Raw genomic sequence first — 72,089 nt, 5'->3', positions numbered from 1 at the left:
TTCGCGTTCCTAGGAAACTATGCAGTATTTTGTTTTTTTTATGTGTTATTTGTGTACTTACATTATTACCCCAGGTAATCTTAGGTTTTATTACATACAGTCGGGAGGAACTATTGGATATAAGAGCAACGTCAACTCACCAACATTACGACCAGGAATACGACTTTCCCGAAACAGATCCTCTGTTTGGCCTACCACCCAGGACAATGGATCGGATCCCAGCCCGCGACCCAGAACAACGGTGCCGTAGAAGGGGCAGACGGAGCGGTCTTCTGATCAGGCTCCGTAGATGGTACATCGTGCACCGCTCCTGAGCATATTACTCGCCAATGTACAGTCTCTTGACAACAAGGTAGATGAAATCCGAGCAAGGGTGGCATTCCAGAGAGACATCCGAGACTGTAACGTTCTTTGTTTCACTCGAGACACGCTATCTGAGTCGGTACAGCCACCTGGTTTCTTCATGCATCGCGCCGACAGAAACAAGCATCTCTTCGGTAAGAAGAAGAGCGGGGGTGTATGCCTTGATTAACGAGACGTGGTGTGATCAGGAACTCAAGACCTTTTGTTCACCTGACTTAGAATTCCTCACAATCAAATGCTGACCACATTATCTACCAAGAGAACCAAAAGAATTGGAATTCTACCAAGAGAATTCATACTCACAGTCATTTTTATTTCCCCCCAAGCAGACACATCGACGGCCCTGAAATAACTTCATTGGACTCTATGTAAACTGGAAACCACAAATCCTGAGGCGCATTTATTGTAGCCGGGGATTTTAACAAGGCTAATCTGAAAACAAGGCTCCCCAAATTCTATCAGCATATCGATTGTGCTGGAAAAGCTGACCACGACTCCATTTTATTGCTCCCTGCCTATAGACAGAAACTAAAACAGGAAGCACCCGCGCTCAGGTCTTTTCAACGCTTGTCCGACCAATCAGATTCCATGCTTCAAGATTGCTTCGATCACATGGACTGGGATATGTTCCGCATTGGGGTGAACAACAACATTGACGAATACGCTGATTCGGTGTGCGCATTAACAAGTGCATTGGTGATGTTGTGCCCACAGCGTCTATTAAAACATTCCCCAACCAGAAACCGTGGATTGATGGCAGCATTCGCTCAAAACTCAACACACGAACCACTGCTTTTAATCAGGGCAAGGTGACCGGAAACATGACCGAATACAAACAGTGTAGCTATTCCCTCCACAAGGCACTCAAACAAGCTAAGCGTCAGTACAGAGACAAAATGGAGTTGCAATTCAACGGCTCAGAAACGAGAGGAATGTGGTAGGGTCTACAGTCAATCGGACTACAAAAGAAAAACCAGCCCCATCGCGAACCAGGATGTCTTGCTCCTAGACAGACTAAACAACTATTTTGCTCGCTTTGAGGACAATACAGTGCCACTGACACGGCCTGCTACCAAAACCTGCGGGCTCTTCTTCACTGTAGCCAACGAGAGTAAAACATTTAAACATGTTAACCATCGCAAGGCTGCAGGCCCAGACGGCATCCCCGGCCGCATCCTCAGAGCATCGCAGACCAGCTGGCGGGTGTGTTTACAGACATATTCAATCAAACTTTATCCCAGTCTGCTGTCCCCACATGCTTCAAGAGGGCCACCATTGTTCCTGTTCCCAAGAAAGCTAAGGTAACTGAGCTAAATGACTACCGCCCTGTAGCAGTGCTTTGAGAGACTAGTCAAGGACCATATCACCTCCACCCTACCTGACACCCTAGACCCACTCCAATTAGCTTACCGCCCCAATTGGTCCACAGACAACGCAATCGCTATCACAATGCACACTGCCCTAACCAATCTGGACAAGAGGAATACCTATGTAAGAATGCTGTTAATTGATTACAGCTCAGCATTTAACACCATAGTACCCTCCAAACTCGTCATTAAGCTCGAGACCCTGGGTCTCGACCCCGCCCTGTGCAACTGGGTCATGGACTTCCTGACGGGCCTCCCCCAGGTGGTGAGGGTAGGTAACAACATCTCCACCCCGCTGATCCTCAATAATGGGTCCCCACAAGAGTGCGTTCTCAGCCCTCTCCTGTTCGCCCTGTTCACCCACGCCTCCAACACAATCATCAAGTTTGCAGACGACACTACAGTGGTAGGCTTGATTACCAACAACGACGAGACGGCCTACAGGGAGGTGGTGAGGGCCCTCTGAGTGTGGTGTCAGGAAGATAACCTCACACTCAATGTCAACAAAACAAAGAAGATGATCATGGACTTCAGGAAACAGCAGAGGGAGCAGCCTCCTATCTACATTGATGGGACAGTGGTGGAGAGTTAAATTCCTCGGAGTAAACATCATGGACAAACCAGGGTCCACCCACACAGACATCGTGGTGAATAAGGCGCAGCAGCGCCTCTTCAACCTCAGGAGGCTGAAGAAATTTGGCTTGTCACCAAAAGCACTCACAAACTTTTACAGATGCACAATCGAGAGCATCCTGTCGGGCTGTATCACCGCCTGGTACGGCAGTTGCTCCGCCCATAACCGGAAGGCTCTCTAGAGGGTAGTGAGGTCTGCACAACGCATCACCGGGTGCAAACTACCTGCCCTCCAGGACACCTACACCACCCGATGTCACAGGAAGGCCAAAAAGATCATCAAGGACAACAACCACCCGAGCCACTGCCTGTACACCCTGCTATCATCCAGAAGGCGAGGTCAGTACAGGTGCATCAAAGCGGGGAACGAGACTGAAAAACAGCTTCTATCTCAAGGCCATCAGACTGTTAAACAGCCATGACTAACATTGAGTGGCTGCTGCCAACATACTGACTCAACTCCAGCCACTTTAATAATGGAAAAATGTATGTAATCAATTTATCACTAGCCACTTTATATGTTTACATACCCTACATTACTCATCTCATATGTATATATTGTACGCTATACCATCTACTGCATCTTGCCTCTTGATGTAATGTATCACTAGCCACTTTAAACAATGCCACTTCATATAATATTTTCATACCCTACATTCCTCATCTCATATGTATAAACTGTACTCTATAACATCTACTGCATCTTGCCTATGCCGTTCGGCCAGCACTCATTTATATATTTTTATGTACATATTCGTATTCATTCATTTACACTTGTGTGTATAAGGTAGTTGTTGTGAAATTGTTAGGTTATATTACTTGTTAGATATTACTGCATGGTCGGAACTAGAAGCGCAAGCATTTCGCTACATTTACATTAACATCTGCTAACCAAGTGTATGTAACAAATAAATTAGATTTTTAGGCTGGGTTTCTGTACAGCACTTTGAGACATCAGCTGATGTATGAAGGGCTTTATATTTACATTTACATTTAAGTCATTTAGCAGACGCTCTTATCCAGAGCGACTTACAAATTGGTGAATTCACCTTCTGACATCATAAATATATTTGATTTGAGGATAAGGAAGACCTTGTAGTTGGGACCGTTGTGATGATCAGTATCCTAGGGCACTCTGGCAAGTTGGATATGTCAAGTCAGTTATCCCTGGAGCAGACGCGAAAGTGAATGACAGCAGAGATCCAAGCTTAGGACAGAACCTATGTCAGGCCTGTTGCTCGACTCATCCAGCTGCCCACCCTTCCTCAAGAAGGTACTTACCCTTAGCTGGCTTGTCAGTTGAAGCAAATATGTACAATCCATGCAGCTGTAAAAACAGCCAGCTCATTTCCTTTCCAAGGCCCCAAGTTTCTTTTGGTTTTCCTACTGGAATAAAGTCATGCAAATCATCACTATTTTATTAGGCTGATTAGCAGCCTTTTTCCAGGAATTTAGTTTAACCCATTTAATCCCGAATTCTTCCCAGACATGACAATATCCAAATCTTGAGGCATTAGTATGCCTTTGAAGTAATCAATCATCATTTTTTAAAATATTTTTCATGGAAAAGTAGGTAAAAAAAAAGTGTGTTTTATGGTCGGTCACGATTGTGACCGGTGGGATAATGTGTTGTTTACTGAATTAACATATTTCTCCTAGGCAGTCATGAAAATGCTTATATATCCCAGCCAATTTATTAACACATTTAAAACTCTGTCACTGGCAGTCCCCAACATTGCTACTAGAATGTCCCATCACATTCTAGTGTGACTATTTTACATATCGAAAACCCTTTTATGACACCGATATGAATACTGAGAGCAAAAGCAAAAATCAACAACCATCAATGTATTTCAACATTGTTACTTTAGTGCAACATGTATTGAAACATTAATATTGTAACATTTGAACTTGCACTTTAGTGCAATATTCATTGTAACATTGTCATTGTGACATTTTAGTGCAACATCCACTAACAACTGTATAGCAGTCGTGTCATTCATTCACATTGAACATAAAGATAACATTTCGGATAGAGGTAGCCTGTAGAACATGCATTCAAGTAGAGGCCTACACTGAACAAAATAACATAAAAAATTAAATATATATATTATACACATACATGTGTGTATATATGTATGTGTACAATATATATATATTTAAATGTTTGTATTACAGTAGGCTTCAGAACCAAGTGCACGATTAGTTTGTGCATCACTATTTTGAACTACGATCAGTCAAATACTGTAATACAGTATGTCTTGAATCAATTGATCCTCTTTTCCAAAAACATTTCAGTCATTTTGATTCTCTTTTTCCATTTTTCTTCCGACTTTTCTTTCTAGAGTCCGTTGTACTAGAGTCCATACCCTTTATTGACTTTTCTATTTTTCTTATATTGGCTTTTTCAGCCCTTTTTCCCCCATTCACTCTTATCTGCTTTTCTACTGTCCATGGTATATCTTGAAGCACTCAATCTGCAGTGGCGCTTTGCATTTTTCACATGCATACGTAGTGCGTTTGTCACAATGACGACATCTATGGAACCGGTGCATCGTGTTGATTGGCCAGTGAGAAGCTTTGTCATATCTTGCCTGATCTTCAATAGTAGCAGCCAGTAGAGATTTCCTTCCGTGGCTCGGAGGTTTCGTGACAAACTTTTGCATAAGAGACTGGCCCACGATCCATGAGAAGGTGAGCAGATTGATGGTCCCTCCCATAACATCTCTGTAAAATAAATGGCTGTTTACGAGTGCACTGTTGCGGGACCATGCAAAGATGGGCCACCACCACTTCTTAGACCTGATGGAGATATGGTATCTTGAAACCTGTAGGTTGTGAAGTTCAACACCACCCATGTACTCATTGTATCGGTCGATGCATTTTGGTTGTGGGACTTTGTCAAAGGCACGTCACTCGTTGTTCCATCTCTTGACAGAGGTCTCACTGTATTTCTCCTTCATGTTTCTTGCCACTGTGACAATGTTATTGTCTTTCTAATGGACCGGCAACTTGTCTCCTTGGGAACCTGAGAGGTTCCAAGGGGTAACTTCATGAAGTGGCTTGAATGGGACATCAAACAGACGATATTGCCTCATCGTTCTAGAGCTCCCATATCCTCTTTTTGTCATTTCATCCAGGAGTGCAAGCGAAGTGAAGAGGTTGTCATGAAGGAACTTGCAACCTTGAGGCACCTGAGATTGCTCTGCAACACCAAGAATGACACTGGGTCCATGACCAAACAAAGGAGGAGGAGGGTGTGGGGAGGTGAGGGGTAGGTCATCATCACTGATAACGTTGTTCCTGTCATGATCAGTTTGCATAGGTTCAGCATATACATTCAACAGCCTGGATGGCAAATGGCCTGTCTCCCCCTCATAGTCCATATCTGACCCATCTCTCTCGCAATCTCTGAGGGATAACTGCAATGTTGCACGCCTTGTCTGAGCAGTCACCGAGATCCAACATATCCAGAACTTGACTCAAAGTGTAACTAAAAGAAAGAACAGAGTAGAAAGTTAGGTAGAACAAGAACTACAGTATGTGTTAGTATACGTATTTGTATACCTAGATGCACTGTGTTATCCCGCCGGTCACTTGCTATCAACATGTTTACTTATTCTATGACCACACTGAACAAAGTTGAGTAATTGCAAATGCATATATCAATACCAGACACCTTAAAAGTTGACGTGTACCAAAAATATTTGTCCTATCTGAATGTTAACATACTTCACTAAACTTTTGTATGATAGCTTTAATAATGCAGCCATAGTCTTCTCATGGTGCAATCAGGAAGTAAACAGCTCTGGTCATGTGACAATTTACACTAAACATGTGACTGCACATATTTAATTGAGACCCTTTATTATTCCAATATTTGCTGGAAATGCATTGATATATCATTCAGTAAAACTTTTAGAGCCTTATAAGAAAACATTTTTTTACGGTCACTATTGTGACTGGTGGGATTAAGTAGGTTAATACCCGACCAGGCAGGGCCTTAGTCAGTCTGTAGTTTCCATTCTGATGTCCAACCTGTTTTTCTCTCCTGCTTATCCTACTTCGTTAGAAGAAATGGCTTTTCTTTCTGATGTTTGTGCGTGCAGCAAAATCTAAGTGCTAAAATCCTGATGTCTTGTTGTTTGGAGCTAAATAGTGTCTGTTGTAAATATGTCCCATTTGTGTTAAACTAGCTTTCGTACTCCCGTGAGCATTAGCATTGTCATCCGGAATACATTACTATTTAGCGATTAGCATTTGTCTGTGGTGCTAGGCTATTTTCAGTTGTAGATCGCTCATGCTTATTATGTTTTATAATGTGTAGATATTTCTCCATTGCTCTATTGTTCTTTGTGCATCTAGCATGTGTTTGGGTCCACATAGCCTGTTTAGTTGTTGGCATTGTTAGAGTTGCGTAAATTCGAATCTGGTATCAGGATAAATATAACAATGAGTCACCAATTTTATACTATGTATTTTTTATTAGCTAAGTAATAAATGGCAAATGCAACTTTTGTATATACGGGCTCACTGTAATACCACGCAGGGCAGAACAGGGAACTGACAAGACGTTTGTAAAACAGTATTCTTTATACTGTGATAGGCCAACAGACGGGTTGGAACTGTCTATCACAGTAGAGACTGGGCGTGGTTTAAACTTGCTCAGCCTATTGCAGGCGCTCAGGCGGGTCCCCGCCTCTTGGCGCTTCTGTTGATAGATGTAACTGTTGCTTGTGAAGAACATCCAGGTTCTCATGCTCCATACCGTTATCTCGCACCTGTCTCCTGTTATCTAACAAAAGACAGCTTGTTCTCGCAACACCCCGCTCTGAATGTGCCACCCCAACTCATTGCGTCTTCTGTATTTTTCCATCTCAGTTAAACCTCGGGATGACCACCCCTCCCTATCACAACTTTGTAAGATACAGCAAGTCACACCATGTGCTCAATATTGTTACATACAACACACAAGGACAAAGCATCTGCTGGGCTGTTATCTACAGTTTTGCAACATGCAGATCACATCATGTTACTCAGTTCTTGTCACACACAAACAGGCAAGTAGCAAGCAGTTGTTTAATCTCATAATGATGCTCCAGTGCACAAATGCAGACACCTCACACAACCAACATCAGATGATAGTTAATCATATATATCTAATGGCTATAATGTAAAATACAGGATCCAACAGCATGTTGACATATTTTTCCCCATACTGTGCTATAGCCCAAGTTCTCTTTTCATTACAGAACTACAATTAGTACCAGAGAGAGTGATGTTGTATGCTTGTGCGGATCCTCATTAAACCCTTGAACTACTGCTTCCTCGTGTTCTGAACGGACACCCTGTGGTGGTTGCTACCTGACTAAAATTCAGCACCTAAGTTGTTTATCCCTTTTTATTGGTCCTTCGAAATCATAAACGACCCCTATTTTTCAGTAAATTGCATTTAGGTTATAGTTTATTGAGATGCATGAATACACCACACAAAAAGCTTGTTTTCCTGCAATTCTTTGTAGTAATGATTTATGTTCACTACTCGGTCAATTGATTTGATGATTAAATCTATGCAAATAAATTACATGATTTGTTAGTTCATCCCTCTTGTTATTCTGTAATAGGTATATTGTAACCATGTGTTCAAGCTAATCAAATCAAAGTGTATTTAGCGCTGTCCTTTTAGAACCAGGAAGGGCGCTCCAATCGATAACTCATCAAGATCTGTTGCCTATGCCTAATAGTCCAACTCATCACTGATCATTATTATTACAAATAGAGGATTCTCACAATGGTGCTCGTTTAGTAAAGTTACATCAAATCAAATCAAATCAAATTTATTTATATAGCCCTTCGTACATCAGCTGATATCTCAAAGTGCTGTACAGAAACCCAGCCTAAAACCCCAAACAGCAAGCAATGCAGGTGTAGAAGCACGGTGGCTAGGAAAAACTCCCTAGAAAAGCCAAAACCTAGGAAGAAACCTAGAGAGGAACCAGGCTATGTGGGGTGGCCAGTCCTCTTCTGGCTGTGCCGGGTAGAGATTATAACAGAACATGGCCAAGATGTTCAAATGTTCATAAATGACCAGCATGGTCGAATAATAATAAGGCAGAACAGTTGAAACTGGAGCAGCAGCACGGCCAGGTGGACTGGGGACAGCAAGGAGTCATCATGTCAGGTAGTCCTGGGGCATGGTCCTAGGGCTCAGGTCCTCCGAGAGAGAGAAGGAGAGAATTAGAGAACGCACACTTAGATTCACACAGGACACCGAATTGGACAGGAGAAGTACTCCAGATATAACAAACTGACCCCAGCCCCCCGACACATAAACTACTGCAGCATAAATACTGGAGGCTGAGACAGGAACAGCAAAGCTGAATCAATGTCTGGAGAGATCACATTACGATTAATTAGTATTTTATATAACATTTACATTTACATTTAAGTCATTTAGCAGACGCTCTTATCCAGAGCGACTTAACCAAACTGAATAATATAGCAGGCCTATAACATTACTGTTACACCAAAAACAACCAATTTATAATGCTATTTTAGGATGGTTAACTGAAGCTGAATAGTCAAAAAAGATATATCATACACCAAAACTCTAAGCCACTATGCAGGATACAGTATATGCTTTGATTGAAACAAAATACAAGAAAGGCTAATAGCTTTAACATCATCTGCTCTAATTCAAAACAATAAATCAAGAAGATTGAAATGCATAAGCTATTCCCATGAAACTGATTGAGATCAATCAAATGACAGAAACTACATGTGCATGCCACCGGTAAAACGTGAATAATTATCATTCAGGATTAACAGTGAGTGATGGCCTATTTTGAAATTAGGTATGCCTAACTTGGTATTTGAGGGTATTAAAGATATAACATTTTCTTGAGATAATGTGTAGGCATAGGCAAATGTTGCAATTGTAGGATGCTTTTTATGCATATTTTATAACAGGGCTCTCCAACCCTGTTCCTGGAGAACTACCATGCTGTAGGTTTTCACCCCAACCATAATCTAGCGCACTTGATTATAATAATTAGTTGGTTTATAAAATAAATCAGGTTAGTTACAACTTGGGTTGGACTGAAACCCTACATGACGGTAAAACTCCAGGAACAGGGCTGAGGAGCCATGAGAGGCTATTCAATAGGCTACATCTGTCTGTACAAACTTTGAGAATTATTCTATTTGCATATAAAAATAAAAATACATAAAAAAGCACCTTAAATGACAGCACCTTGGACAACTTCTCCAGTCACCCGGAGACTTCGTGCCACTATTTTTATACTCTGCTGGCCACGTTTTAGCATTCTTCTTCATATACATTGTGTCATAACCTACACTTGGGTTAGCCTAGACTGTAATTCATTAAACTGGACTGGATTATTTTACCGCACCAGCATTGCAGTCCAATGCATGCACGATTTATGCAATCATTTAAAATGATTTATACTTTTATTTTTGAGTATATTTAAAACCAAATACTTTGAGAATTTTACTCAAGTAGTATTTTACTGTGTGACTTTTCCTGGGTCATTTTCTATTAAGGGATCTTTACTTATACCAAAGTATGACAATTGTGTTCTTTTTCCACCACTGCCTGCAAGTCATCTCTAGCTGACACCTTTGCTAACAGGTATTGTGCCAATTTAAAACTTGCACGAGACAGTTCACAGAATTGTCAATTGATTATATATTTTTTCCAATTCATTACTAAATGTAGGTAACAAGAGAGTTCATCCAGACATTCTTACAATTGCCTCGATTTGGCAGTCTCATCCAGATCATCATGGCTTCTGTAGTTCTTTATGATAGTCACTTTAGCAGATAATTAGCATTTCCATTTGTTTTTTGGGGGGTGTGGTACCAGCGAATATATTGATAAAAGTCAAGTTGTCCTAGAGAGATTTACACGGTATCAAAACGTCACACCAGGGTAAACCTACACAAAACACTGTGCTTATTTTAAGTGTTTACTACAATCCCAATGGGAAAAATTAATGGTGGAAAAACGATTGGAACCATTTCCTTGTTTGACCGCTAGGTTTTCTGTGTACTGTGACTCATACTGTGGTACTACATATGCTTTTTTAGTAGCCTACCTGTAGCTTGCTCGGTAGGTGGAGTTTGCACAAGGGCAGAATTTCCAAAGCTCGGTCCTGGGAACGGGTGGGTATAATTTGTGGAACGTTCCAACAGGAATCCGTTCCAAAAACTTCGTAAATAACAAGGTTGCCAACAAGCAACGCATACAGTCGTATAACAGTAGAATGAGATACCGGGTAGGGAGCGAGCTATGTAATTACGTTTTTCACTCACCACGTTTATCCGGAAAAAAATGTCTCTTCGTTCTCGTAGCTTCCACCATTTCTCATTCCTTGTTTTAGTTATTATTTCCGGTGTTCCTGCATTTGCGGGTGAACTCTTTTGCGCCTCAATTGGGGAATCGCTGTGGTTGAAATGTAACTAATGACCGCAAGCCCCAGTATGTTATTAGCTAGGTGGCTTGTACACAATTGTTACCGATGATACTGTATATACCTACTCGTACTACAGAAGCATGCATTGTATTTTGCCTAGTTCTCTCTGTGTTAATCCTTTTCCCCAAATATAGCAGGTAACTTGTGTCTATGTCGATGTTGTTGAGTTCATCTTGCCTAGTTAAATAAATATAAAATAAATTAGAACATTTAAAATATATACTTTGACCTATTTCAGTTAACCCCAAGATGCTTGATTCACTTACACCTGCTTTTGAATAACGTTCCAGTCGTTTTTGCTTTACATTCCGACTTTTGAACGTCTGTTTATTGGACATATATATTAGTGTCTAATAAAAAATAGCAACTTATGTAAAGCATCCCATCTGTGTTAAGGTTAAAGTGTGTGTGTGTGTGTATATATATATATATATATGTATGTGTGTGTAGTGTAGGGCTTCTTGATGTCTACTAGGTGTCAGCACAGTTTCAATAATGTCACACCAGGTTCGCAACATGTTTTTCATGTGTAACAAATCAAATTGTATTTGTCACATGCGCCAAATACTACATGTGTAGACCTTACAGTGAAATGCTGAAATGAAGCCCTTAACACATTTTTCTTACAACTAAATTGTTGGTTAAGTAAAAAAAGAAATAAATAAAAGTAACAAATAATTAAAGATCAGCAGTAAAATAAAAATAGCAAGGCTATATACATGGGGTACTGGTGTTCCTTTCAAGTCCAGTGGTGTAAATTACTTAACAAAAATGTATTTAAACTACTCCACTACATTGTTTATATCTGTTTTTTTTGTATCTGTCATTTTACTCTTTCTGTTTCTTTACAACATTCAATTTTACTTCGCCACATTTTTAAAGAAATTAATATATTTTTTACTCCATACAGTTTCCTTGGCACCCAAAAGTACTTTATGCATTTGAATGCTAAGCCGGACAGGAAAATGGTCCAATTCACACACTTATCAAGAGAACATCCCTACTGCCTCTGATCTAGCGGACTCACTAAACACATGCTTCGTTTTAAAAATTATGTCTGAGCATTCCCATGGCTATTTCATAATTAAAAATAAAAGAGAATTGTGCTGTCTGGTTTGCTTAATATATGGAAGGTCAAATTATGTATACTTTTATCACTGACACTTAAGTATCTTTTAGCAATGAGGTTTACTTAGTATTTTACTGGTTCACTAACTTTTACTTGAGACATTTTCTATTAACATATCTTTACTTTTACTCAAGAATGACAATTGGGTATTTTTTCAACCACTGTTCAAGATGTTTAGCACCCAATACCCAGCATTCACTTGGTGGCTTGAAGTAGGAGTGCTGAACTAGGATCTGTTTGGCATTTGTGAGTAGAATGAATAACATTACTTTGACGGGGGGTGGGGGGTACTGCTTCCAGTTCAGCATTCTTAGCCTGAGACATTTCATAAATGCGTACAGAGGAGCACTTTTCTACGATCAGCTTTGCCTAGATCATTCTGAATCAGTTGTCTCTGGAATAACTTTATATGGACAGCGGTGGGTTTGTTTGTAGATCAGCACTCCTTCTCAACACCAGTTGCTGTACCCTAACATTTTATAATCCAATTTCCCTTAATGTCTATGTCCTTCCAGAACCCCACCTCAACATTGTTCTGTCAAGGCAACAAAAGCAAGTTGGCATGCTCTTGAAATGAATTTAACTCACAACCTCTCCTTTGGGAATTCATCACCATATCTACTACTACAACTATTTTTAAGCTATCTTAACATGTGGCTTTCTTCAGGGGGACCAAGACTCGGAAAACTTTTGAATGGTCTACAAAGAATGGCCCCAGGTAAAAGTTAGCTTTTGCAGAGTATGTTTGTATTGTTACTCCACAGCATAGTATGCTATCACAACTCTATTGAAATTACATTTGAAACAAGGTGTCACTTCATTCTTGCTTTTTGATGGGAACTAGCCCCTTTTCCCCTATATACCTCTGGTTTGCTCTTTCAGACGCACAAAGGCAACAAGAAAGAAGTTGCAACATTAACTGTTTCTCTGGGATTTGAACTAGGGGGTACATACCTCAAGTAAGCACTTTCCTGACAAACAAAAGGCAACATCAAGCATGCCCCTCTAAAAAATGCTCTCCTCAGATTTGAACTCTCAAAGTCTGTTTTGGAGAACAAACACCATAACCACTACTCTACCAGAGAGACAGGGACTAGATGTTAACGGGTACTTCAAAATGCACACATCAAAGACAACATTTCAGAGGAAAGAGAATGGTGTGGGGGCTTGTACTTCTTGGGTCCACCAACTGTTCCTCAATCTTCTTTTGATGACTACAAACAGAGATTATGAATCTTCAAAACCTACACTATAGGATGGATGTGTTTATGAACGGGGGACAAAATTCAAAAGAGGCGTATTTCCAATTACCAACAAATAGACCCTAGAAATGTTATTCCAAAATCTTAATATTGGAACTTTGTCCCTTCATTTGCCTACTACTGTCTATAAGTTATCATAACACGTGGGTTTTTTCTTGGGGACAAGGTATCGGAACGCTTTTGAATGGTCGACAAAGCATGCCCCCAGGTCAAAGTTGGCTTTTGCAGACAAGGATAATATGTTGTTACTCCACGATATAGTATGTTATCACAACTATATTAAAAGGACATTCTATACAAGGTGTCACTTCAGTCCTTCTATTTGATGGGAACTACCCCCTACCCCCCAACAAACCTCAAGTGAGCTCTTTCATGCCAACAAAAGGCAGAATCAAAAATGGCTCTCTAAAAAATAATCTCTTCAGATTTGAATTCTCAAACTCTGGTGTGGTTGGCAACCGCCATAACCACTACTCTACCAGAGAGATCAAACCCTAATACTATTTCACATGCAGAGCCCTTTTTCTTCACATGCTATAACCTACCAACCTTATTCTAAAATCGATTACATTAATATTTTCCCTCAATACCCTATGATCACAAAGTGAATATTGGGTTTATACATTTTAGCAAATGATTTACAAATTAAAAAACAGAAATACCTTATTTACATAATGATTCTTCCCCTTTGCAATGAGTCTCAAATTGAGCTCAGGTGCATCCTGTTTCCATTGATCATCCTTGAGCTGTTTCTACAACTTCATTGGAGTACAGCTATGGTAAATTCAATTGATTTGACATGATTTGGAAAGGCACACACCTGTCTATATAAGGTGCCACAGTTGACAGTGCATGCCAGGGCAAAAACCAAGCCAAATCAAATCAAATTTTATTTGTCACATGCGCTGAATACAACAGCTGTGGACCTTACCATAAAGGTCTTACTTACAAGCCCAAAACCAACAATGCAGGTCAAGAAATAGAGTTAAGAAATTGTTTCCTAAGTAAACTAAAGTTAAAAAAATTAATAAATCCATAAGTAACACAAGACAATTACATGCTGATGTGGACGAGGCAGAGGCTCAAGTGTTTCCACTGTACAAGATATCTGTGGAATGGTTACAGACAATTTACAGGTGAGAGGTCAAAAGTATATTATTTGCAAATAACATGATTGGGTTGTGTAGCTTGACAGTAGTGGCTCACTCAATCTTTATATATATCCCTCCTTTTGTCCTCCCTAGAAGTAATCACTGATTATAAATGACTAGACAGGTTAAAGCCATGTAGTGGGAGCCCTTGGTTTCACCTGCCCATTCCTGTCTAAGCAAGGATTACTTCAAGGAGGGAGGAAGGAGTTGCTCAGTAATTTGTATCAAACATTTCAGTTCTCCCAAAGTGCCCACTTTCAATTCTCTGCATAAACAGGAAATATGGTGGAAACTCCTTTTGGGCCATGCATACGGCAATCTAATGCTTTTACATTTATGGCGAATAGTGAATCATATTATGTACGCCCCTCAGGAGAAGGGAGTGTTTGATGTCATTACACTAAATTGAAATATTGATCATCATAAGTGATGTCTTACAGATATCCCACCAAATGATGTTAAATATATTTCAAAAGGACAAATTAAGAAAGATTACAAATGAAATGCATAACCCACATATGAAACATATTCAATGTCTACCTGAACAAATATAGCAATGTGCAGAATAAATTAGCAATTTCAATTGTCATTGATTGTTTTTTCCCCTCATCCCAAATCACATGTCAAGTAGCACCTTTGCATCTAACTGCACCGTAGGTCAGCGCACATGGGACAAGTGAGAGGGAAATTGTTTTTCACACGCTAGATCAAACAATGAAAGTTCAGCAGGATGTCATCCAGAATGTGGAAATTTAAGGCCCTTTGCAAGGGGTCAAAGGTCACAATAGGGCAGAATGGAAAGTATCACCAATAAGAGAGACTGGATGTATTATTAGTGTATTTGTATACTGTTCTGCATATACACAGAAAGAACCTGGTTAATTTTTCACCCGTTAGTTGGAATTTCTTTACCCCACACTGTCAGATCGTCAAGTTGTAGGTCATGAATGTATTTGACAGGACAGTTGTGGTTAGCTAATGGGCAACTTTCACCAAAATTGAGAAATGTGTTGTTCTTGTGTATATGTAACACTTAAAGCATAATAAATGCAAAAAGTAACTAAATGTTTTCTGGTAGGGTCCACTACATCATAGGCCCTGTCCGGGGGAATCATAGGCCCTGTCCGGGGGAATCATAGGCCCTGTCCGGGGGAATCATAGGCCCTGTCCGGGGGAATCATAGGACATGGTTACAGTGTCTCCCTACGCCTCGTATCTCAGCCTCCAGTATTTATGCTGCAAAAGTTTGTGTCAGAGGGCTAGGGTCAATCTGTTATATCTGGAGTATTTCTCCTGTCTCATGCACCCTGCAATTCTCTCTCCCTCTCCCTCCCCTCCCAGAGGACCTGAGCCCTGGAACCATGCCTCAGGACTCCCTGGCCTGATGACAACAACCTCTCCCTCAATGTGAGCAAGACAAAGGGGCTGATCATGGACTTTAGGAAAAGGATGGCCGAACAGGCCCCCATTAACATCGACAGGGCTGAAGTGGAGTGAGTCGAGAGTTCCAAGTTCCTTGGTGTCCACATCACCAACAAACTATCATGGTCGAAACACACCAACACAGTTGTGAAGAGGGCACAACAAAACCTTTCCCCCTCAGGAGACTGACAATATTTAGCATGTATCCCCAGATCCTCAAAAAGTTCAACAGCTGCACCATCGAGAGCATCCTGAAAGGTTGTATAACCGCCTGGTACGGCAACTGCTGGGCATCTGGCCATAAGGCGCTACAGAGGGTAGTGCGTACGGCCCAGTACATCACTGGGGCAAAGCTTCCTGACATCAAGGACCTATATATTAAGCCTTGTCAGAGGAAGGGCCAAAAAATAGTCAAAGAGTCCCCACCCCCCCAGTGTTTTTACACTGCTGCTACTCACTGTTAATTATAAATGCAAAGTCACTTTACAAATGACCTCAACTAACCTGTACCCCCGCACATTGACTCGGTAGCCTCGTTATTGTTATGTAATTGTCTTGTGTTACTTATGGATTTATTACAATTTTTGACTTTAGTTTACTTAGGAAACAATTTCTTAACTCTATTTCTTGACCTGCATTGTTGGTTTTGGGCTTATAAGTAAGACCTTTACGGTAAGGTCCACAGCTGTTGTATTCGGCGCATGTGACAAATAAAATTTGATTTGATTTGGCTTGGTTTTTGCCCTGGCATGCACTGTCAACTGTGGCACCTTATATAGACAGGTGTGTGCCTTTCCAAATCATGTCAAATCAATTGAATTTACCATAGCTGTACTCCAATGAAGTTGTAGAAACAGCTCAAGGATGATCAATGGAAACAGGATGCACCTGAGCTCAATTTGAGACTCATTGCAAAGGTGAAGAATCATTATGTAAATAAGGTATTTCTGTTTTTTAATTTGTAAATAATTTGCTAAAATGTATAAATCCAATATTCACTTTGTGATCATAGGGTATTGAGGGAAAATATTAATGTAATCGATTTTAGAATAAGGTTGGTAGGTTATAGCATGTGAAGAAGAAAAAGGACTCTGCATGTGAAATAGTATTAGGGTTTGATCTCTCTGGTAGAGTAGTGGTTATGGCGTTTGCCCCCCAAACCAGAGTTTGAGAGTTGAAATCTGAAGTTTTTATTTTTAAGAGAGCCATTTTTGATTCTGCCTTTTGTTGGCATGAAAGAGCTAACTTGAGGTTTGTTGGGGGTAGGGGGTAGTTCCCATCAAATAGAAGGACTGAAGTGACACCTTGTATAGAATGTCCTTTTAATAGAATTGTGATAACATACTATGTCGTGGAGTAACAACATATTATCCTTGTCTGCAAAAGCCAACTTTGACCTGGGGGCATGCTTTGTAGACCATTCAAAAGCGTTCCGATACCTTGTCCCCACGAAAAAACCCACGTGTTATGATAGCTTATAGACAGTAGTAGGAAAAATGAAGGAACAAAGTTCCAATATTAAGATTTTGGAATAACATTTCTAGGGTCTATTTGTTGGTAATTGGAAATACGCCTAATTCTAATTTCGGCCTCCGTTCCTAAACACATCCATCCTATAGTGTAGGTTTTGAAGATTCATAATCTCTGTTTGTAGTCATCAAAAGAAGATTGAGGAACGGTTGGTGGACCCAAGAAGTACAAGCCACCACACCATTCTCTTACCTCTGAAATGTTGTCTTTGATGTGTGCATTTTGGAGTACCCCTTAACATATAGTCTCTGTCTGTCTGGTAGAGTAGTGGTTATGGTGTTTGCTCCCCAAACCAGTGATGAGAGTTCAAATCTGAAAATATTATTTTTTAGAGAGACATTTTTGATTAGGCCTTTTGTTGGCATGAAAGAGCTAACTTGAGGTATGTACCCCCTAGTTCAAATCCCAGAGAAACAGTTAATGTTGCAACTTCTTTCTTGTTGCCTTTGTGCGTCTGAAAGAGCAAACCAGAGGTATATAGGGGAAAAGGGGCTAGTTCCCATCAAAAAGCAAGAATGAAGTGACACCTTGTTTCAAATGTAATTTCAATAGAGTTGTGATAGCATACTATGCTGTGGAGTAACAATACAAACATTCTCTGCAAAAGCTAACTTTTACCTGGGGCCATTCTTTGTAGACCATTCAAAAGTGTTCCGAGTCTTGGTCCCCCTGAAGAAAGCCACATGTTAAGATAGCTTAAAAATAGTTGTAGTAGTAGATATGGTGATGAATTCCCAAAGGAGAGGTTGTGAGTTAAATTCATTTCAAGAGCATGCCAACTTGCTTTTGTTGCCTTGACAGAACAATGTTGAGGTGGGGTTCTGGAAGGACATAGACATTAAGGGAAATTGGATTATAAAATTTTAGGGTACAGCAACTGGTGTTGAGAAGGAGTGCTGATCTACAAACAAACCCACCGCTGTCCATATAAAGTTATTCCAGAGACAACTGATTCAGAATGATCTAGGCAAAGCTGATCGTAGAAAAGTGCTCCTCTGTACGCATTTATGAAATGTCTCAGGTTAAGAATGCTGAACTGGAAGCAGTACCCCCCACCCCCCGTCAAATAATGTTATTCATTCTACTCACAAATGCCAAACAGATCCTAGTTCAGCACTCCTACTTCAAGCCACCAAGTGAATGTTGGGTATTGGGTGCTGAACATCTTGAACAGTGGTTGAAAAAGTACCCAATTGTCATTCTTGAGTAAAAGTAAAGATATGTTAATAGAAAATGTCTCAAGTAAAAGTTAAAGTGAACCAGTAAAATACTAAGTAAACCTCATTGCTAAAAGATACTTAAGTGTCAGTGATAAAAGTATACATAATTTGACCTTCCATATATTAAGCAAACCAGACAGCACAATTCTCTTGTATTTTTAATTATGAAATAGCCATAATTTACAAACGAAGCATGTGTTTAGTGAGTCCGCTAGATCAGAGGCAGTAGGGATGTTCTCTTGATAAGTGTGTGAATTGGACCATTTTCCTGTCCGGCTTAGCATTCAAATGCATAAAGTACCTTTGGGTGCCAGGAAACTGTATGGAGTAAAAAATATATTAATTTCTTTAAAAATGTGGCGAAGTAAAATTGAATGTTGTAAAGAAACAGAAAGAGTCAAATGACAGATACCAAAAAAAAGATATAAACAGAATGTAGTGGAGTAGTTTAAATACATTTTTGTTAAGTAATTTACACCACTGGACTTGAAAGGAACACCAGTAGCCCATATATATAGCCTTGCTATTTTTATTTTACTGCTGATCTTTAATTATTTGTTACTTTTATTTCTTATTTTTTTACTTAAACAACAATTTAGTTGTAAGAAAAATGTGTTAAGGGCTTCATTTCAGCATTTCACTGTAAGGTCTACACATGTAGAATTTGGCGCATGTGACAAATACAATTTGATTTGTTACACATGAAAAACATGTTGTGAACCTGGTGTGATATTATTGAAGCTGTGCTGACACCTAGTGGACATCAAGAAGCCCTACACTACACACACATACATATATATATATATATATATATATATATATATATATACACACACACACACTTTAACCTTAACACAGATGGGATGCTTTACATAAGTTGCTATTTTTTATTAGACACTAATATATATATGTCCAATAAACAGACGTTCAAAAGTCGGAATGTAAAGTAAAAACGACTGGAAAGTTATTCAAAAGCAGGTGTAAGTGAATCAAGCATCTTGGGGTTAACTGAAATAGGTCAAAGTATATATTTTAAATGTTCTAATTTATTTTATATTTATTTAACTAGGCAAGATGAACTCAACAACATCGACATAGACACAAGTTACCTGCTATATTTGGGGAAAAGGATTAACACAGAGAGAACTTGGCAAAATACAATGCATGCTTCTGTAGTACGAGTAGGTATATACAGTATCATCGGTAACAATTGTGTACAAGCCACCTAGCTAATAAAATACTGGGGCTTGCGGTCATTAGTTACATTTCAACCACAGCGATTCCCCAATTGAGGCGCAACAGAGTTCACCCGCAAATGCAGGAACACCGGAAATAATAACTAAAACAACGAATGAGAAAATGGTGGAGGCTACGAGAACGAAGAGACATTTTTTTCCGAATAAACGTGGTGAGTGAAAAACGTAATTACATAGCTCGCTCCCTACCCGGTATCTCATTCTACTGTTATACGACTCTGTATGCGTTGCTTGTTGGCAACCTTGTTATTTACGAAGTTTTTGGAACGGATTCCTGTTGGAACGTTCCACAAATTATACCCACCCCCTGGGAACTCAAAGGGGTGCATGTTTTGTTTTTCTGTCCTAATACTACACAGCTCGTTCAAATTATCGAAGCTTGATGATTAGTTGATTATTTGAATCAGCTGTGTTGCGCTAAGCCAACAACCAAAACGTGCACCCCTTGGAGTGAGTTTGGGAAACTGCACTTGTGCTCGGCACGTGTAGGCTATTCCAAGGTGCGAACTCCGCTCATCCGGCAAGCTAAATCAAGCACACCCAATTTGTATGCCTTTGCTGCCGTTGATGCATTGAGTGACTGGGCGGGGATTGTTTTCAAACCTAGAGATGGGACAAAGACTGAAGAGGAAGCGAGACAACCCACTCCCTATTTTTTTCTGGTTAAATTACAGTCAATCCGGCACGTGCATAGATAGGGCTCTACCTATGCAAAGCAAATGCCCCTTTGTCCTTCCAGTGCCCTTTTCGGTAGTGGTATAAAACACATGCTATACATTTTTGTGTCCTTATTGTTCTTAACCCACTACAAGCAAGTAATCGTTAAATTATCATCTACGCTTGAGAACCAAAACGCACATCTTGATTGTTGACCAATGATTATTCATCATCATTGGCGCGCAACAACGGGTTTTCGTATCCAGATTAGCGACCAGAAATAACTTGTTTTATTTCCTCCCGTTTTCCTGGCAAAAACAGAGTAGGCCTACTTCATCATAAATATAAAATACATTTGAGAAATCTACTACTCACTCATAGCCAGAACAATAGGCTACCTGACAATTTGATAGATCATTTTTTATATTTCAGATATACATAGTTTCGGTGGCTACTGGCTATATAACTAACGATAAACAGCTGTAAAATTTCAATATTTTGGGACGAAGATGTAACATATTCTGGCGACTTTATTACATTATTTGTGAGAAATAACAGGGTTTAACGGTTGGCACGTCGAACTTGCACTATGCAGACAGGTTGCCCTCCAAAGTGATGTCTGCACCATGCCAACATGTTTTCCATCCAATCCTGCAACATCTGCTACAAGTAGGCAGAATGATTTTCCTTGCTCTGGACATGCTATATCCCTACTCTATATTGTCTGCTAACATTAATGAGTTTCAGCTCCAAATGCAGGTGTAAAACGCATTGTATTTCTGTAGCCAAGTTTTGAAAATGCATCACTGTTTATGGATGTAATGACAGGCTATACATTTGGACAGCGATTGTGCTCCTCACAATTTTTTTTACGACTTGCTTTTGGTGGTCGCTGGTCTAAATGTTTGAGTACATGATAGTAGCAACACATGTTGGGTTAGATATAATAATGATAGGCTACAGTATTTCTTACACGCTTATATTTTGACTGTAATTGTGTTGATCATTGTTAATAAGTGCAGCATTTATTACAGTTCAAAATAGTTTTGCTAAATACTTTACTCATCCGTTTGCGCTGCTTTCTCTTGTAATAATTGCTCAACAAGTCCGTGATCGCGGTAGGGCGAATTTGGGTGCCCTTTTTATAGATCGAGCACATTCTCCCCAAAAGGTATGTGCATGGCTCAATGAACTAATTAGACCAGAACCATCTGCTATCGCACTGTTGTCTATGGAACCACCCCCTTAAGCAGACCAGAACTGTTCATTGTTTTCAATGGTAACGGCCTGAGTAACCTCTCTTAATTTATCCACCATCTTTGGTAGGGAGAGACCAATGAAAATGGCGGCGACAGGGTCCGTCAGATCCACCAGTGGATTGGGGCACAAATGCAAAGCCAGGCCCGCCGATATGCTGAAAACTCGGACACATTCACAGCTGCTAACCTTGGAGGAGGCAAGGTGTCCGGTTTGTTCGGAAATTTTATTAGAGCCCGTAACTATGCCATGTAGCCACTCGGTGTGTCTGCACTGTTTCAAGCGGACAGTTGAATTCACCAGTCTGTGCTGTCCCCTCTGCCGACTGCGAGTATCCAGCTGGGCCCGTAAACAGTCCCGGGAGAAAAGCCTAGTTAACATCGAACTCTGGGAAATGGTTCGACAGAGTTACCCACAACGATGCAAGATGAGAATGGAGCAGAGAGACGGTGAGACTGGTGGAGAAGGTATGCTTTTTTGATAACAACAGTTATTACAATTCCGTTTTAGGCTGTTTGGGGTTGTATTGGGTTAGGGTACATACATTTGTGTATGTCGTAAGGTTTTTGTTCAGTCCTCTTAATTTGTTTCCAAGTATAGGTTATGACCAGGAACACAAAGTAGGAAAACATATAGGCTTATCGTTTTTATTCGCGGCAAACATTGTAACTGACAGTGGTGCGGTCATTCCATGTTGGCAACACCACTGCAGTGCATACAGTTTCATGTTTTTTTTTCTTCACATTTACAATAGTGTGTTACTTTGTTGTTACAACGATATTATTTTGAATTAGAACGGTTATGTTACATTGTAACAAATGCTATTCGACTCGGCGCTGTGCGGTCTCATTATATGGAATGATGGCCATTCCATATAACAAATAGGCTCTTGTACAAGGCTGAATAACCAGACCAGTCAGTTTTGATATACCCGACTTGTCTAGGCATAGAAAGTTTCACTGTGACTTGCCCAGACTTGTGGCGCTTTTTGTGGGAGGTACTACTCTATTGACACCATCTGTACTGTCTGTGGTGTTTTTAACTGAAATATTTTATTCGTTTTGAGTGATTTTGATCATTTTCATTTTTTTCCTCAGACATCTATATTTATATATATATATATATATATATATATATATATATATATATATATATATTTTTTTGTTTGTGTGTGTATACATGTTCTATACAGTGGTTCCCAAACTTTTTTGACCCAGCTCTTGTTTTCAGAATCGTTTTGAGTGATTTTGATCATTTTCATTTTTTTCCTCAGACATTTTCCGCTCGCCTGCTCAGGTATCCAAATCTGGAGAGATCCGACTGGAGTATGGAAAGCAAAAAGTAAAGGCAACATTGTAATATGGGTTATTACAACAATTGATTGATTATTTAAATACAATAGTAGAGGTTTTGTGTCCCGTAGTGCATATTTTTTTTAAACATTGTACAATACCCATAAACCCCTCAAAAGGAAAGACCTATGTGTTTGAAACTTGGATTAGAGAAAAAATATACTGATATCATCATCTTATTCCTATCAGAAATTCCACTGTTGTAGATGGGCACACAACACATTGATTTTAAACAACCATGGGTTATGTGAATGATCCCTTGGGTTCAGTTACTATCAGTAAGAAGTGTTTTTTCTTTTTCAGGTCCCAATCAATGAAGAGAAAGAAGAGGGGAGGAGGAAAGTCCACCACAGAGAGGGATGTGGAACTCTCAAGCACTTTCAAGATCCTGTAAGATTTATCTTGTAACTCTCTTATGACTAGATTGTTGAATAGATTGTGAATGGATTGTTGCTCAGAATGCTATTGTTGCTCAGAATGCTATGCCAACACATAAGTGTAAATATGATGCTGAGATATACAACCCTCTCTTCCAGTTCTATGGGTTGCTGTCAGACTCGGAGAATGAAGAACCCATTGGGAAGAGAACCAGAAATGTGTCTGCGTTTGTTAGAAGAACAAAGATCTCAGCGTTTGTGTTATATTTGACATTTTGGGCTGCTTGTAACTGTGATAATGTCCTCATATAATAGTAATGAATAATCATGTTGCAATTTTTTTTAACTTAATGCTGCCGTATATAGATTTTTTACACATACATTTTCAAAGCCATTGAACAATTGATGTTACCTTGAATGTTTTTTTGTGCTTTTAATTCAGTTATTTACTCAGTCCCCTTTTCCCTCAGTGGTCTACATACCAATGTGGTGCAGAGAAGCCAGAGCTGTACTGATCCAGAAGAGGGAAGGCGAAAAATGAGGGTATCTACTCATCTTCCTGGACTGGACAAGGTATGATGCTGTGCTTTTAATTATGATTCCCATGTAAAGTAGCCTTTTGAGTGACTAAGATACTGTAGACCCCTTAATATATTTGGGGGATAGAAATGCTCAAAATTGTAGAGTTATTTTTCTCTCATGGCTAACAACCAGGAAGATTGAAAAGAGGCTGAGTGGGAGTAGAGCTTATATTCACAAGCTCCCCTTGACTGATAGCTCTTTGGAACACCGAGGTCAAGAAACTTGGATGCAGTAAAATCTTCTCAAACAAATTTGGTGTTACACAAAGGAACTCAAACAATATTGAAATTGGCATGTCACTCTTGAATCGGTTCACAGCCTCACTAACGGATGTATTTACATGACAACGGCATCATAGTTTTGAACGACCCCCTCCCCATTCTGTTTCATGCTTGCTAAAGACCTAGCTAGCCAGTAACTAGCTAACACCAGACACAGATGAAAGGGGAGACATACAGTGCATTTGGAATGTAATTCAGACCCCTTGACATTTTTCCACATTTTGTTACATTACAGCCTTATTCTATCTACACACTATACCCCATAATGACAAAGCAAAAGCAGGTTTTTAGATTTTTTTTTGCACATTTATTAAAAATACAAAAACAGAAATACCTTATTCAGACCCTTTGCTATGAGCCTCGAAATTGAGCTCAGGTCCCTCCTGTTTCCATTGATCATCCTTCAGATGTTTCTACAACTTGATTGGAGTCCACCTGTGGAAAATGCAATTGATTGGACATGATTTGGAAAGGCACATACATCTATTATAAGGTCCCACAGTTGACAGTGCATGTCAGAGCAAAAACCAAGCCATGAGGCCAAAGGAATTGTACGTAGCGCTCTGAGACAGGATTGTGTCGAGGCACAGATCTGGGGAAGGGTACCAAAACATTTCTGTAGCATTGAAGGTCCCCAAGAACACAGTGGCCTCCATCATTCTTAAATGGAAGAAATTTGGAACCACCAAGACCCTTCCTAGAACTGGCCGTCCGGCCAAACTGAGCAATCGGGGGAGAAGGGCCTTGGTCAGTGAGGTGACCAAGAACCCGATGGTCACTCTGACCGAGCGCCAGAGTTCCTCTGTGGAGATGGTTGTCCTTCTGGATGATTCTCCAATCACTTTCCTTTAAAATGAGTCAATAAGTATTCAACCCCTTTGTTATGGCAAGCCTAAATAAGTTCAGGAGTAAACATTTGCTTAACAAGTTACATAAGTTGCAATGGACTCTGTCCAGTTTTGAATGGCTACCTCTTCTCTGTGCCCCCACAGTCGAGCAGTGACTGGTCCCTTAGTCGAGCAGTGAATTTCAAACACAGATTCAATCACAAAGACAAGGGAGGTTTTCCAATGCCTTGCAACGAAGGGTTCCTATTGGTAGATGGGTATAAAAAATAAAAGCAGACATTGAATATCCCTTTGAGCATGGTGAAGTTATTATTTACAATTTGGATGGTGTATTTATACACTCAGTCACTACAAAGATACAGGCGTCCTTCCTAATTCAGTTGCCGGAGAGGAAGGAAACCTCTCAGGGATTTCACCATGAGGCCAATGGTGACTTTAAAACAATTAGAGTTTAATGGCTGTGATAGGAGAATTGAGGATGGATGACAGAGTGTAAAGAAGGAAGCCTGTGCAGAATAAAAATATTCCGAAACATACCTCCTGTTTGCAATAAGGCACTAAAGTTTAAAAAAAAATGTGACAAAGAAATTAACTTTTTGTCCTGAATACAAAGTGTTATGTTTGGGGCAAATCCAAAACAACACATCACTTAGTGCCACTCTTCATATTTTTAAACATGGTGGTAGCTGCATCATATTATCGGTACGCTTGTCATCGGCAAAGAATAGGTAGTTTTTTTAGGATAAAGGGAAACAGAATAGAGCTAAGCACAGACAAAATCCTAGAGGAAAACCTTGTTCAGTCTGCTTTCCAACAGACACTGGGTGACAAATTCACCTTTCATCAGGACAATAACCTAAAATACAAGGCCAAATATACACTGGAGTTGCTTAACAAGATGACATTGAATGTTCCTGATGAGATTAGTTACATTTTTGATTTAAATCGGCTTGAAAATCTGTGGCAAGACTTGAAAATGGCTGTCTAGCAATGATCAACAACCAACTTGACAGATTTTGAAGAATTGAAAAATAATAATGTGCAAATATTGTACAATCCAGGTGTGCAAAGCTCTTAGAGACTTACCCAGAAAGACTCACAACTATAATAGCTGCTGACGGTGATTCTAACATGCATTGACTCAGGGGTATGAATACTTAATACTGTAAATTAGATACTTTTGTATATACAGTTGAAGTCGGAAGTTTGCATAGACTTAGGTTGGAGTCATTAAAACTTGTTTTTCAACCACTCCACAAATTTCTTGTTAACAAAATATAGTTTTGGCAAGTCGGTTAGGACATCGACTTTGTGCATGACACAAGTAATTTTTTCCACAATTGTTTACAGACAGATTATTTCACTGTATCACAATTCCAGTGAGACAGACATTTACATAAACTAAGTTGACTGTGCCTTTTAAACAGCTTGGAAAATTCCAGAAAATGATGTCATGGCTTTAGAAGCTTCTGATAGACTAATTGACATCATTTGAGTCAATTGGAGGTTTACCTGTGGATGTATTTCAAAGCGTACCTTCAAACTCAGTGCCTTTTTGCTTGACATCATAGGAAAATCAAAAGAAATCAGCCAAGACCTCAGAACTAATTGTAGACCTCCACAAGTCTGGTTCATCCTTGGGAGCAATTTCCAAATGCCTGAGGATACCACGTTCATCTGTACAAACAGTACGCAAGTATAAACACCATGGGACCACACAGCCGTCATACCGCTAAGGAGACGTGTGGGTCTCGACCCCGCCCTGTGCAACTGGGTACTGGACTTCCTGACGGGTAGGCAACAACATCTCCACCCCGCTGATCCTCAACACTGAGGCCCCACAAGGGTGCGTTCTGAGCCCTCTCCTGTACTCCCTGTTCACCCGCGACTGCGTGGCCACGCACGCCTCCAACTCAATCATCAAAAAAGTTTGCGGACGACACAACAGTGGTAGGCTTGATTACCAACAACGACGAGACGGCCTACAGGGAGGAGGTGAGGGCCCTTGGAGTGTGGGGTCAGGAAAATAACCTCACACTCAACGTCAACAAAACTAAAGAGATGATTGTGGACTTCAGGAAACAGCAGAGGGAACACCCCCCTATCCACATCGATGGAACAGTAGTAGAGGGGGTAGTAAGTTTTAAGTTCCTCGGCGTACACATCACAGACAAACTGAATTGGTCCACCCACACAGACAGCATCGTGAAGAAGGCGCAGCAGCGCCTCTTCAACCTCAGGAGGCTGAAGAAATTTGGCTTGTCACCAAAAGCACTCACAAACTTCTACAGATGCACAATCGAGAGCATCCTGTCGGGCTGTATCACCGCTTGGTACGGCAACTGCAACTGCTCCGCCCACAACCGCAAGGCTCTCCAGAGGGTAGTGAGGTCTGCACAACGCATCACCAGGGGCAAATTACCTGCCCTCCAGGACACCTACACCACTCGATGTCACAGGAAGGCAATAAAGATCATCAAGAACGACAACCACCCGAGCCACTGCCTGTTCACCCCGCTATCATCCAGAAGGCGAGGTCAGTACAGGTGCATCAAAGAAGGGACCGAGAGACTGAAAAACAGCTTCTATCTCAAGGCCATCAGACTGTTAAACAGCCACCACTAACATTGAGTGGCTGCTGCCAACACACTGACTCAACTCCAGCCACTTTAATAATGGGAAATTATGTAAAATATATCACTAGCCACTTTAAACAATGCTACCCAATATAATGTTTACATACCCTACATTATTCATCTCATATGTATATGTATATACTGTACTCTATATCATCTACTGCATCTTTATGTAATACATGTATCACTAGCCACTTTAACTATGCCACTTTGTTTACATACTCATCTCATATGTGTATATACTGTACTCAATACCATCTACTGTATCTTGCCTATGCCGCTCTGTACCATCACTCATTCATATGTCTTTATGTACATATTCTTTATCCCCTTACACTTGTGTCTATAAGGTAGTAGTTTTGAATTGTTAGCTAGATTACTTGTTGGTTATTACTGCATTGTCGGAACTAGAAGCACAAGCATTTCGCTACACTCGCATTAACATCTGCTAACCATGTGTATGTGACAAATAAAATTTGATTTGATTTGTTCTGTCTCCCAGAGATGAACGTACTTTGTAGCGAAAATTGCAAATCAATCCCAGAACAACAGCAAAGGACCTTGTGAAGATGCTGGAGGAATCAGGTACAAAAGTATCTATATCCACAGTAAAACAGGTCCTATATCCTGAAATGCTGCTCAGCACGGAAGAAGCCACTGCTCAAAAACCGCCATAAAAAAGCCAGACTACGGTTTGCAACTGCACATGGGGACAAAGATTTTACTTTTAGGAGAAATGTCCTCTGGTCTGATGAAACAAAAATAGAACTGTTTGGCCATAATGACCATCGTTAGGTTTGGAGGAGAAAGGGGGAGGCTTGCAAGCTGAAAAACAACATCCCAACCGTGAAGCACGGGGGTGGCAGCATCGTGTTGTGGAGGTCCTTTGCTGCAGGAAGGGACTGCACTTCACAAAATAGATGGCATCATGAGACAGGAAAATTGTGTGGATATATTGAAGCAACATCTCACGACATCAGTCAGGAAGTTAAAGCTTGGTTGCAAATGGGTCTACCAAATGAACAATAACCCCAAGCATACTTCCAAAGTTGTGGCAAAATGGCTGAAGGACAACAAAGTCAACGTACTGGAGTGTCCATCACAAAACCCTAACCTCGATCCCATAGAAAATGTGTGGGCAGAACTGAAAAGGTGTGTGCGAGCAAGGAGGCCTACAAACCTGACCCAGTTACACCAGCTCTGTCAGGAGGAATGGGCCAAAATACACCCATTTATTGTATTGTAGGAAGCTTATTGTGGAAGACTATCTGAAACATTTGACCCAAGTTAAACAATTTAAAGGCAATGCTACCAAATACTAATTGAGTGTATGTAAACTTCTGACCCACTGGGAATGTGATGAAAGAAATACAAGCAGAAGTAGATCAATTTCTCAACTATTATTCTGACATTTCACATTCTTAAAATAAAGTGGTGATCCTAACTGACCTAAGACAGGGAAGTTTAATTAAATGTGAGGAATTGTGAAAAACTAAGTTTAAATGTATTTGGCTAAGGTGTATGTAAACTTCCGACTTCTGGTATGTGGACACCCCTTCAAATTAGTGAATTCAGCTATTTCAGCCACACCCATTGCTGACAGGTGTTTCAAATCAAGCACACAGCCATGCAATCTCCATAGACAAACATTGACAGCAGAATGGCCTTATTGAAGAGCTCAGTGACTTTCAACATGGCATAGGATGCCTTCTTTCCAACAAGTCAATTTGTCACATTTCTGCCCTGCTAGTGCTGCCCCAGTCAACCGTTAGTGTGGTTATTTTGAAGTGTAAATGTCTAAGGAGCAACAACAGTGAAGTGGTAGGCCACACAAGCTGACTGAATGGGGGGACCGCCGAGTACTGAAGCTCATAGTGGGTAGAAATCGTCTTTCCTCGGTTGCAACACTCACTACTGAGTTCCAAACTGCCACTGGACGCAACGTCAGCACAATAACTGTTCATTGGGAGCTTCATGAAACAGGTTTCCATGGCCTAGTAGCCGCACACAAACCTAAGATAACCATGTGGTGTAAAACGTACCGCCATTGAACTCTGGATCAGTGGAAACGCATTCTCTGGAGTAATGAATCACCCTTCACCCTCTGGCAGTCCGACGGATGAATCTGGGTTTGGCGGATGCCAGGAGAACGCTACCTGCCCAAGTGCATAGTGCCTACTGTAAAGTTTGGTGGAGGAGGAATAATGGTATGGGGCTGTTTTTCATGGTTCGGGTTAGGCCCCTTAGTTCCAGTGAAGGGAAATCTTAACATTACAGCATACAATGACATTCTAGATGATTCTGTGCTTCCAACTTTGTGGGAACAGTTTGGGGAAGGCCATTTCCTGTTTCAGCATGACAATTTCCCATTGCACAAAGCGAGGTCCATACAGAAATGGTTTGTCGAGATCTGTGTGGAAGATCTTGACTGGCTTGCACAGAGCCCTGACCTCAACCCCATCGAACACCTTTGGGATGAATTGGAATGCCGACTGCGAGCCAGACCTAATAGCCCAACATCAGTGCCCCACCTCACTAATGCTCTAGTGGCTGAATGGAAGCAAGTCCCCGCAGCAATGTTCCAGCATCTAGTGGAAAGCCTTCCCAGAAGAGTGGAGGCTGTTAAAGCAACAAAGGGGTGACCAACTCCATATTAATGCCCATGACTTTGGAATGAGATGTTCGACGAGCAGGTGTCCACATACTTTTGGTTATGCATTTCATTTTCAATATAATTGCTAAAATTTCACTTTGTCATGTTAGGTTATTGTGTGTAGATGGGTTAGAAAATATATCTATTAAATCAATTCTGAATTCAGGCTGTAACACAACAAAATGTGGAATAAGTCCAGGAGTATGAATACTTTCTGATGGAATTGTACATAAACCACTGGGATCGAATCAACATATCAGTTCCTTTTCAATGCAACAAACCAAAACAAATCTAACTTTGCAAGATTGAGTCTGTGATTTTGTTGTAGTGAGAGCCAGAGCGCAAAGGAGTAGAATTCAGGCGGGTAGCCCATGAGGGGTCTTTAAATCACCTGCAAATGAATTAAATGGAGCGAAGGCAGGCTATGGAACAGAGAGATTTCAGGAAAACAACACTTCCGGGTTGGATTTTCCTCAGGTTTTCTCCTGCAATACAAGTTCTGTTATACTCACAGACAATATTTTTGACAGTTTTGGAAACTTTAAAGTGTTTTCAATCATAATCTGACAATTATATGCATATTCTAAATTCTGGGTCTGAGAAATAGGCGGTTTCATTTGGGTATGTTTTTCATCCAAGAGGGTAATGGGCTTTTCAGATCAAAGTTATGCATGTAAACATTTGTTGATATTCTATGCTAGTTAGCGAGTTATTAGCCCAGTTATAGATAAGGATAGGTCAGCAGAGTTACTGCTTCCTACAAGAGCATAAAACCTGTTGGCTACATTTGAAGCTGTCTTTGAAAAGCGAGTCAGGTAAAAAGCTTATGTCTTAATTAAATGGGCAGTGTTGTATTTTGAGACCGGCTTGAATATGCAAATCAGCCAATAGGCAGTGGCGTAGTCTGCATTGTCTAATTTTCTGTATTATGTTGTAAAGTGGTTTCTTGCATCATTCAATGCAATTTACAGTCACCTATTTGGCCCATGGTGTTACAGACTAAGTAAAATGTAATTAATGTCAAGACTTTCTTAATGTAAAAACGTTTTTTAAAGTCTCATGCAATGTAGGCCTGCATTGAACACCACATACTATGTAGGCTATATCATAGAAATAAAAGCTATTTCCATGTGAAAATGCTATGGAATTTGCTCCATTGGTTTTGTTGGTAGGTCTACATTATACTCAAATAGCCTTTTGGCTACTGTCTAAAACTGTAAGGTTGTACAGCCTTAGTGTTCACTGTAAACGCAAGCTAGAAGATGCACAAAATTCTCACAACGTTCAAGTATACGCTCACAAGACCTAGAATTTAAGGGAACATTAGTGATGTCACCATATCCCTTTAATAATCCCCCCTCTTGAATCTAAGTGTTTGAGATGGGGGAGGGGACAAGTAACTTTAAGATCAAACTTGATCAATGTAGAAGCAACAGTAATTTTTCATGCTTTGGTCATAATACTTTCATCTGGTTTCATTCAAATTTCAAGAAAAATATGATTCTGACTGTTCATGACCTTTAAAACATTGATCTTCCTTTTTTTGTTGATTTGTTGTCTCTGTACAGGCAAGTATTGCTCACAGCTACAATGCAGGAATCCTCCTGTCCTCTGAGAACAGCCGATCTCTTTCGGCACCCATCATTGTCCAAGACAAGAGGCATAGCTGGCGAGGCGTCATCATGGCGTCATCAACACCTTTTATGGTCCCCCAGTCGAAACAGGAGAGGTCCATTAGCCCTGAGAGCAATGACAGTATTTCTGAGGAGCTGAATCACTTCAAGCCAATAGTGTGTTCGCCGTGCACCCCACCAAAGCGACTACCTGACGGGCGAGTGATGGAACCCACAATTGTGAAGTCCACCCCCCGGAACTTATTCCGCAGCCTGGAAAGGCCCACCAGCTATGAAGCGAGCCCTACTATCCTCCAGAAATGGAAGCAGATAGAGGTGGACCGTCAGTCTGTCAAAGTGACCTCGAAGGGTACCTTGACCAACCCCATGAACGAGGACCTTGTCTTCAAACCAAGCCCCATAGAGGAGAAGGACGGCAAGCCCTGTAGCTGTGCTCCAGCAGCAAATAAGGGAAAAGAACACTTGGTTGTGTGTGCCAAGACGGATTCCTCTGGGCAAGAGAATGAAAGAACTTGTATACATAATAAACGGAGACTGATATTTGATCAGGCCATTGGAGAGACAGCCTTCCATCAAAAACAATTCACAAAGTTTCAAACTCCATTTGTAGCCTTAACCAGTGAGGAGACTGTAAAAGAATGTGGAGTTTCTTTTGAGTCTGTGGTGGTACCTGAATTACATTGTGGACCAACTTCAATTCATCAAAATCCAACCGTAGTACCACATGATATAAATGCCAGTGTTAGGAGTTGCAAACTTAAATCAAAAGACTCACAGGATCAGAGAAAAGAGTTTGACAATAGAAACTGTGCCCAGAACCAACCTACCTCAAGGAGGGGCAAGAAGAGGAGCCAGAAGACCAAACACCTGGAAGAGACAGAGTCTGGACTCAAGAGGCCAAGATCCCAGAGCCAAGATGGTTGCAATATAGAGTGTGCGCAGGCTGAACTGTACATTAAACAGGTTCAGCAAGAGAGAGAGGACAGAGAGATAGCGTTGAATCTTCAAAGACAGTTTGACAGAGAACAGCAACAAGAAGACAAGCAAAAGACCAGTCCTGACAAGTACTTTCTCCGGTCCTGCATGTCCAGTGAAAACAGAATCAAATGCAATCCACGCAGATCAGGAAGAATTTCCAAAAAGAATGAGCACTTTAATTGCTATTATTAATTGGTTATTCTTGTTTTTTAAATTTATATTTCAATCAGACAACTTCTTGCATACAAGAACTATACTGCTTTTGTTGCCCTGGTTCCAAATTCATTGCTTTTAAACAGAAACTAAACCCTTGCTAGCCTATGTCATAAATTGTTCATCTTCATTTTGTTGTATTCCTGTTAGATGTAGTTTCTACGAACATGGTTTTGCTGAAACATTAGGTACTATCGTTATTTGTTTTCTTCTTGTTTGCAGTTACTCATAGAATTGTAAAATAGACACTAAATCATCGTGCAGTTAATACACTGTGAGAAAAAGCAAAAATGATTCACAGTATGAGGTTGTGTTGAGATTCTGTGCAGACACTTCAACATCTGTGTTCAGGCTCATGTATGATTCTGATTCTAGCTCAGCAAAGGATCTGGACACAAGATATAGCACTATTACTTTGTCAGACACTCCATTCAGATTCCCATTAACCTGGTGGAGTAACACCTGGGTCGTATTCTGTTTCCCATGGGGCAAATCACCAGTAATTTCTATCATCAAATTGAACTCAGACCTCAGAAGCTGATCCAGTGTTAGTGTTGTGAACATTTGAATAGTTAAAGGTGATCCCAGAGCTGCACTGCCATCCTATTGATTATTTCATGATCCACAAGTCATATTGATTGGGTTCTGTCAATGTTAGACAGGTTTTGCCAGAGTAAATGGTTATAATTAAACCCCATCAATAAGATTTAACGATCTGAAAATCTGCACAGAACACTTACAATGCAGGCAGCTTGAAACGTGGGTGCCTGAAACGTGTGGGTGTTGAGTTCTTCAGCCACTCACACTCTAAAATCTTCAGTTACAACGCAGCTTCTGGTCACGTCATATTGTTGAGTTAAAGGATCAGTGTTGCCAGGTTAAATATATGCAATATGTGTAAACTCTTTGCTGTAAACTATTACAGTAATATTGGAAAGGGGCACAATATTAACATGCTTTTTGGATGGTGATTTTCTGATCAAATTCAATTCCAGTATGTATTTTCTGTCAATCTTATGCCCACACTTCTACCTCTACACTCACTGTTGTGTTGTTGCTTTTTTCAATGATTTATGCCCTCTTTTTCACAACCACAAACCAAAATGTCTCTATGCATGTGTATGGCACTGCTTTATAAAGTTTTAGCACTGCCTAAGCTTTATAGTTTTGATATATATTAATCATGGGTTGACTGCTATAGTATGGTATTAATTAGGATAATTGTTTTATGCAATATGTCTATTGGAGATTCCACATTAATATATTTAATCAGCATTGTTATTTTTCTCATCTTTGAGTTGTAGTTACTATATTGTTTGAGACGCTTATTCAAAGGGCTATTATATTTTATTTGATAAATGTCTTTCATATTCTATTTGATTTCTTGTTTTCCTAAAAATATATATTTTTCCAATGGCATATTCCAAAAATATGAGCTTTAATGTCCATTACTACTTAACATTTTTAAAGAATAAGATATTTCAATTTTATTTTGCACATAATTATTTACACAAATACTTGTATACTTACCTTTGTACATACAGTATAAATACTCAGATGCATATTTTAGTATTGGAGGGGAGAAATGGGTTAGTGCCAAATGGCTGATTTCTGTCGACTGTGTCATACATCTGAAGTTTTTTGTTTACTTTCCTGATTTTAAAGATTAGGTTATTGATTCTTTATAGTAATCAGAATGTACCACTTGTATAGCCTACATGATTCATTGACAGAACTGTACTTTGAAGGAAACAACTTGTTCTGATCATGTCTATCCAAATTCTGAAGGAACTGTGAAACACAATAACACATTCAAATGCAAATAAGAGGTGAATTTCTTTTTCTTTTTCATTCAAGTGCTTGTCTTGTTTTATCTTTCACTTTAAGTATGTAAAGAAGTTGGCATTTATGTTATTCTGTATCTGTTTTTTTTCCGGGCATCTGGTATTGAAACGTTTGAATGCTGAATGGCTTTCCAAGACATTGATTTGACCACTCAACACAATGACAGCAAAGACTTGTAATCTCCCTCACATAATATTAAAATCATTGGTTTGCAGTTATATTTCCAAGTCATTGGAGGTCATACATGAAACAAACAAAAAATGCTTTAAATAAACATCAGTTACTATCGCTTCAAATAATTCATTTGAACTTGAGTTTTTAGCAAAATTCCACAAATCTTAGTCTTTAAGCTTTAATTTTTCTTCCTCAAGCTAATTTCCTTGTGTAGCTACAGTTGAAGTTGGGAAGTAGTACATCACTGGGGCCAAGCTTCCTGACATCCAGGACCTATATACTAGGTGGTGTCAGAGGAAGGCGCAAAAAATTGTCAGACTCCAGTCACCCACGTCATAGACTGTTCTCTCTGCTACCGCACGGCAAGAGGTACTGGAGCGCCAAGTCTAGGACCAAAAGTCTCCTTAACAGCTTCTACCCCAAAACCATAAGACTGCTCTACAACTAAACTATTCAAATCGCCACCCAGACACCCCCCCCCTCACTGTTTATTATATATGCATAGTCACTTTACAAATGACCTTGACTAACCTGTACCCCCGCACATTGCCTCGGTACCGGTACCCCCTGTATATAGGCTCGTTATTGTTATGTACATTTGTGTTACTTTTTGATAGATTTTATTATTTATTAATTTTTTACTATGTTTATTTAGTAAATATTTTATTAACTCTGTTTCTTGAACTGCATTGTTGGTTAAGGGCTTGTAAGTAAGCATTTCACAGTAAGGTCTACACCTGTTGTATTCGGCGAATGTAACCAATAACATTTCATAATAATGGAATCAGGTGCGCTAGATTAGGGTTGGAGTGAAAAACTACAGGACGGTAGTTCTCCAGGAACAGGGTTGGAAAGCCCTGCGCTAAGCAAACCTTGTATTCCTACAAGTAAAATGTTCAGGAAGTGGTGTGTTGACCATGCAGATTCGTCATTTTCCTGCCAATTTCTGACATTTTGACATTCCTCCAGAAATGTATGGCTGCAGGGAAGTCCGCATCTACAGTACATTGAAAATGTATATGGAAGACATCTCTATGGGTCATGACCAGATTGCAGGTGCATCACCAGGGGCAGACCCTCTTGTCTAGCAATTAATGAAAGGTGCCTGTAGGCTACGGTCCCCCAAGGCTCCTTCAATACCCTCATGGGAGTTAGACGTTTTCTTATGATCAACTATGAGTTCACCATTTGAGCCAATTTTTACTTGAGCTATGTGAGCTCTCAGTAAAGACTGCCTTTCTATTGTTTCAGCCAAGTGTGTTGGAGAATTACATGTGCTTTCTAACCATCCTTCACGTATCATAACTAGCATAACTAGAGAATATCACATTGGATTACCAATGCGGTATCAAAATCATACGCTGCAGCATGAAGACCTTCTCCAGACGGTGTGGTAGCACACTCCACCAGGGGTATGGCCACTTCATGGGCCCTGTTCAGAGGGACCTTCCTGGACTCTCTGTGCTGCTGCAATTTGGGTAGCCCCCATGATTTTCATGAGGTAGTACAGACTCAATATTATGTCCACATCATCAGTGGGGCCTGTGGTTCTGGACACGGCACACTCTCTAAACCCAGATAAGTGAACATACTGTGACCCTTGTACATACTTATCAATCATCAGTGAGATGGATGTTCTATACAGAGGCCTTTTACTCTTGGCGCTGTTGCCCCCGATTAAAACCTCATGTTATAAATTTCTAGTTTTCAGCTTGTTGAATTCTGTGTTACCATTTGGGTATTTATATTCTGCTGCATCCTTTGGTGGATAGAAAGACGTCCCAGGGACTCATCTGGACTAAGTTAAATGGTGAGTTATCCCACTGTTGTCCGAACAACCTCTTTGGTACAGCCTCTCCCATACGTCATTTGTCGACGAGTTGCGAAAACTAAAGAGAACATTGGGTTATGGATGCAGTGGTGTAAAGTACTGAGGTAAAAATACTTTAAAGTACTACTTAAATTGTTTTTGGGGATATCTGTACTTTACAATTTATATTTTGGACTACTTTTACTTCACTATATTCCGGAAGAAAACAATGTACTTTTTACTCCATACATTCTCCCTAAAACCCAAAGTACTTGTTGCATTTTTTATGCTTAGCAGGACAGGAAAATGGTCAAATTCACGCACTTATCAAGATAATATCCCTGGTCATCCGTGCTGCCCCTGATCTGGCGGATTCACGAAACACAAATGCTTCATTTGTAAATTATGTAATATAAGGAATATTTAAATTATTTTTACTTTTAATAGTAAAGTATATTTTAGCAATTACATTTACCTTTGATACTTAAGTACAGTTGCAGTCGGAAGTTTACATACACTTAGGTTGGAGTCATTAAAACTTATTTTTCAACCACTCCACAAATCTCTTGTAAACAAACTATAGTTTTGCGAAGTCGGTTAGGACATCTACTTTGTGCATGACACAAGTCATTTTTCCAACAATTGTTTACAGACAGATTATTTCACTGTATCACAATTCCAGTGGGACAGAAGTTTATATACACTTAAGTTGACTGTGCCTTTAAACAGCTTGGAAAATTCCAGAAAATGATGTCATGGCTTTAGAAGCTTCTGATAGGCTAATTGACATCATTTGAGTCAATTGAAGGTGTACCTGTGGATGTATTTCAAGGCCTACCTTCAAACTCAATGCCTCTTTGCTTGACATCATGGTAAAATCAAAAGAAATCAGCCAAGACCCCAGAAAAATAATTGTAGACCTCCACAAGTCAGGTTCATCCTTGGGAGCAATTTCTAAAAGCCTGACGGTACCACGTTCATCTGTACAAACAATAGTACACAAGTATAAACACCATGGGACCACGCAGCCACCATACTGCTCTGGAAGGAGACACGTTCTGTCTCCTAGAGATAAATGTACTTTGGTGTGCAAATCAATCCAAGAACAACAGCAAAGGACCATGTGAAGATGCTGGAGGAAACAGGTACAAAAGTATCTATATCCACAGTAAAAACGAGTCCTATATCGTCATAACCTGAAAGGGCGCTCAGCACGGAAGAAGCCACTGTTCCAAAACCGCCATAAAAAAGCCAGACTACAGTTTGCAACTGCACATGGGGACAAAGATTGTACTTTTAGAAGAAATGTCATCTGGTCTGATGAAACAAAAATAGAACTGTTTGGCCATAATGAGCATTGTTATGTTCAGAGGAAAAAAGGGGAGGCTGAAGAACACCATCTCAACCGTGAAGCACGGGGGTGGCAGCATCATGTTGTGGGGGTGCTTTGCTGCAGGAGGGACTGGTGCACTTCACAAAATATATGGCATTATGAGACATGAAAATTATGTGGATATATTGAAGCAACATCTCAAGACATCAGTCAGGAAGTTAAAGCTTGGTCGCAAATGGGTCTTCCAAATGGACAATGACCCCAAGCATACTTCCAAAGTTGTGGCAAAATGGCTGAAGGACAACAAAGTCAAGGTACTGGAGTGTCCCGACTAAAACCTAAATTCTATAGAAAATTTGTGGGCAGAACTGAAAAAGTGTGTGCGAGCAAGGAGGCCTACAATCCTGACCCAGTTACACCAGCTCTGTCAGGAGGAATGGGTCAAAATTCAACCAACTTATTGTGGGAAGATTGTGCAAGGCTACCCGACACATTTGACCCAAGTTAAACAATTTAAAGGCAATGCTACCAAATACTAATTGTGTGTACTGTATGTAAACTTATGACCCACTGGGAATGTGATGAAAGTAATAAAAGCTGAAATAAATCATTCTACTTTTATTCTGACATTTCACATTCTTAAAATAAAGTGGCAATCCTAACTGACCTAAGACAGGAAATTTTTACTAGGATTAAATGTTTTCCCCACCGCCCATCTGGCAACACTGCACCCACCCAGGCAAAAGTTGTGCGGCCACAGGTTGCAAAATGCATGTACAATTAGAATGAACTTGGGTGCACAGGGTTTGAGAACAAAGATGGTGCCGACAGAGATGGTCGCCTCGCTTCGAGTCCTTAGGAAACTATGCAGTATTTAGTTTTTTTAAATTATGATTTCTTACATTGTTATCGCAGAAAATCTTAAGTGTTATTACATACAGCTGGGAAGAACTATTGGATATAAAATCGACGTCATCTTACCAACATTACGACCATAAATGCGACTTTCCCAAAGTGGATTCATTGTTCGGACCACCACCCAGGACATTGAATCTAATCCCAGAGCCCAAAACAACATCGCCGACGAAGAGGTATACAAGAGTCCTCCTGGTCAGAATTCGAAGACGTGCACACCACCCGCTGCTTCCAAGTATATTGCTCTCCAATGTCCAGTCTCTAGACAACAAGGTGGATGAAATTAGGGCAAGGGTTGCCTTCCAGAGAGACATCAGAGATTGTAACATTCTCTGTTTCACAGAAACATGGCTGTCTCGGGATATGTTGTCAGAGTCGGTACAGCCACCGGGTTTCTTCATGCTTTGCGCCAACAGAAATAAGCATCTCTGTGTGTATGCTTCATGATTAACGACTCATGGTGTAATCCTCTCTAGGTTTCTTCCTAGGTTTTGGCCTTTCTAGGGAGTTTTTCCTAGCCACCATGCTTCTACACCTGCATTGCTTGCTGTTTGGGATTTTAGGCTGGGTTTCTGTACAGCACTTTGAGATATCAGCTGATGTAAGAAGGGCTATATAAATACATTTGATTTGATAACAACATACAGGAACTCAAATCCTTCTGTTCACCTGACCTAGAATTCCTTGCAACCAAATGCCGATCATGTTATCTCCCAAGAGAATTCAGCTGACTCTGTGAATGAGTTTATAAGGTGCATTGGAGATGTTGTACCCACTGTAACTATTAAAACCTACCCTAACCAGAAACCGTGGATAGATGGTGGCATTCACGCAAAACTGAAAGCGTGAACCACCACATTTAACCATGGAAAGATTACAGGGAATATGGCCAAATATAAACAGTGTAGTTATTCCTTCAGCAAGGCAATCAAACAAGCAAAGTATCGGTATAGGGAGTGGCAATTACGGACTACAGAAAAACAACCAGCCACATCACGGACACCTACATCTTGCTTCCAGACAAACTAAATACCTTCTTTGCCCGCTTTGAGGATAATACAGTGCCACCGATGCGGCCCGCTACCAAGGACTGTGGGCCCCCCTCTCCTTCTCCGTGGCAGACGTGAGTAAGACATTTAAACGTGTTAACCCTTGCAGGGCTGCAGGCCCAGATGGCATCCCTAGCCTCATCCTCAGAACATGTGCAGACCAGCTGGCTGGTGTATTTACGGACATATTCAACCAATCCCTATCCCAGTCTACTGTCCCCACATGCTTCAAGATGACCACCAATGTATCCAAGAAGGCAAAGATAACTGAACTAAATGACTATCGCCCCATAGCACTCACTCACTGTCATCCTGAAGTGCTTTGAGAGACTTGTCAAGGATCATATCACCTCCACCTTACCTCAACCTCAGGAGGCTGAAGAAATGTGGCTTGTCACCTAAAACCCTCACAGATGCACAATTGAGAGCATCCTGACAGACTGTATCACTGCCTGGTACTCCAGAGGGTGGTGCGGTCTGCACAACACATCACCGGGGGCAAACTACATGCCCTCCAGGACACCTACAGCACCCGATGTCACAGGAAGGCCAAAAAGATCATCAAGGACAACAACCACCCGAGCCACTGCCTGTTCACCCCGGTTACCATCCAGAAGGCGAGGTCAGTACAGGAGGGTCAAGGAATCCACCGGAAAGAGCGGTCACGACAATGCAGACAAAAATTCCAAATTATATCCATAATGTCCACAGAAACATGTCAAAGTTTTTTTTATAATCAATCCTCAGGGTGTTTTTCAAATATCTATTTGATAATATATCAACCGGGACAGTTGGCTTTTCACTAGGACCGGGAGTAACAATGGCCGCCTTTCTCTTTTGTGCACAACTCACTCTGAGAGCCAGCCACCTATCCACTTACGCAATATGGTCGTTCACGCTCATTCTTCAAAATAAAAGCCTGAAACTATGTCTACAGGCTGTTGACACCTTAGGGAAGCCATAGAAAAAGGAATCTGGTTGATATCCCTTTAAATGGGCAATAGGGATGCATAACAACAAAGAGGTTTCAAAAACAGGGGCACTTCCTGATTGGATTTTCCTCAGGTTTTAGCCTGCAATATCAGTTCTGTTTAACTCACAGACAAAATTTTGACAGTTTTGGAAACTTTAGAATGTTTTCTATCCTAACCTGTCAATTATATGCATATTCTAGCATCTGGTCCTGAGAAATAGGTAGCTTAAAGAGGTTTAATAATTCCACTTTAGTAATGTTTACATATCTTACATTACTCATCTCATATGTATATACTGTATCTTATACCATCTATTGCATCTTGCCTATGCCTCTTAGTCATTGCTCATCCATATATTCATATGTACATATTCTTATTCCATCCCTTTAGATTTATGTGTATTAGGTAGTTGTACTGGAATTGTTAGATTACTTGTTAGACATTACTGCACTGTCAGAAGCAGAAGCACAAGCATTTCGCTACACTCGCATTAACATCTGCTAACCATGTGTATGTGACCAATAACATTTTTATTTATTTATGGTATATGGTTTATTGCCGGGAGGCAGCCTGGTTACAAAACAAATGCAATCACTTTTAAACCAGTGCAAACTCAGCCCACCCGGTTCTGGTTCCCATTAGATGGGCAAGTGCCAAAGTTAAAACAAGGCAACAATAAACATGACGTCCCCCACAAATGATGCAGCGTATATTACAATTGTTTTCCCCCTCGCTGTATATAATGGGCCGATCTTATAGGTCCTTATGGGAAACGTGTTGCTCATGAGGAGATGCATATATGTAAAAACATATATGACTGTAGCTCAAACGGTACAGGAGATATGCTTGCTCAAAGTTTAGAATTTCAGTTGATTACTATATCGCCCCCCTTGGGCCAACCATTCCACTCATCTGCTCATACATACATACATACATACATACATACATACATACATACATACTAGGACAGAGAAAGATCCATAGTCCCCCTCGATTACGTCATGAAAACTAAAATTAGCTTTTTGGTCTTAATTTAAGGTTAGGGTTAGGCATACGTTTATCAGTGTGGTTAGGGTTGTGTTTCAAATCAGATATTATGATCAATTGTAGAAATGGGCGAGGTTTATTCCTGATAGTTGACGACCCTATAGGCAGTGCGAGCTAAAATAAGGGGATTCGATTAGTCTGGCCCGGGCGCCTGGGAATGCGAGTTTTGCATTGGTTGACAGTGGCTGTATTTGTTTGGCAACCGGGCTGCCTCACGGGCGTGAGCCAGGCCCCGTTCAAAGCCCACGGCGAAGTAGGGTCAAACAAAAGTGACGTAATTAAGCACGTGGAGTTATGTCTTGAATTCTGTGTTTTCACATGCAAAAGTGAGTGCTTTTGATAAGAAAATGTTGACGTATATTTTATGGAAAGATATATGTTTCTGGTTGACGCACCATGCTGCCTTGTTGACAACATGACCGAGCAGCGCTGGCCATGTTCAGGTTCCCTGCGGTTCAGCATAATCGAATTGGCCCATTGAATCGTCATTCTTTGTTTTAACCGTTTGTTTTAAGCATCCATCAACTGCTAATGATATTAAGTACATTTCATATTCTCAAATGCAAATGGTCTAATTCAAAACCTAACTTTTTTCACTTTATAAATGAATTTAAACAATACGGCACTGCTTTAACTAAAATGAAAAACAAAAAAGTTAGTTCAAACCTGTTGTATTATTAATTAATATGATTTGTTTGTTTAGGATATCTGACAATGTAAATAGTTTGTATGTATGCTTGTTTGCATATGACTATTCCTCTTTTGTTTGTTGATATTTTTTAAGAAAAAAAATAATTAAAGCGTCCAGACGACTTCCGTAAACGTACATCGTTCCTAGTTAATTTGGTTGGCTGCTAAAATTACGATTTTAGCCAATCACATTGTCCCAGGTCACACACAGCAAATGTACAGGAAGGAAAGATGGCAGCCAGAAATGGGAAAAATGGTCTACTTGAGAAAGTAAGAATTATTTTACACCGTCATTTATAAGACACAGGGATCGGTAATTAAACCTGTCATGCTTGGGTCTTTTTCAATAATTGGCCGCCGAGCCGATATTGTATTACTCCACGGCAAGCATGTCTATCAGACAGACCGTTCATTTTGAGCTTAAGCTAACACTAGTTTTTAGCAAGCTACTGTAATTTTATAAGGCTGGAAGGAAATAAAGGGATTGGCCATGCAAATAACGTAGACTTTAGTGGTAACGTTATTTGTATGTTGTAATTTCAAGAGGAACGCAGATCTCATTTGAAGTGAGGGAAGCTGTTTGACCAGCTAGCTAACTTGGCTAAGTTATGGCTAGCCATGCTAGCTAATATTCTTCCTGGTTGATGTTGGCTAGTCCGATGTTAACACTACGCGCTAGATACACTAACGTTATATATCCAAAAGTATGGAGACATCCCTTCAAATTAGTGGATTCGGCTATTTCAGTCACACCCGTTACCGACGGGTGTATAAATTCGAGCACACAGCCATGCAATCTCCATAGAGAAAAATAGGCAGAAAAATGGCCTTACTGAAGAACTGTGGCTTTCAACGTGGCACCGTCATAGGATACCACTTTTCCAACAAGTCCATTCATAACATTTCTGCCCTGCTAGAGTTGTCCCGAACAACTATAAGTGCTGTTATTGTGAACTGGAACCGTCTAAGAGCAACAACGGCTCAGCTGTGAAGTGGTAGGCCACACTAGCTCACAGAAATGGACTGCCGGGTGCTGTTGCGCATAAAAAAAAATCATCTGTCTTGGTTGCAACACTAACTACCGAGTTTCAAACTGCCTCTGGAAGCAATGTCAGCACAAGAACTGTTTATCGGAAGCGTCATGATAATTAGTTTCCTTGGCTGAGTAGTCGCACACAAGCCTAAGATCACCATGCATAATGTCAAAAGATGGCTGGAGTGGCAAGAATCTCTGGAGTGATGAATCACACTTCACCATCTATCAGTTCGACAGACAAGTAAAAATACTTTAAAGTACTACTTAAGTAGTTTTTTGGGGGTATCTGTACTTTTCTATTAATATTTTTGACACTTTTACGTCACTACATTCCTAAATCAAATCATGTACTTTTTACTACATGCATTTTACCTGACACCCAAAAGTACTCGTTACATTTTGAATGCTTAGCAGGACAGGAAATGGTCCAATTCATGCACTTATCAAGACATGGTCATCCCTTCTGCCTCTGATTTGACGGACTCACTAAAGACAAATCATATTTTGCAAATGATGTCTGAGGGTTTTAGTGTGCCCAAGACTATCCATACATTTTAAAAACAAGAAAATGGTGCCTTCTGCTTAGCTTTAAATAAGGAATTTGAAATGATTTATACTAGGGGTGCATGATATATCGGTGAACATATCGGAATCGGTTGATATTAGCTAAAAAATGTCAACATCGGTATTGGCCCGATGTCTAGTTTAACACCGATGTTAAAAACCGATGTCAAAGCTACCGTGCATACCTATATTATGTAGGTACATGACGTAATAACGGCAGAAGTTTACATACTCTCAATTAATATTTGGTAGCATTGCCTTTTAAATAGTTTAACTTGGGTCAAACGTTTCGGGTAGCCTTCCACAATTTTCCCACAATAAGTTGGGTGAATTTTGGCCCATTCCTCCTGACAGAGCTGGTGTAACTGAGTCAGGTTTGTAGGCCTCCTTGCTCGCACACGCTTTTTCAGTTCTGCCCACAAATTTTCTATAGGATTGAGGTCAGGGCTTTGTGATGGCCACTCCAATACCTTGACTTTGTTGTCCTTTAGCCATTTTGCCAAAACATACATGCATACATACATCACATTCTTTGCTCAAGTGTTTTTTAGACTGTTATTGTCATATCTTATTGCTTTCTAGCTACTCTGTTGACAGTTCTTCAGGAACGTGTGGTAGCTAACTAGCTTGTAAATTGTTTACAAACAAATTGGTGAATGTGCTAGGAAGTTGTGAAAGTTGGATCATCTTATATCCTTTGTGGCTTTAAGTGTTCTTACCTTGTGATTCTGAACATTCAAAGCAACTAGGAAACATCCATGGCAGGCATTGTCACCTTAGCTTGCCACATAACTTCTGAGGGATAGAAAGCACGAGCACCACCACAAATCAGCCTACACAACTGCACACACACCCCTCGTTACTATGACAACTAGCATAGCCTTGTCAGCAGATGACTGCTGTCTGAACACACACACACACACACACATCCGATATGGTCACAAACTTGCTGTTTGGACAGTCAGTAGTCCAAAATGGATTTGAGCATTAAAGGCCTGCAGTGTGAACAAGGCTTAATTGTAATCTGTAATAGGAGTTTGGTACAGGAGGAAACTCTGTCAAGAACTGTGTTGCTCATTCTATTGACCATTGATTGTCATTTGCTTTCAGTGGAGGATTGATGAGAAACCTGTGAAGATTGACAAATGGGATGGTGCAGCTGTCAAGAATTCTCTTGATGATGCAGCAAAGAAGGTTTGCATACAGTACATTGAGGAGAGTTTCAACATTCTCTTGTATGTTTAAAAAGGTGTATGGTTTTGATATTTTACATATTTTTTGATCATATTTTTCCAACATTCGTCAGGTCCTCTTGGAGAAGTATGGTTATGCAGAGAACTTCAATCTCGTAGATGGACGTCTCCTTATTTGCACAATCTCCTGCCTCTTCGCCATCGTAGCTTTAATTTGGGACTTCCTTTATCCATTCCCTGAGTCCAAGCCAGTCCTGGCAATCTGTGTCATATCATATCCTTTTAATGGAAAAATAATTAAATTACTGCTTTGTCACAATAAGACATGTAGGAAGGTGGCATGATTGCCTACAGTTTGAGGTAATTTAGTACTACAATCTAACATGCCTTATTGCTTTTATAAAAACAATTCCAACTGGGGATATTGCCTTAATGTCCTCTACAGTTGTATTTTTTTTTTTTAGATTAACAGACTGATGCTGATAACATGTTTTTGATAGGCTATTATTACTCACCCAAAGTCTTTTACTGCCCAAATTGACACTCACGGCTTAGTAACTTCATTGTCCTTCCAAAAATGTTCATTATTGGATTCTGGAATTTATATATTCAAGTTTTCCCTAACTGATCCTTACTTATTTCATAATGATGGGTATTCTAACCTTATATACCTCTTACCAAGAAAAGAACATCTTCCTTGTTTCTGTCCAGAAGGACCCCGCTGGCATGGACCCTGACCACACTTGGCAGCTTTCATCTAGTCTGAAAAGGTTTTTTTTTTTTTTATGGTTTACTTTTTGTGCATTTTTTTTGGTACTACCACATTTTCTGAGTAATGCCTGGTAATGTTTTTAATATATCTGGACTTCTATCTTGAAAAGTCCTGCCTAGCAAATTGTGACTTCTACTCTCTGCAGGTTTGATGACCAGTACACACTAAGAGTGTCCTTCTCAGATGGGAAGTCGAAACACACGCGGGTGCAAGAGATCACGAAGTCTGTGGGGGCTTTCTTTGACGGGAACGGAACACTGGTCATGGACCAGTTTGAAAAGTGTGTGTCAAAACTCCATGATACCTTGGCCACTGAAAAGAAGACAAAATAATAATCATTAGACATAGCCTTCTTTACAATGCTGCACCACACTGGCAGTAACTGCAGTAGAGCACACTGGTATTGTACGGTCCTGGGTGCATTTGAATTAGTTATTGGTTGTTATAAAAGTCTGCACGCCAGCATTTGTTGTCCATTATTTAATTTGTCCAATAAATTTTGACTGTTGTGCATACATTTTTTTCTTCCTATGTTTACCTTGATACAAGTCTCATCTAGACATTGCTTTTAAGAACCCCTAAGACAACTCAAAACAAAGATTAATAAAATATTTCTTGCACCACTCAAGTTATCTTCACCATTGAATGGTTGTTCTAAAAATGAAGATTAGTCCTTTTATTGTTTAACTTCTCTTCCCCACATTTTATGCTGCCTTACATAATGTGTGCAGTGAATGACCAGATCATTGTTGGAAATGATGTAAAATACGTATGTTTTTGTCCTGAAAGCCTTATTCAATGTAACTAGTGTATTTTAAAAGCTTTGCAATTCTACATGTATTTTTCTGTTTATGGATTTTGTTACTACAGTATGTAGTTACCATAAGGCTTTAAAGGGCAAAAGAAACGATCTGAAAAGGGACTGTATCCACACATTTACTAGTGTCATTACCATTCCTCTCTTCAGTACATGGTTTGTTGGAAGTGTTTTTTTTAAGTTGGAATCCATTTTGGTGAAACTGCCAAGTCCTTCTGCGATATTACAGCAACAAATATGTTACTTCGAAAGAAAAAAAAATTCCCCTCCAGATATTGAACATCATTGCACGCAGAGAAGAACTGCAGAGTATGTACTGCGATTTTATTTGTATATAACAGCGCCACTGGTATATATATGATCGGTGGCGGTGTTTCACCTTTCGCGGCTCTCAGCATTAAAGCACGGGTAATTGTTTTGATGTACATGTTTTGTCAACGATTTGGAAATTAAATAGTATTGATTAGTTATCCTCACGTAGGAGTGCATGACCATTGGTTTTCAATTTCCAGTCTCACAGAATATTGAATACACAAGCACATTTTTTTGGGACTTATATTGGTAAAGTTTCCTGGATTCAGTTTATTTCTCTGTAGTATGACTTTAAAAGTGAGTGGTACAGAGACATTGCCGTTTTTGTCCGTAGATTTTTGGCTTTAGCAAACTTATTGTACGTTCCTGTTCTTCATATAAGTTTAAAATAAAGTTAGAAAGCATTTTTACATTGTCTACTTATTTGGTATGTGTCTCAATGAATAGAAGTGCTGATCTGGGCCTGTGTTCACACAGTGTCTCAGAGTAGAAAAGTTGTCCTAAATGCTGGAAATAGAGATATTTTATTCCTTCTCTTATGTGTATGCATGAAGCCTCATAAATCGAGTCCCACCTTGTCGACAGATATATTTGAGACCTCATGAGCTTTAGCTCAAAACTTTATTGTTAAATAGATGGCAAAATCAAAGATGCTGGTTTTCCCCTATCAATCCGTGGCGAAGTTTTCCATAAATGCTTCTGGAAAATCCAGCTCCAGAACCAGTCATAGCCTAGCCAGCTGGCTAATCTTTTGAATACGGTGTAGCAACAACAGATAACATTAGCTAGCTATGTAGATAAGGTTAGCATGCTTGATAGCTACAATGACATCTGCCAGTACTCTACATGTTGTTATTTCTCCACTCCCCGTAGAAATCGCCACAACGTTCCCAACCCCAATTTCTGAATAGGTATTAGCAGCCTGCGTCATTCTTTGGAAGTGGAACCTAAATGAGAATTTCCACAATTATATTGAAATAGGGGCTGCATTGCCCTCTGGGGGTGGCATTTTAAGCTAAATTCCTACAATTCTACACATTTTGCAATGACTTATGCCATGTTAATATGATACTTGAGTGAGAATAACAAAATCAATTGGGGCACCCTAGAGAACAAGGCCCATGACGGACATAACAAGAGAAAAACTGCTGATGCACAACCACATTTTGAAATTGCACCTGGTTTATTTTACGAATCGTGCTTTCAATAGTTGAGACCCCGACTGAATTCCTAAAAATAAAATATATACAGTACCAGTCAAAAGTTTGGACACACCTACTCATTGAAGGGTTTTTCTTTTTTAAGTATTTTCTACATTGTACAATAATAGTGAAGACATCAAAACTATGAAATAACACATATGGAATCATGTAGTAGCTCAAAAAGTGTTAACTTTTTTCAGGCTAGGGTCTATTTTTCTCCACTTCCTGTTTGACTGACGTGCGCAAAGTAAACTGCCTGTTACTCAGGCCCAGCAGCCAGAATATGCATATAATCGGTAGCATTGGATAGAAAACTTTGAAGTTTGTAGAAATGTCTATAACACAATAGATACGGTAGGAGAAAAACCAAAGGAAAACTAACCGGAATTGGGGGTTTTTGAGAGCCCATGCTCTTCCAATGGAACGTATAGTGTCATATCCAAATCCAGCTCCCAGATTGAAATTCCTTTGGTTTCCACTAGATGTCAACTGTCTTTGTTCAAAGTTTCAGGCTTGTTTCTTCCCAAACGAGGAAGAATTTTGAGTTTTAGTTCTGGGAGTCAGAGAATGGAAATCACTCTGTGCACATGCAAAGAAAAGGACACGCACATGTTAACTTTGCTTTCCTATTCAACATACTTCTTTCTGTATGAAATATTATAGTATAATTACATTTTAGGGCACCTGAGGATTAAATAGAAACGTATTTTGACTTGTTTTAACAAAGTTTAGTGGTAGCTTTTTGGATTCCTTTCTCTGCATGTTGAACGAGTGGATTACTCAAATTGATGGCTCTAACTAAACAGACTTTTTGGGATATAAAGAAGGATTTTATCTAACAAAACGACCATGCATGTTGTAGCTGGGACCCTTTGAATTGCAAATCAGAGGAAGATTTTCAAAAAGTAAGTCAATATTTAATCGCAATTTGTGATTTTATGAAGCCTATGCTGGTTGAAAAACAATCAAACAATCACATGACATGCTTCGCTGTAAAGCCTATTGTAAATCGGACAATGCAGTTAGATGGACAAGACTTTACATTTTTTAACCAATATAAAACACTTGTACCTGCCGAAATGTACATGCCTACATGCCATAATTATGATTATTTATTTCAATTGCTCGCCCTTCAATTTCACAGGAAGTTGTCGACAGGTGTCCTGCTGGCAGCATAAACATAAACAAATCAAAATATATTTTAGATTTTAGATAATTCAAAGTAGTCACCCTTTGCTTTGATGACAGCTTTGCACTCTTGGCATTCTCTCAACCAGCTTCATGAGGAATGCTTTTCCAACAGTTGATGACAAATGATAGTCCCATTAAACGCATACCAGTTTGGATGGTGTATCGCTGCAGAATGCTGTGGTAGCCATGCTGGTTAAGTGTGCATTGAATTCTAAATAAATCACTGACAGTGTCACCAGAAAGCACCATCACACCTCCTCCTCCATGCTTCACATTGGGAACCACACATGCGGAGATCATCCGTTCATCTACTCTGCGTCTCACAAAGACACAGCGGTTGGAACCAAAAATCTCAAATTTGGACTCATTAGACCAAAGGACAGATTTCCACCGGTCTATTGTTTATTGCTTGTGTTTCTTGGCCCAAGTAAGTCTCTTCTTCTTCTTCTGCTAACTGGTAACTCTAATGAACTTATCCTCTGCAGCAGAGGTAACTCTGGCTTTCCTTTCCTGTGGCGGTCCTCATGAGAGCCAGTTTCATCATAGCTATTGATGGTTTTTGCAACTGCACTTGAAAAAACTTTCAAAGTTCTTGACATTTTCCATATCGACTGACCTTCATGTCTTAAAGTAGTGATGGACTGTTATTTCTCTTTGCTTATTTGAGCATTTCTTGCCATAATATGGACTTGATCTTTTACCAAATAGGGCTATCTTCTGTATACCACCCCTACCTTGTCACAACACAACTGATTGGCTGAAACGCATTAAGAGGGAAAGAAATTCCACAAATGAACTTAACAAGGCACACCTGTTATTTGAAATGCATTCCAGGTGATTACCTGCTTGTTGAGAGAGTGCCAAGAGCGTGCAAAGCTGTTACCAAGGCAATGGTTGGCTCCTTTCAGAAACTAAAATCTAAAATATATTTTCATTTGTTTAGCACTTTTTTAGTTAATACATGATCCCCTATGTGTTGTTTCATAGTTATGATGTCTTCACTATTATTCTACAATGTAGGAAATAGTAAAAATGCTTATATCACTTATGCCTGGAGCCGGCCATGCATTGATGTCTGTGCCCAGTAGGTCTTTCCTTAAGTAGACTATACAGGACAGTTGTATTTTTTTATCCATTTGATGCTGATTTTATGCTGATTAGTATGCTGTTGTATCAAAAATGTATTTTGCAATCTGCAATGTTTGAATTTCCAACTTTAATTACTGAAAAAGTTATTACATTATTGCCACCAGCCAGCAGTGTAAATGGCAGCCTTGGAACACATACAGTGAGGGACAAAAGTATTTGATCCCCTGCTGATTTTGTACGTTTGCCCACTGACAAAGAAATTATCAGTTTATAATTTAATGGTAGGTTCATTTGAACAATGAGAGACAGAATAACAACAACGAAAAATCCAGAAAAACTCATGTCAAAAATGTTATACATTTATTAGCATTTTAGTGAGGGAAATAAGTATGGGGCCAGAGCTGACTGTTCTTCAGGAGGCTGGGCAGGTGGCATGGCAACAGAAAAGTCCTGCCTGACCACTGGAGCAGTGGCCACGTTCGGTATGTTCACAGGAGCAGAAACCTGTGTAGACAGTGGAGAAGGTGCTGGGAGAGTGCAATCCGCAGAGAGCAACCTTCGACCATGTGCACGCGCAGTCATTTTTTAAGGACTGATTAAATCTTTTCTACCCCCCACAGTTAGTTAGCCAGCGGGTGATAGAAAGCAGTATGGATGTGGGTGACACCTTTGGCTGCGAGATAAGAGGTGAAGTGGTTTGACAGGAACTGGGGTCCATTGTCCATGTTAATGGCCAAGGCAGGCCCCAGCGAGCGAAGACCTGATCCAGAAAGTTGAATATGGTCTCCGCTGTGCCTGTGCCCATCGAAATGACTTTGGGCCATTTAGAGTGAAGATCATACAGCACAATGAGGAACTTTTGATAGTATGGAACGTTGTGTAGCTCCCCACAAACGTCGAGCTGTAGGTGCACTCAAGGCCCAAATGGCCAGTCCAGGGGATGAAGAGGGGGAGGAGCAGGTGAGCCAGTCTTCCCACTGATGAGGCATGACGTGCAGGACCTGACAAGCTCTTCAAGTTCACAATCTATGCCAGGCCACCACACCATGTCACGATACCTCTGTTTCAGTTTGATGATGCCGAGATGACCTTTGTGCGCCATCGCCATTATACGACTCCTGATAGGCAAAGGGATCACTGCCCGCGTGCAATGCAGGCATCACCCCAGCTCAGTTTGTTTTTCACTTGTGAGAATGACTCCAGTTCTGATGGGACATGGGAAGGTCATCCTTTCCTGAAGTACTCAATGAGTGTGCCAAATGTTTGTTCTGCAGTCAACGTGTCCTCGAGTTCGTGCAGGGACACAGTGTTCTGTAGTGATGAGTAGACAAGATGCACCAACACCTCTTCACCATCTGTCACCATCTGAGTAGATAAGCTTTGTGTGTTGATGGGGCGGGACAGGAAGTCTGCTACAACATTGTCAATTCTGGAGGGAGCTGTACTTGGAAATCGTACTGTTGTAACCAATCTGACCACCTATGGAGACGGAGAGACCTGTGTGTGACATCAGGGCTTTCAGGGCTTGATGGTCTGTTCTGAGGGCGAAGAAGCGACCATAAAGGTAGAGATGCAAGCCCAGATGCAAGCCCAGATGCAAGCAAGAGCCTCGTGTTCCCCTACTGTGTACTTGTGCTCTGTCAGACTGATAGCGCGAGAGAACATCATGCAGCTGAGACAGGACAGGCCCCATAACCACTGCTGAGGCATCGCAAGTCACCAGCGTGGGGCGGTTCAAGTGGAAATGAGCCAGGGTTGGAGATGTGGTGAGCAGAAATTTTAGCTCCTTGAGCCCTGTTTGTGTCCAAATCCAAGGAGTTTCCTGCTTAAGACGCTGTCACAGCAGTGACGTGATGAACAAGTATTCTGGCAGAAATCACATGTAGTAGGCGGTCATACCTAGGAAGGATGCCAACTGTGAAGCTGATGTGGGTGCGACACTTTGAGGATGGCATCCACATTTGACTGCAGCGGAGAGATGCCCTGGGATGACACCCGGGACCCCACAAAGTCTATGGCTGATGGTGGTTGAGGTGATGGCGGTTGAGGCTGGTGAACACCTGTTGTAGGCGCTCATCATGAGTGGCATCATCTGACCCATGCACCACAAACAATACAGTCCAGTGTGAGTGATGAAGGCCGTTAAGTTCCTGCTCTCTGGATGAGGTCGAGCTTGGAAAAGATATGGGAGCCATGGAAGTGTGTTGTGAGCTCCTCCATTGTGGGTAGTGGATATTTGTCAGGCACCACTGCTTTGTTGGCTGCTCACATGTAAACGCAGGTTCTGATGCCCCCTGATTTCTTCTGAACGATCACCAGGTTTGACACCCAGGGAGAGGCATAGATGGGTTCGATTAGATCCTCAGCCACGTGACATTGGAGATCCCCCTTGACGCCTTAGCGGAAGGCCAGGGGAATCCGATGCAGCTGTTGAATTACAGGAGGAACCTTGGGGTCAAAGAGCGGTTTGTGTGTGAATGCAGTCAGACATCCCAAACCACTGAACAGCTCTGGATACTGTTGATACCATGGAGAAGACACATGAAGTATCTTGGCCCCACTGTGCTGTAGAGAGAATCCATGACTGACAAAAAGGTCCAGGCCCATGATGTTTGCACCCTGGCATGTGATGTGAAACGGGAAAGAGTCTAAGGCCCTGGAACCATAACGTACTGGGAGTTGGAGAAGGCCGACGATATCTATTTCGCTCTGACCGTAGCACAGAGTGTGGTGGAAAGAGGCTGCAGCGGTACGTGCTGGAAGAACTGGTTGTATGTTATGACATTTAGCAAAGACACCATGGCACTGGTGTCAAGGAGAGTGGGAACGCAGCTCTCTTCCAGGTGGAGAGGGCACATACTAAAGTTCACTGATTGGGGCCCCACTGTATGGATCACTGCCTGTGTGTTTTGACTGTCGTAGGCACGTGGTTACACTGATGCGTTGGCGGGTGTGGAACGGCACTACTTTGCAAAATGGTTCAACTTTTGACAAAGTCTGCATGTCTGGTCCTTGGCTGGGTAATCTGGAGCCCTTGAAGCATGACGAGTAGATCCACCATTTCCACAGCGCTTCTGCTGGAACCGGTGAGGCCGTGCTAGCTGTATTGCGATGATTGAGTCTGTGTCGCACACTTAATAACTAGTATGTAGCTACTGCACTGATTGCTCCCTAATGCTAGCACTTGTTGTGGGTATTGTATTTCACCTATTTTAGCAGCACATTCAGTGGCAGATTCAATTTGTAGAGCAGGCGTGAGTGAAGTAGCAAGGGTTAAAATAGCATCTTCAATTTAAGTCTTTCTTGTACCTGGGTGTTGGACATTTTTTCAATCAGCTGATCTCTTATCAGTTTGTCTTGTATTGCTGCAAAATTACATGACTGTGCTAGAGCTTTCAAATAAGCTATAAACTGGCTAGCTGACTCACCAGCTTGTTGACATAGTTGCTTGAACAGAAGCTGTCTCAGTAGAACGTTTTGAGATGTAAAAAAATTATGTTAAGAGCTGCTATTGTTTCTTTGTATGCTGCGCCCTTCCTGGTGTCGGCAACAGTATCCAGTCCTATAGCTAGCAGGTACATTTCGAATGAGCCTTTACATTGCTCCTAGGGAATGACAGGATCCCAAATTAATGTTGTGGGTTCTGCTGTTCTCTTCCAATTCTGGAAAAACAAACTACTACAAAACAAACCATTTGTCCCAAAGACAATTCAGAAAAATCACATTAAAGAAATACCAGGCAGCAGCATCAATTGAAAACAATGCTAATTTTTATTTGATTTTTTATTTCACCTTTATTTAACCAGGTAGGCAAGTTGAGAACAAGTTCTCATTTACAATTGTGACCTGGCCAAGATAAAGCAAAGCAGTTCGACACATACAACAACACAGAGTTACACATGGAGTAAAACATAGTCAATAATACAGTAGAACAATAAGTATATTTACAATGTGAGCAAATGAGGTGAGATAAGGGAGGTAAAGGCAAAAAAAAAGGGCCAAGGTGTCGAAGTAATTACAATATAGCAAGTAAAACACTGGAATGGTAGATTTGCAGTGGAAGAATATGCTAGAAATAACAGGGTGCAAAGGAGCAAAATAAAAAAATACAGTAGGGGAAGAGGTAGTTGTTTGGGCTAAATTATAGATGGGCTATGTACAGGTGCAGTAATCTGTGAGCTGCTCTGACAGCTGGTGCTTAAAGCCAGTGAGGGAGATAAGTGTTTCCAGAGATTTTTGTAGTTCGTTCCTGTCATTGGCAGCAGAAGCGGAGAGTAAGGAGAGGCGGCCAAAGGAAGAATTGGTTTTGGGGGTAACCAGAGAGATATACCTGCTGGAGCGCGTGCTACAGGTGGGTGCTGCTATGGTGACCAGCGAGCTGAGATAAGGGGGGACTTTACCTAACAGGGTCTTGTAGATGACCTGGAGCCAGTGGGTTTGGCGACGAGTATGAAGCGAGGGCCAGCCTACGAGAGCGTACAGGTCGCAGTGGTGGGTAGTATATGGGGCTTTGGTGACAAAACGGATGTCATTGTGATAGGCTGCATCCAATTTATTGAGTAGGGTATTGGAGGCTATTTTGTAAATGACATCGAAGTCGAGGATTGGTAGGATGTTCATTTTTACAAGGGTATGTTTGACAGCATATGAGTGAAGGATGCTTTGATGCGAAATAGGAAGCAAATTCTAGATTTAACTTTGGATTGGAGATGTTTGATATGAGTCTGGAAGGAGAGTTTACAGTCTAACCAGACACCTAGGTATTTGTAGTTGTCCACATATTCTAAGTCAGAAGCGTCCAGAGTAGTGATGTTGGACAGGCGGGCAGGTGCAGGCAGCGATCGGTTGAAGAGCATGCATTTAATTGAACTTGTATTTAAGAGCAATTGGAGGCCACGGAAGGAGAGTTGTATGGCATTGAAGCTCGCCTGGAGGGTTGTTAACACAATGGCCAAAGAAGGGCCAGAAGTATACAGAATTGTGTCGTCTGCGTAGACATGGTTCAGAGACTCACCAGCAGCAAGAGCGACATCATTGATATACAGTATATCACAATGTGAGTACACCCCTCACATTTTTGTAAATATTTGAGTATATCTTTTTATGTGACAACACTGAAGAAATGACACTTTGCTACAATGTAAAGTAGTGAGTGTACAGCTTGTATAACAGTGTAAATTTGCTGTCCCCTCAAAATAACTCAACACACAGCCATTAATGTCTAAACCGCTGGCAACAAGATATACTCAAACATCTACAAAAATGTGAGGGGTGTACTCACTTTTGTGATATGCTGTATACAGAGAAGAGTCGGTCCAAGAATTGAACCCTGTGGCACCCCCATTAGAGACTGCCAGAGGCCCGGACAACAGGCCCCCCAATTTGACACACTGAACTCTATCAGAGAAGTAGTTGGTGAACCAGGCGAGGCAATCATTTGAGAAACCAAGGCTATCAAGTCTGCCGTGTAGTAGAGTAATCTTGTGTAGTAACCACGAGCACAACCGTTCCTTTATTTTAACTGGCGGCTTTATTCTGTAGTTTTAGTCAGAATTATCACCTTCCGTGAGAACTATAAAGTAAATGAAAATACAGTTAAGCACATTCTTACAACTTTCTTGTCTTACAAGTGTCACAGGCCGGCTCATAGCCTGTGGCAAAAATGAGGGGACGCGAACAACAGATATAGGCCAATTAAAAACATGTTCTTTATTGTAAACAAACTATTAACTTTAAACTAAGAAAAAGGGTATGAGGTGTGGAAGTACCATAATGTAAGGTGTATGTAAAGTGCATGGATGCGTGAATCTGTGTGTGTGAATGACTGAGTGAAAACTATGCAAAAAAACAAACAAAACAGGCTCATACCTGGAGGAGCAGAGAGAGACAGAGATTAGTGAAGCAGCAGTTTAAATACCTTGAGCCCAGGTGACTCCAATCACTAACGACCCTCCTCTGCCTGCAGGAGGAACCACCCCCTGCACTGCAGATGAGGAGCCGTGACACAAGTGACTTATTAGCTTGATATAATTCTGAAGTGCTTACATACATAAAACAGTTTAGCTGGAGCTGTAACAGTATCAGATTAAACACATGAATAAAGGAAAAATACCCCATTGGCTGCTTAGTAATAAGCAGCCAATGGGGTATTTTTCCTTTATTCATGTGTTTAAGGGAGGAAATTAAAAACGTATTTATTATTCCTGTCATGAATTCACGCTTTATCCTTAATCATTATAACGTTACCATCCTAACATACACACTTCAACCTTTACAACTACACCCGAAGACATTAAAATTTAGCTAACACAGCGCGGGATTGCCTTCACTCTAAAGGTGTGTTGCCACGATAATAATCCCCGTTACAACAGTTCTTAGCCACATAGTTCCGCTTGTCTTATCATTTCCCCTGCATAGCGAACACATGAACAATTCAAACAAAAAACAACGACATGGACTTACAGGTTAATTGTCAGTTACATCTTGTGCAGACTTCCAATAGAAGTGGCTGCTGCTTATATAGACCTTAGATAATACATTATCTAAGGTGTATATAAGCAGCAGCCACTTCTATTGGAAGTCCAATTATCCTTAGATTGTTGGATTTAGATTATTCATCTTTAGATTATTTATCTAAATTGGTACAGTATTAAGAATTCTGAAGGGCCATGCCTCTCCACACACCCTAAAAACCATCACAGGGTTTGGACCTCATGGGCCTCTGTGTGGGGATCTTCCAGAGTTGTTATTGTGGGCTGTGTTTGAAAGCTTTACAGCTGTCAAATCCTTGCTTCCTCCATACTCATCTCCTCAATTCCTCTCACAGTGCATTGGAAGACAGGAACCAATGTTCCTCCCTTGGAACACCTCCTCCAATGAGCTTTGAGAGGAATGAGGAAGGGAAGTGCTGCTAAGGTACACAATAGTAGATTTTGGTAGATAGAACGTGCTCTTTGGTAAAAGGGGTAAATTGGTCATCAAAAAGAAAGGAGGACCAAGGCACTCTTCATATAATTGATTAAAATGTCTTTATTAGTATGGCATGTTCAATAGAAACATGCCATTTAAACCGACGCGTTTCGGCTGCATGGCCTTTGTCAGGGAGTACAAAACAAAACAAACAAAAAAAGAAGAATAGAAGGTCCTCTTTTAAACAGCTTATCAATTAACCCTAATAGGAAGAGGGAGTGGTTACACAATTGATTGGACACACCTAGTAAGCAATACTAAACACATCTCTCCAACTACAGACACCAGTGTCTCAGGTCAGGTAGTTTCTGTTCCCTCTAAAACACCTTTTAAGCCCAAGTCCACTTTTTGTCCCATCGTCCAGAATGCCACACTAAATACATTTGCTAAGAAAGTGAATTTTGATGTGGAGAATCTGTTTAGGGGTAAAATTGACTCCAACGAAACACGACGTAATCTTTCTAAGACAGAGCGGGATGCAGTTGAATCATTGTCCAAAAATGAACAGATTGTGGTTAAAAAAGCAGACAAAGGTGGTGCTACAGTAGTGTGGAGTAAAGACATATGTGACAAGAAGCCTACCATCAATTAGACAATGATGAATTCTACCAATCTCTTACCTTCAACCCTACAGAGGACCTAAAAACTGAATTGAAAGGGATCCTCACAGAAGCTAATCTCCTTGGCTACATTTCAGACAAGGAGTTCAAAGTTCTTTTCAATGGCAGTCAGCGTATGGCTTCTTTTTACCTTCTTCCAAAGGTCTACAAAAATCTTGAAAATCCCCCCAGGCGGACCAGTGGTAATGAAAGTCTGACAGAACCCATCTCTAAGTACATTGATTACTTTATTAAGCCTTTTCTGACGTCACTCCCAGCCTATCTTCAAGATAACACAGATGTGTTGAACAAAATTAAGGAATTGAACAATATAGGTACAGCTTCCTTTTTAGTCACCATGGGTGTGGAGTCTCTATACACCACCATTGAGCATGAACAAGGTTTGGCAGCTATGCACCATTTCTTGAGTACCCGACCTGAAACTGAGATGCCTCCTACAGAATTCATTGTCTCACTGACTGAATGGACTCTTAATCACAACATCTTTATCTTTCAGGACCGTATTTCTAAACAGGTCAAAGGGTGTGCCATGGGAGCTTGCTTACAGCCCTTCCTATGCTGGTTTGTACTTGGGTAAATGGGAAAATGACTTCATTTTGGATGCTTCTAATAACCATTTCTTTGACCAGATTATATGGTGGGGACGCTATATTGATGATGTTTGCCTGTTTTGGTCCGGCTCAGAAGATGAACTTATTTCCTTCCACCAATACCTTAACAACATTAACCTTAACATCAAACTAACTATGGAGTACAGCAAGGATAACATTCATTTTTTGGACCTCGACATGAGTAAAAATGACAAAGGTTGTTTGCACACATCTATCTTTAGGAAGCCTACAGATGGGAATACCATTCTGAGGGCAGACAGCTTTCACCCCAAAAGGTTAAAAGAAAACATTCCATATGGCCAATTCCAAAGAGTCCGCAGAATTTGCGATCAGGAAACAGACTACAGTGTCAAATCTGCTGAATTGGAGAATCGCTTCTTGAATCGGGGCTACAGCGTTCAGGTCCTGAAAGATGCCGGTATAAGGGCTGGATTACTTGACAGAGAGAAATTGTTGCGAAGGGGAGTGCCTCGTGATACATCGGAAAGAGTGTATTTTGTTACAAGATATAGCACTGAAGCAGAGAGCATTAAAATAATAATTAAAAACAATTGGGGAATCATCCAAAGTGATACGCTACTACGCCAAGTCTATCCTGAGCCACCAGTCATAAGCTTTAAGAGATGTCCTACCCTATAAATGTCAAATTAGTCCACAGTTATCTTCCCGGGTGACTCTCAAAAAACCACAAACCCAAGGGCTCTTTTAAATGTAACCATGCAACCATTGCAGTAATATTGTACAGAAGTATTTTGTTGACACAGCTTCCAAAATGGAGTATTACGTCAAGCATTTCATTAACTGCAAAACCACTCTTGTAATCTATAGATTGGAATGTCCACAGTGCAAGGTGTTCTACATTGGAAGGACAAAGAGACGCCTTCAAGACCGCTTAGCGGAACACAAGTACGCCATACGGGTAGGTAATGAAGACAACCCCATGGCAACCCTGCTTCCCTACAAGCTATGGGTATTGATCATATTCCGGCATCTATTAGAAAAGGGGACCGTCAGTTAAACCAAAGGGAACATTTTGGGATTTACAAACTACAGGCCACTAAATACCCTGGTTTAAATGAAGATATGGATTTCTCACCGATTTCTCACTGGGCCCATTTGCTGTCATCTAGTGGACATTTTGCTTTATTGCCCTCAGCTATGGTAAGACTGTTGTTGCTCATGTTTTGCTGTGTTCTCGTGTACTATGGTATATTTAGCTTTCTTATTCTTGATGCTTCTCCCAGTCATATTTAAGGTTAGAACTACCTTTTAGTGTTCTGATACTTCTAGTTTGGAGTTGTATTTTTAGGATAACATAGCTACAGTATTTCAATGTGTATAGTATTGCTTACTAGGTGTGTCTAATCAATTGTGTAACCACTCCCTCTTCCAATTAGGGCTAATTGATAACCTGTTTAAAATAGGACCTTCTATTCCTCTTTTTTGTCTTTTTTTGTTTGTTTTGTACACCCTGACGAAGGCCATGCAGCCGAAACGCGTCGGATTAAAAAAAAACGTTGTTTCTATTGAACATGCCATACTAATAAAGGCATTTTAATCAATTAAATGAAGAGTGCCTTGGTCCTCCTTTCTTTTTGATGAGCTTTGAGAGGAATTGAGAAAACAAGGACGGAGGAAGCAAGCATTTGACCGCTAGTAATGTTTTCAGACACAGCTGTGATGTCAGAGACAAAACCCATGCAAACAGATTTGTGAGGGTTTACTCCATTGTAGTAGTGTCACGCTGTGCTGACTGAATAGCGGAGGTATGGAGAGATAACCCAGACAATGTAGCAGGCAGCTATATTTACAAATCCACGAATGCCTTTAACCTCTCCCATACCAGAATGCATTGTGTTTTTCATTCAGGCCATGTAGAACAGGAGCAAATTATGTTCACCAGACCTGGGGTCAAATACTATTCAAAATATTTCAAATACTTTGAGTGTTTGCTTAACCTGCACTTTTGGGAGATCTCCATTTGGGTCCATTGCAACAGACAAGCTTAATGAAGCACATCTAAATTACAGTACCAGTCAAAAGTTTGGACACACCTACTCAATCAAGGGTTTATCTTCATTTTTCATTCCTTTTCTACATTGTAGAATAATAGTGAAGACATCACAGCTATGAATTAACACAGGGGATCATGTAGTAACCAAAAAAGTGTTAAACAAATCAAAATATATATTTTATAATTACATTCTTCAAAGTAGCCACCCTTTGCCTTGATGACAGTTTTTCACATGCTTGTCATTCTCTCAACCAGCTTCATGAGTTAGTCACCTGGAATGCATTTCAATTAACAGGTGTGCCTTGTTAAAAGTTGTAGTTGTGGAATTTCTTTCCTTCTTAATGCATTTGAGCCAATCACTTGTGCTGTGACAAGGTAGGGGTGGAATACAGAAGATAGCCCTATTTGGTAAAAGACCAAGTCCATATTATGGTAAGAACAGCTCAAATAAGCAAAGAGAAACAGTATTCGAACCCAAGTCTGACCAGATCCCTGTTTCATTCTGATTCATAACTGCCTGGCTTTGCTGCAAGTGCAGGAATAGTTGTCTTAACCTCAGCATAACCCCCAGCTGCATATTTTTTGCACTGAAGATATTACTTTAAGACATGAAGGTCAATCAATCCAGAAAATGTCAAGAACTTTGAAAGTTTCTTCAAGTGCAGTCGCAAAAACCATGAAGCGCTATGATGAAACTGGCTCTCATGAGGACCACAATAGGAAAGAAAAAGCCAGAGTTACCCCTACTACAGATGATAAGTTCTTTAGTTAACTGCACCTCAGATTGCTGCCCAAAAAAATACTTACCAGAGTTCAAGTAACAGACACATCTCAAAATCAACTTTTCAGAGGAGACTGCAGGAATTAGGCCTTCATGATTGAAATGCTGCAAAGAAACCACTACTCAAAAACACCAATAAGAAGAAGAGACTTGCTTGGGCCAAGTAACACAATCAATGGACATTAGACCGGTGGAAATCTGTCCTTTGGCCTGATGAGTCCAAATTTGAGATTTTAGTTTTTTTTGTGAGACACAGAGTAGGTGAACGGATGATCTCCTTATGTGTGTTTCCCACCATGAAGCATGGAGGAGCAGGTGTGATCCCACCGTGAAGCATGGAGGAGGAGGTATGATGATGTGGGGGTGCTTTGCTGTTGACACTGTCACTGATTTATTTAGAATTCAAAACACACTTAACCAGCATGGCTTCCACAGCATTCTGCAGCGATACAACATCGCATCTGGTTTGCACTTAGTGGGACTATCATTTGTTTTTTTCAACAGGGCAATGACCCAAAACAAACCTTCAGATTATTTGACCAAGGAGCGCGATGGAGTGCTGCATCAGATTACCTGGCCTCCACAATCACCCAACCTCAACCCAATTGAGATGGTTTGGGATGAGTTGGAGCGCAGAGTGAAGTAAAATCAGTTAACAAGTGCTCAGCATATGTGGGAACTCCTTCAAAACAGTTGGAAAAGCATTTCTCATGAACCTGGTTGAGAGAATGCCAAGAGTGTGCAAAACTGTCATCAAGGCAAAGGGTGGCTACATTGAAGAATCTAAAATCTAAAATATATTTTGATTTGTTGAACACTTTTTGGGTTACTACATGATACCATATGTGTTATATGTTCATAGTTTGGATGTCTTCACTATTATTCTACAATGTAGAAAATAGTCAAAATAAAGACAAACCCATGAATGAGTAGGTGTGTTCAAACTTTTGAAGGATACTGTACGTGAAATTATTTCAAATAGTATTCGAACCCAAGTCTGACCAGATCCCTGTTTCATTCTGATTCATAACTGCCTGGCTTTGCTGCAAGTGCAGGAATAGTTGTCTTATCCTCAGCATAACCCCCAGCTGCATATTTCTTGCACTGAAGATAGAAAAACCAATATATTCTGTGTTTATATTTATATGAGGAAAGCTACTCAATGTACAGTAGTGCTCATTCTTTTTACTAAAATAATCATGTGTTACTACACTACCAAGTTGAAAAGAATATAGAGCCCAACAATTGTTGCATCAGTGTTTTCATTTGTCCTTGTGACAATTCTTGCTCAGCAGCTGCATCATGTATTTGTATTTCCACACCACAACAACCTGAAGTTTTCTGTTACAATGAAATTATATTACAATCACACTATGAAACAACCTGTATGAACAGTAAAAAGTATTTTATTGTATTTTAACTAATACAGTTAGATAATGAATGGAATACAATTAATCAGATGTCTTGTCACAAATATAAGAGTTCACAAGGAAAACGCTTCAAACATTTTCTTCACACCAGTAATATCTATGAACAATAAACTTAAAAATTATTTTAATGGTATGCATAGTGCTAACAGACAGAATTTGGGTAAGTGAATTGTTATTGTCCTGGAACTTCACAATGCCGGGCATGGCGTGACAAGCATAAAACTAGAGCTGCTTTGACTTCTCTAATCCAATTAAAGCCAATACTAAGCAGAGATGCATTACATGTTCATACTGAATGTGTGCTTGCCTCAACAGAGACTAGTCCCTTGTTCGGAAGCACTAATGCACTATTTTGATATGAAACGGGATCCTCATAGCAGTTATAGTATAGGTTAATATTCCTAGTTCCCAAATGCATTCTGATAAAAAAAACGTCACAGAATTTGGCTCCAGATTGTTTATGTTGATCTCCTGCAGTCATGTATCATGTCAGGTTAGAAACGCAAAGCACAGCATCTGTATAGGAATAATGAGTGGTTCGAGTCACATGATATACTTGAATTTTCAATCCTTTAATGTGATGCTTTATCCATTTTATTGCATTATTCCAGACCTGGGCTAAAAATATATATGAAATACTTGAGGTGTGCTTGATTTGGCTCAACTGGTACAATGGAACCAATGGAGTAGTCCCAAACTCCTAAATAAAACACACCAAGTTTTTGAAAGTATTTTAGAAATATGCTTGATATAGGTCTGCATCATGACACACACTATAGTACCTTAATCTGCGTGGGCAGCCATGGTAGCCAACCATGTACTCCTGGGCATAGCAGTACTTGCGGCAAGCCCCTCTATATCCACAGGTCCAGCCCTGAACCTTTGTGTCATCAGCTGTAGGAAAAATAGAACAAAACTTGACTGGGATGAATGAAAGTACCCCTTCATGACCAACATGTTGAGTTCTTGTCTTGTGAGTAATGCTACTCTGTTAATCTTGAAGTGTACCTTGCACTGCTGTCAGCAGCAGCAGAACTAGCATGACCAAACCCAGTCTCCTCATTTTGTTTCTTCAATAAACCCCTGACTCACCAGGCACTGTGCCTGCCTCTGTTGAGGCTGTTATATACAAAATTCCACCCCCTAAGGGGGAGGAGTTGTGGGAGTTTACGGAATCAACAATAATCACCAATAACACTCAGCGAGAGAGAGAGCCGGGCCCACTGACATCTGGGGGGGGGGGGGGGGGTGGCCTAACCCTTCCACCTGACCTGGCTTAACCCTTCCACTGTTGCATGTACTCTGAGCAGTGGAGCTGGGGCAAATAGTTTCAAGGGCATCCAGTAGCCATTTCCTGCAGTCAAATGACCAAGTGGCCTCATGGGTGGAATGTTATTAATATTTTTCATTATTTCACAGTTAATGAAAGATGTTTTCTTTCACTGAAAATCCAGTGTTTCTATACTGGCCAAACATATAAACTCAACATGCAACAATTTCAACCATTTTACTGAGTTACAGTTCATAGGAAACCAGTCAATTGAAAAAAATAAATGAGTCCCTAATCTATGGATTTCACATGAGTTTGCAGGGGCACAACCATGGGTGGGCCTGGAAGGGCATAGGCCCACCCACTGGGGAGCCAGGCCCTGAAAATCAGAATGAGTTTTCCCCCAAAAGGGCTTTATTACAGACAGAAATACTCCTCAGTTTTATCAGCTGTCCGGGTGGCTGGTCTCAGACGATCCCGACAGGTGAAGAAGCCAGATGTGGAGGTCCTGGGCTTGCATGGCTACACGTGGTCTGCAGTTTTGAGGCTTGTTGGATGAAATGCTCACCAACAGGGATGTATAAATAAATGTGTGCGCAACATTTCTGGGATATTTGATTTCAGCTCATGAAACATGGGACCAACACTTTACATGTTGCATTTCTATTTTTGTTCAGTATATGTCAAACAGTTTTGTTATATTCAGACTTCTGTGATGCTTATAAAAATGTGTAATATTGGGATGCAAACTCAAAATTGAATGAATTTCAACTATATATCTGACTTATATATCTGGTACAGGTTTCTTCTTTTTTTCAAGCCTATAGATTTGTTTTAGACTGCCATGAAACACTCTACAGTAAAAGGTTTTAACTTAATTGTCATTGACGGTCTGGTATCTGGCAGTGGCGTGTATTCATGGACACCAAGGCAAGTCAGGTTTCCCCAAAAAATGTACCCCAAAATATATATATATTTTTTTTTAAGTAACTATTGTCTCTCTGTTTCATAATTTTCCTTCAATTCGCAAAAGGCTGAATGTATCTCACAGGAGAAAGCATCTGAGCGAGCAAAACAGCACCCCTCTGTCTCTCTACGTGTAGGCCATCTATCTGATACTGTCTGGTCTGAAATGAGTATGACATTGTTGCCTCCCAGAGCATTGAGTGCAAGGGAAGCCAGCGAGCATTTGGCCTCTCTTGACAAAAAAAGTATAAAAAATTGCCAATCAGCGTGTGGAGCTAAACTGAGCGAGCTCAACTGTGAATGGTCCTGGTGGGAAAAAAAGTGTCAGGGGAAGCCAGCTTGGATTTCACGTGTCACCTATCAAATCGCTTTGAGAGCATAACTCATCAACAGAAACAACTTGAATTGTTGTATCTACAGTCATGGCCAAAAGTTTTGAGAATGACACAAATATTAATTTCCACAAAGTTTGCTGCTTCAGTGTCTTTAAATATTTTTGTCAGATGTTACTATGGAATACTAAGTATAATTACAACCATTTCAGCATTTCAAGTGTCAAAGGCTTTTATTGATACTTACATGAAGTTGATGCAAAGAGTCCATATTTGTAGTGTTGACCCTTCTATTTCAAGACCTCTGCAATCCGCCCTGGCATGCTGTCAATTAACTTCTGTGCCACATCCTAACTGATGGCAGCCCATTCTTGCATAATCAATGCTTGGAGTTTGTCAGAATTTGTGTGTTTTTGTTTGTCCACCCGCCTCTTGAGGATTGACCACAAGCTCTCAATGGGATTAAGGTCTGGGGAGTTTCCTGGCCATGGACCCAAAATATCGATGTTTTGTTCCTTGAGCCAATAAGTTATCACTTTTGCCTTATGGCAAGGTGCTCCATCATGCTGGAAAAGGCATTTTTCGTCACCTAACTGTTCCTGGATGGTTGGGAGAAGTTGCTCTCGGAGGATGTGTTGGTACCATTCTTTATTCATGGCTGTGTTCTTGTGAGTGAGCCCACTCCCTTGGCTGAGAAGCAACCCCACACATGAATGGTCTCAGGATGCTTTACTGTTGGCATGACACAGGACTGATGGTAGCGCTCACCATGTCTTCTCCGGGTAAGCTTTGTTCCGGATGCCCCAAACAATCGGAAAGGTGATTCATCAGTGAAAATGACTTTACCCCAGTCCTCAGCAGTTCAATCCCTGTACCTTTTGCAGAATATCAGTCTGTCCCTGATGTTTTTCCTGGAGAGAAGTGGCTTCTTTGCTGCCCCTCTTGACACCAGGCCATCCTCCAAAAGTCTTCGCCTCACTGTGAGTGCAGATGAACTCACACCTGCCTGCTGCCGTTCCTGAGCAAGCTCTGTACTGGTGGTGCCCCAATCCCGCAAATGAATCAACTTTAGGAGACGGTCCTGGAGCTTGCTGGACTTTCTTGGGCGCCCTGAAGCCTTCTTCACAACAATTGAACCGCTCTCCTTGAAGTTCTTGATGATCCGATAAATGTTTGATTTAGGTGCAATCTTCCTGGCAGCAATATCGTTGCCTGTTTAGCCCTTTTTGTGCAAAGCAATGATGACGGCACGTATTTCCTTGCAGGTAACCATGGTTGACAGAGGAAGAACAATGATTCCAAGCACCACCCTCCTTTTGAAGCTTCCAGTCTGTTATTCAAACTCAATCAGCATGACAGAGTGATCTCCAACCTTGTCCTCGTCAACACTCACACCTGTGTTAACAAGAGAATCACTGACATGATGTCAGCTGGTCCTTTTGTGGTAGGGCTGAAATGCAGAGGAAATGTTTTTTGTGGATTCTGTTCATTTGCATGGCAAAGAGGGACTTTGCAATTAATTGCAATTCATTTGATCACTCTTCATAACATTCTGGAGTATATGCAAATTGCCATCATACAAACTGAGGCAGCAGACTTTGTGAAAATTAATATTTGTGTCATTCTCAAAACCTTTGGCCACAACTGTAGTTGTGTTGTTGTCCTCCGGTGGCTAGCTAGCTAGCTAGCTAAAACGGTCCCTTTTCTTAAATTAGCCATGGATGGAGATAGGGATTTGGACTTGTGGTTTTACTTAATTTACATTTACATTTACATTTAAGTCATTTAGCAGACGCTCTTATCCAGAGCGACTTACAAATTGGTGAATTCACCTTCTGACATCCAGTGGAACAGCCACTTTACAATAGTGCATCTAAATCATTAAGGGGAGGGGGGTGGTGAGAAGGATTACTTATCCTATCCTAGGTATTCCTTGAAGAGGTGGGGTTTCAGGTGTCTCCGGAAGGTGGTGATTGACTCCGCTGTCCTGGCGTCGTGAGGGAGTTTGTTCCACCATTGGGGGGCCAGAGCAGCGAACAGTTTTGACTGGGCTGAGCGGGAACTGTACTTCCTCAATGGTAGGGAGGCGAGCAGGCCAGAGGTGGATGAACGCAGTGCCCTTGCTTGGGTGTAGGGCCTGATCAGAGCCTGGAGGTACTGCGGTGCCGTTCCCCTCACAGCTCCGTAGGCAAGCACCATGGTCTTGTAGCGGATGCGAGCTTCAACTGGAAGCCAGTGGAGAGAGCGGAGGAGCGGGGTGACGTGAGAGAACTTGGGAAGGTTGAACACCAGACGGGCTGCGGCGTTCTGGATGAGTTGTAGGGGTTTAATGGCACAGGCAGGGAGCCCAGCCAGCAGCGAGTTGCAGTAATCCAGACGGGAGATGACAAGTGCCTGGATTAGGACCTGCGCCGCTTCCTGTGTGAGGCAGGGTCGTACTCTGCGGATGTTGTAGAGCATGAACCTACAGGAACGGGCCACCGCCATGATGTTGGTTGAGAACGACAGGGTGTTGTCCAGGATCACGCCAAGGTTCTTAGCGCTCTGGGAGGAGGACACAATGGAGTTGTCAACCGTGATGGCGAGATCATGGAACGGGCAGTCCTTTCCCGGGAGGAAGAGCAGCTCCGATAGGAGAGACCATGTGAGGTTATGACAGAGCCAAGTGACTTGGTGTATAGCGAGAATAGGAGAGGGCCTAGAACAGAGCCCTGGGGGACACCAGTGGTGAGAGCGCGTGGCGAGGAGACAGATTCTCGCCACGCCACCTGGTAGGAGCGACCTGTCAATCTCCTTTGCATTAGCGTAGCCTCTTCTGTAGCCTGTCAACTATGTGTCTATCTATCCCTGTTCTCTCCTCTCTGCACAGACCATACAAATGCTCCACACCGCGTGGCCGCAGCCACCCTAATCTGGTGGTCCCAGCGCGCACGACCCACGTGGAGTTCCAGGTCTCCGGTAGCCTCTGGAACTGCCGATCTGCGGCCAACAAGGCAGAGTTCATCTCAGCCTATGCCTCCCTCCAGTCCCTCGACTTCTTGGCACTGACGGAAACATGGATCACCACAGATAACACTGCTACTCCTACTGCTCTCTCTTCGTCCGCCCACGTGTTCTAGCACATCCCGAGAGCTTCTGGTCAGCGGGGTGGTGGCACCGGGATCCTCATCTCTCCCAAGTGGTCATTCTCTCTTTCTCCCCTTACCCATCTGTCTATCGCCTCCTTTGAATTCCATGCTGTCACAGTTACCAGCCCTTTCAAGCTTAACATCCTTATCATTTCTCGCCCTCCAGGTTCCCTCGGAGAGTTCATCAATGAGCTTGATGCCTTGATAAGCTCCTTTCCTGAGGACGACTCACCTCTCACAGTCCTGGGCGACTTTAACCTCCCCACGTCTACCTTTGACTCATTCCTCTCTGCCTCCTTCTTTCCACTCCTCTCCTCTTTTGACCTCACCCTCTCACCTTCCCCCCCTACTCACAAGGCAGGCAATACGCTCGACCTCATCTTTACTAGATGCTGTTCTTCCACTAACCTCATTGCAACTCCCCTCCAAGTCTCCGACCACTACCTTGTATCCTTTTCCCTCTCGCTCTCATCCAACACTTCCCACACTGCCCCTACTCGGATGGTATCGCGCCGTCCCAACCTTCGCTCTCTCTCCCCCGCTACTCTCTCCTCTTCCATCCTATCATCTCTTCCCTCTGCTCATACCTTCTCCAACCTATCTCCTGATTCTGCCTCCTCAACCCTCCTCTCTTCCCTTTCTGCATCCTTTGACTCTCTATGTCCCCTATCCTCCAGGCCGGCTCGGTCCTCCCCTCCCGCTCCGTGGCTCGACGACTCATTGCGAGCTCACAGAACAGAGCTCCGGGCAGCCGAGCGGAAATGGAGGAAAACTCGCCTCCCTGCGGACCTGGCATCCTTTCACTCCCTCCTCTCTACATTTTCCTCCTCTGTCTCTGCTGCTAAAGCCACTTTCTACCACTCTAAATTCCAAGCATCTGCCTCTAACCCTAGGAAGCTCTTTGCCACCTTCTCCTCCCTCCTGAATCCTCCTCCCCCTCCCCCCTCCTCCCTCTCTGCAGATGACTTCGTCAACCATTTTGAAAAGAAGGTCGACGACATCCGATCCTCGTTTGCTAAGTCAAACGACACCGCTGGTTCTGCTCACACTGCCCTACCCTGTGCTCTGACCTCTTTCTCCCCTCTCTCTCCAGATGAAATCTCGCTTCTTGTGACGGCCGGCCGCCCAACAACCTGCCCGCTTGACCCTATCCCCTCCTCTCTTCTCCAGACCATTTCCGGAGACCTTCTCCCTTACCTCACCTCGCTCATCAACTCATCCCTGACCGCTGGCTACGTCCCTTCCGTCTTCAAGAGAGCGAGAGTTGCACCCCTTCTGAAAAAACCTACACTCGATCCCTCCGATGTCAACAACTACAGACCAGTATCCCTTCTTTCTTTTCTCTCCAAAACTCTTGAACGTGCCGTCCTTGGCCAGCTCTCCCGCTATCTCTCTCAGAATGACCTTCTTGATCCAAATCAGTCAGGTTTCAAGACTAGTCATTCAACTGAGACTGCTCTTCTCTGTATCACGGAGGCGCTCCGCACTGCTAAAGCTAACTCTCTCTCCTCTGCTCTCATCCTTCTAGACCTATCGGCTGCCTTCGATACTGTGAACCATCAGATCCTCCTCTCCACCCTCTCCGAGTTGGGCATCTCCGGCGCGGCCCACGCTTGGATTGCGTCCTACCTGACAGGTCGCTCCTACCAGGTGGCGTGGCGAGAATCTGTCTCCTCACCACGCGCTCTCACCACTGGTGTCCCCCAGGGCTCTGTTCTAGGCCCTCTCCTATTCTCGCTATACACCAAGTCACTTGGCTCTGTTATAACCTCACATGGTCTCTCCTATCATTGCTATGCAGACGACACACCATTAATCTTCTCCTTTCCCCCTTCTGATGACCAGGTGGCGAATCGCATCTCTGCATGTCTGGCAGACATATCAGTGTGGATGACGGATCACCACCCCAAGCTGAACCTCGGCAAGACGGAGCTGCTCTTCCTCCCGGGGAAGGACTGCCCGTTCCATGATCTCACCATCACGGTTGACAACTCCATTGTGTCCTCCTCCCAGAGCGCTAAGAACCTTGGCGTGATCCTGGACAACACCCTGTCGTTCTCAACCAACATCATGGCGGTGGCCCGTTCCTGTAGGTTCATGCTCTACAACATCCGCAGAGTACGACCCTGCCTCACACAGGAAGCGGCGCAGGTCCTAATCCAGGCACTTGTCATCTCCCGTCTGGATTACTGCAACTCGCTGTTGGCTGGGCTCCCTGCCTGTGCCATTAAACCCCTACAACTCATCCAGAACGCCGCAGCCCGTCTGGTGTTCAACCTTCCCAAGTTCTCTCACGTCACCCCGCTCCTCCGCTCTCTCCACTGGCTTCCAGTTGAAGCTCGCATCCGCTACAAGACCATGGTGCTTGCCTACGGAGCTGTGAGGGGAACGGCACCGCAGTACCTCCAGGCTCTGATCAGGCCCTACACCCAAACAAGGGCACTGCGTTCATCCACCTCTGGCCTGCTTGCCTCCCTACCACTGAGGAAGTACAGTTCCCGCTCAGCCCAGTCAAAACTGTTCGCTGCTCTGGCCCCCCAATGGTGGAACAAACTCCCTCACGACGCCAGGACAGCAGAGTCAATCACCACCTTCCGGAGACACCTGAAACCCCACCTCTTCAAGGAATACCTAGGATAGGATAAGTAATCCTTCTCAC

The 72,089-nt window shown here is 41.4% G+C and overlaps 2 protein-coding genes and 1 long non-coding RNA gene across 3 annotated transcripts; 2 read left to right on the top strand and 1 right to left on the bottom strand.

Moving 5' to 3' along the window:
• Positions 1 to 6,837: 6,837 nt before the first annotated feature.
• On the bottom strand, positions 6,838 to 10,813 carry LOC135551463 (uncharacterized). The gene is made up of 3 exons (XR_010457311.1): positions 10,698 to 10,813; positions 10,481 to 10,537; positions 6,838 to 8,577 (listed from the first exon to the last, which is right to left on the bottom strand). It is a non-coding gene; the product is annotated as an uncharacterized LOC135551463 (long non-coding RNA).
• Positions 10,814 to 19,646: 8,833 nt separating this feature from the next.
• rnf169 (ring finger protein 169) lies at positions 19,647 to 35,429 on the top strand. Its single transcript, XM_064984101.1, has 7 exons — positions 19,647 to 19,980; positions 21,812 to 22,209; positions 23,016 to 23,083; positions 23,398 to 23,484; positions 23,631 to 23,725; positions 23,942 to 24,044; positions 32,040 to 35,429. Exons 2-7 carry the CDS (start codon positions 21,822 to 21,824, stop codon positions 33,273 to 33,275), a joined length of 1,977 nt encoding a protein of 658 aa, XP_064840173.1. The 5' UTR covers positions 19,647 to 19,980; positions 21,812 to 21,821; the 3' UTR covers positions 33,276 to 35,429.
• A 7,874-nt stretch (positions 35,430 to 43,303) lies between these two features.
• Positions 43,304 to 48,237, top strand: LOC135552455 (signal peptidase complex subunit 2). Its single transcript, XM_064984100.1, has 5 exons — positions 43,304 to 43,403; positions 45,844 to 45,927; positions 46,040 to 46,200; positions 46,562 to 46,696; positions 46,844 to 48,237. The coding sequence occupies exons 1-5, from the start codon at positions 43,365 to 43,367 to the stop codon at positions 47,028 to 47,030; spliced, it is 606 nt and encodes a 201-aa protein (XP_064840172.1). The 5' UTR covers positions 43,304 to 43,364; the 3' UTR covers positions 47,031 to 48,237.
• The last annotated feature ends 23,852 nt before the right edge of the window (positions 48,238 to 72,089 follow it).

This window comes from Oncorhynchus masou, chromosome 13 (genome assembly GCF_036934945.1).
Source record: "Oncorhynchus masou masou isolate Uvic2021 chromosome 13, UVic_Omas_1.1, whole genome shotgun sequence".
In the NCBI taxonomy this organism is placed as follows: Eukaryota; Metazoa; Chordata; class Actinopteri; order Salmoniformes; family Salmonidae; genus Oncorhynchus; species Oncorhynchus masou.
Note: the sequence above shows the minus strand (reverse complement) of the source record. Positions and strands in the feature narration are given on the sequence as shown.

Coding starts and splice junctions, on each gene's coding strand:
- rnf169 (XM_064984101.1), top strand. CDS start 21,822: ATGAAAATGGCGGCGACAGGGTCCGTCAGATCCACCAGTGGATTGGGG. Junction 23,726..23,941: donor AGAAGAACAAAGATCTCAGC/GTTTGTGTTATA, acceptor CTTTTCCCTCAG/TGGTCTACATACCAATGTGG. Junction 24,045..32,039: donor ATCTTCCTGGACTGGACAAG/GTATGATGCTGT, acceptor GTCTCTGTACAG/GCAAGTATTGCTCACAGCTA.
- LOC135552455 (XM_064984100.1), top strand. CDS start 43,365: ATGGCAGCCAGAAATGGGAAAAATGGTCTACTTGAGAAA. Junction 43,404..45,843: donor AAAATGGTCTACTTGAGAAA/GTAAGAATTATT, acceptor ATTTGCTTTCAG/TGGAGGATTGATGAGAAACC. Junction 45,928..46,039: donor TTGATGATGCAGCAAAGAAG/GTTTGCATACAG, acceptor AACATTCGTCAG/GTCCTCTTGGAGAAGTATGG.